The sequence below is a fragment of the Cetorhinus maximus genome, unplaced genomic scaffold (assembly GCF_964194155.1).
Source record: "Cetorhinus maximus unplaced genomic scaffold, sCetMax3.hap1.1 HAP1_SCAFFOLD_549, whole genome shotgun sequence".
In the NCBI taxonomy this organism is placed as follows: domain Eukaryota; kingdom Metazoa; phylum Chordata; class Chondrichthyes; order Lamniformes; family Cetorhinidae; genus Cetorhinus; species Cetorhinus maximus.
In genome coordinates this window covers 92,837-164,925 of record NW_027596491.1, presented here as the reverse complement: position 1 = coordinate 164,925, position 72,089 = coordinate 92,837, and the positions used below count along the sequence as shown (strand labels likewise).

At 42.3% G+C, this 72,089-nt stretch overlaps 1 protein-coding gene across 1 annotated transcript; it reads left to right on the top strand.

The window, feature by feature from the left end:
• Nucleotides 1–24,741: 24,741 nt before the first annotated feature.
• On the top strand, nt 24,742–58,195 carry pfkfb3 (6-phosphofructo-2-kinase/fructose-2,6-biphosphatase 3). Its single transcript, XM_078535595.1, has 15 exons — nt 24,742–25,114; nt 33,447–33,572; nt 34,373–34,469; nt 35,565–35,631; nt 36,241–36,315; nt 37,251–37,307; nt 37,426–37,550; nt 38,337–38,544; nt 39,614–39,760; nt 40,714–40,818; nt 41,403–41,532; nt 41,779–41,841; nt 41,941–42,005; nt 45,477–45,653; nt 56,092–58,195. Exons 1-15 carry the CDS (start codon nt 25,033–25,035, stop codon nt 56,149–56,151), a joined length of 1,584 nt encoding a protein of 527 aa, XP_078391721.1. The 5' UTR covers nt 24,742–25,032; the 3' UTR covers nt 56,152–58,195.
• Nucleotides 58,196–72,089: the final 13,894 nt, after the last annotated feature.

Sequence of the window (72,089 nt, the reverse complement as noted above, 5' to 3'; positions counted from 1 at the left end):
CAGGCCTCCTCAAAGCATAATATTGTACTTGTTACAACAAATAACAGGATAAACTGTTAATTAATACTTTGATGATGCTTCATCTGATTAGCCCCAACATTATTGCATTTTGCTATCCTTCAGCAGTCGTCTTGAAATGGAAAACATGGCCCTGAAAATAATGAGTAACCATTAGGCATCTGGAATATTGCAAACTTTTAACATTTCAATGTAACGAGAGAGAATTTCATGGGATGTGGGCCTTACTGGCAAGTGCTGGGGTTTATTGCCCATTCTGGTTGCCCTGAGAGGTAGTGATATAATTGAGTGACTTGCCAGGCATTTCAGAGGCAACCGTGTTGCTGTGGAACTCGGACCGTACGTAGGACGGCAGGTCTCCTCCCCTAAAGGACGTTGGTGAACCAGCTAAACTTTTACAACAATCTGGCATCTTCAATCATGATCACTTTCATTGATACCAGCCTTTTATTTCCAAATTCTTTGAAATGAAATCCACATCTCAAACTATCATGGTGGAATTTTCACTCCGATTTTTTGGGTTATTACGGTCCAGGCCTTTTAATTATCAGTCCAGTAACATACCGGCTAGGCCACTGTACCAGAGGGAACAAAGGTCAAGAATGCATAATTAGGGCCAGAGCTTTTGGCCCGGCGAGTGGGGGCTGGGCCCGCTTGCCAAGGCGTAAAATGGGACGCGGGGTGACATGGAGCAGGGGTCCCGATGTCACCGCGCGTCATTTAGATTTTCAGTTTGGCGTGTGCTGCAGCCAAGTCAGCTGCGCGCCCGCCGAACTGTCAAAAGCCTATTAAGGCCACTTAAAATTTAATTAAACCAATAAACTGAGCTACCCATCCAACCTTAAGGTTGGTGGGGGGGCAGGCAAAGAACCCAGGCGGCCTTCACATTCTTCATGGAACCTCATCCACGGACGGGATGAGGTTTCATGAAGTGTTTATAAATTGAATAAAAATTTGTATAAAAATTCATTGACATGTCCCAGCTCATGTGACACTGTGCGAAAGAATGTAGGCCCTGACTCAGGGAACACCCACACTCCCTCCCGCCCACACAGGGAGCGCACAGCGCTTCCAGGCGCACGTCTCGCTGGGCGGGCCTTCATCGGCCTGCCCATGTGAAATGGCGGCGCGGACACGATCGGGGGCGCTGACCGGGTCCCCAGCCCCCAACACCTCCACCCCTACTGTGGGGGCCTGGCTGCAAATGCCACTTTTAAATTAAAGAGTTAAAAATGTTGGAGAGAGGGATGCATCTTGATCACCCTCTCTCTTACCTACCTTCCCCTGCTGCTCCTCCTCTCAAGCTGAAAGCCCTCTGATTGGCCCTCCAGCTTTGAAAGCCGGCCCACCACCATTATTTGGAGGCCGAGCCCATCTCCAGGCCGGTTAAGGGAGCACTCTTGTGAAAATCCCAATGAGTGACTGTTTCCCCTTGGGGTGGGGTTCAGCACCAGGAAACACTCCCGATCTCTCTTTCCCTAAAAGGAAACTTCTGCCCCATATCTCAAACAGATGACAGCCCTTTACCAAAAATGGACAGCGACATTGAAATCAAATGGCAAAATGCTGAAAATATGAAAGGGAGAGATAGGTTAGCGATTTCTGGGACAGCTTTTATTTCACCATCTTTGTTAAAGAAAATGTTTCACATATCTTCCTCTTTCAGATTTGACCTGCTGTGCATTTCCAGCATTTTCTATATTTACATCCTATTTCCAGAATTATTATTAGCTCAGCGCATGGTGATATTTTAAACTGCCATTGAATCTTTCCCTTGGATCATGTGTAGGTCAAAAGACAAGCTGTGTTGCATGGGTTCAAATTTGCATTGTATCACCCAATGGTTGGGCATGATGTGTTTGGGCTTCCAAAGACTGGCGGAGTGTTTGACAATACAAGATAAAAGCATGGGTAAACCAGCCTACTGTTGCTTGGGCACTTGCCTGTTATTTATTAGAAGCTTTTCAGATGAAGAAGAAGAACTCACTTATGATGAATCACACACTATCCATATTCCAACGATCCATTTAGCTATTTCCTCATCCACAGAATTTTGCTTAAGACGCAGCCTTGCATGAAATCTCAGAGCTGAAAAATATTTCTTCTGCTACTTGTTTTCCGTCTGTGTCTGTTGCAATCACTGTGCACTGCGTGTTTCATCAAAATTTGGCGACTCAGAATTATTGCACCAATTTGCGTTGTACTGCAGTGAGGGAAAAGCTGCATTTGGGATGAATGCAAATAGCGGAAGTTCCCCCCGCTTCATCCTTTTGAAATACAATCTACTATTGAAAGGATAATCTCATACTGACAAAGAAACCAAAATTACACCTTATATTGATGGGTACAATTTGACCAATTGAACATGAAGAGATTTTAAAGCCATGTTGCAAGTGGATAATGGGAGAACAAATTCTGTTCTTCAAAGGGAAGTCACAATGGGCAAAACCCCTGTGAGCTTCTGCATGCCTGTCCCTAACTGACCCATTTTCCTGGGTTGGAGTCCATTGTATATGCAGATGGGTCTCTTGGCGGGATTCAACCGGGTGTCCACCAAGGTAAGCATCACCAAAAGAGATGGTGAGGGGTCTTTAAAGATGCATAAGGCTCTCACTGAAGGCCTTGGACATGACTGAGGCCGTCAACGGTTAAGTGTTTGGGCCTATCTGGAAGGAGAGGAGTCTAATACGAGGTCTCTCCCTCCAATGGGGTAACTCGGAGCCTTTATCGATGCTTCCTGGTGACTGCCACCACTTTCCACATTGCAGCCCTGGGAAGCAGCAATACACAGAAGGGTGAGAAATCTGTTGGGGGCCTGAGGCCCGGATTCCCCTGCCCAGCTCCCCGCCCAACTGCGGTGATCTTTGCCTCCAGTTTAGTTTAGGATTATATAGAATATATAGCACAGAAGCGGGCCATTCAGCAAACCAGTCCATGCCAGTTTAGGTTCCATTTGAGCCTCCTCCTGACTTTCCTCATCCAACTCTATCAGTATGACCTTCAATTCCCTTCTGTCACATATACTTATCTAAACTCCTCTTAAATGCATCTGTACTACTCACTTCAACCACTCAGTGTGATAGCAAGTTCCACACTCTCACTGCTCTCCGGGTAAAGAAGTTTCTTCTGAATTTCCTGTTGGATTTCTTGGTGACTATCTTATATTGATGCCCTCTAGTTATGCTCTCTCCCATGGGCAGCTCTTTCCGGTCGGCGAGCGGGGGCGGGGCCCACTTGCCGACCTGTAAAATGACGCGGGGGTGACGTCGGGCACGTGTCCCTATGTCTCCCCGCATCATTTAGATTTTCAGTTCTGCGGGCGTGTAGCCGGGTTGGACCTCCCCGTCCAACCTTAAGGTTGGCGTGAAGGTGAAGAGCCCAGGGGGCCTTCTGAAAAAGCACGAAACCTCATCCACGGGTGGGATAAGGTTTCATGAGGGATTTAAAATTTTTGGAGTATTTTTAAATAAAAGTACTGGACGTGTCCCAGCTCATGTGAGGGGACATGTCAGGGAAATTTTTTCTAACCTTTTAAAAAATTTTTATAACTTCAGCCGATCTCCCTGAGGTAACACTTAGCCTCAGGGAGATCTGTGCGTTCTCACTCCCGGCTCAGGGAATCCACCCCACCGCTCGCACAGGGAACGCTTAGCGCTTCTGAGTGGGCATCACGCTGGACGGGCTTTGATCGGCCCGCCCGTGTAAAATGGCAGCGCGCCCCGACTGGGGGCGCTGATCGGAAACCCGCCTGCCCGCTCCCGCACAACCCACCCGATGGGGGCAAAATGCTGCCTCACAAGTAGAAACATTCTCTCTATATCCACTCAATCAAAACCTTTCATAATTTTAAAGACCTCTATGAGATCACCTCTCAGACATCTATTTTCAAGAGAAAAGAGACCCAGATTACATATTCTTTACTGATATAATATTGTAACCAGAGTTGTATGCAGTATTCCCAGATGTGATCTAACCAAGGACTGATACATGTTTACCATGATATCTTTATTTTTCAATTCTATTCCTCTAGAAAATAAGTTTACTTTTACTTATTTCATTCCAAAGGTTACACTGGTTGCTAACTATGCCCTCGTGTATTTTTCTGAAGGTGAAAAGTTCACACTGTCAGAATGTTCAGGTTAGTCAACGAGTAGTCAAATCTATTTGGAAAAATTAAGAGTAAACAGAAGCGCAACATATAGGTTGAAACAAGTGATATAAATGCTCATGTAGCAATAGTTCAGAAGTTTAACTACCTTCTTTGTGATGCTTTGGACACTAACCTTTATAGATTTCTTGATATGATGGCTGTACATGGGTGAATCGATATTCTTGTCCCAGGCGCACACAGTTTAGTTCAGTTTTCAGCAATGTCTCAGGCAACAACTAAAGATTATAGGAACTAATGTAATATATATAGTGCCCAAACAATAGGCTTCTGGATTGACAACTTCAACATGTAACAAGTACAATATTATGCTTTGAGCAGTCAGGCCTCCTCAAAGCATAATATTGTACTTGTTACATCAAATAACAGGATAAACTGTTAATTAATACTTTGATGATGCTTCATCTGATTAGCCCCAACATTATTGCATTTTGCTATCCTTCCGCAGTCGTCTTGAAATGGAAAACATGGCCCTGAAAATAATGAGTAACCATTAGGAATCTGGAATATTGCAAACTTTTAACATTTCAATGTAATGAGAGAGAATTTCATGGGATGTGGGCCTTACTGACAAGTGCTGGGGTTTATTGCCCATTCTGGGTGCCCTGAGAAGTAGAGATATAATTGAGTGACTTGCTAGGCATTTCAGAGGCAACCGTGTTGGTGTGGAACTCGGACCGTACGTAGGACGGCAGGTCTCCTCCCCTAAAGGACGTTGCTGAACCAGCTAAACCTTTACAACAATCTGGCATCTTCAATCATGATCACTTTCATTGATACCAGCCTTTTATTTCCAAATTCTTTGAACTGAAATCCACATCTCAAACTATCATGGTGGAATTTTCACTCCGATTTTTTGGGTTATTACGGTCCAGGGCTTTTGATTATCAGTCCAGTAACATACCGGTTAGGCCACTGTACCAGAGGGAACAAAGGTCAAGAATGCATAATTAGGGCCAGAACTTTTGGCCCGGCGAGTGGGGGCTGGGCCCGCTTGCCAAGGCGTAAAATGGGACGCGGGGTGACATGGAGCAGGGGTCCCGATGTCACCGCGCGTCATTTAGTTTTTTAGTTTGGCGTGTGCTGCAGCCAAGTCAGCTGCGCGCCCGCCGAACTGTCAAAAGCCTATTAAGGCCACTTAAAATTTAATTAAACCAATAAACTGAGCTACCCATCCAAACTTAAGGTTGGTGGGGGGGCAGGCAAAGAACCCAGGCGGCCTTCACATTCTTCATGGAACCTCATCCACGGACGGGATGAGGTTTCATGAAGTGTTTATAAATTGAATAAAAATTTGTATAAAAATTCATTGACATGTCCCAGCTCATGTGACACTGTGCGAAAGAATGTAGGCCCTGACTCAGGGAACACCCACACTCCCTCCCGCCCACACAGGGAGCGCACAGCGCTTCCAGGCGCACGTCTCGCTGGGCGGGCCTTCATCGGCCTGCCCATGTGAAATGGCGGCGCGGATACGATCGGGGGCGCTGACCGGGTCCCCAGCCCCCAACACCTCCACCCCTACTGTGGGGGCCTGGCTGCAAATGCCACTTTTAAATTAAAGAGTTAAAAATGTTGGAGAGAGGGATGCATCTTGATCACCCTCTCTCTTACCTACCTTCCCCTGCTGCTCCTCCTCTCAAGCTGAAAGCCCTCTGATTGGCCCTCCAGCTTTGAAAGCCGGCCCACCACCATTATTTGGAGGCCGAGCCCATCTCCCGGCCGGTTAAGGGAGCACTCTTGTGAAAATCCCAATGAGTGACTGTTTCCCCTCGGGGTGGGGTTCAGCACCAGGAAACACTCCCGATCTCTCTTTCCCTAAAAGGAAACTTCTGCCCCATATCTCAAACAGATGACAGCCCTTTACCAAAAATGGACAGCGACATTGAAATCAAATGGCAAAATGCTGAAAATATGAAAGGGAGAGATAGGTTAGCGATTTCTGGGACAGCTTTTATTTCACCATCTTTGTTAAAGAAAATGTTTCACATATCTTCCTCTTTCAGATTTGACCTGCTGTGCATTTCCAGCATTTTCTATATTTATAGCCTATTTCCAGAATTATTATTAGCTCAGCACATGGTGATATTTTAAACTGCCATTGAATCTTTCCCTTGGATCACGTGTAGGTCAAAAGACAAGCTGTTTTACATGGGTTCAAATTTGCATTGTATCACCCAATGGTTGGGCATGATGTGTTTGGGCTTCCAAAGACTGGCGGAGTGTTTGACAGTACAAGATAAAAGCATGGGTAAGCCAGCCTGCTGTTGCTTGGGCACTTGCCTGTAATTTGTTAGAAGCTTTTCAGATGAAGAAGAAGAACTCACTTATGATGAATCACACACTATCCATATTCCAATGATCCATTTAGCTATTTCCTCATCCACAGAATTTTGCTTAAGACGCAGCCTTGCATGAAATCTCAGAGCTGAAAAATATTTCTTCTGCTACTTGTTTTCCGTCTCTGTCTGTTGCAATCACTGCGCAATGCGTGTTTCATCAAAATGTGGGGACTCAGAATTGTTGCACCAATTTGCGTTGTATTGCAGTGAGGGAAAAGCTGCATTTGGGATGAATGCAAATAGCGGAAGTTCCCCCCCTCTCCTCCTTTTGAAATACAATCTACTATTGAAAGGATAATCTCATACTGACAAAGAAACCAAAATTACACCTTATATTGATAGGTACAATTTGACCAATTGAACATGAAGAGATTTTAAAGCCATGTTGCAAGTGGATAATGGGAGAACAAATTCTGTTCTTCAAAGGGAAGTCTCAATGGGCAAAACCCGTGTCAGCCTCTGCATGCCTGTCCCTAACTGACCCATTTTCCTGGGTTGGAGTCCATTGTATATGCAGATGGGTCTCTTGGCGGGATTCAACAGGGAGTCCACCAAGGTAAGCAAAGAAATTCGGCAGTGGTTTATTGGGGACACTGTTGCATCACCAAAAGAGATGGTGAGGGGTCTTTAAAGAGGTAAAAGGCTCTCACTGAAGGCCTTGGACATGACTGGGGCCGTCAATGGTTAAGTGTTTGGGTCTATCTGGAAGGAGAGGAGGCCAATACGAGGTCTCACGCTCCAATGGGGTAACTCGGAGCCTTTATCGATGCTTCCTGGTGACTGCCACCACTTTCCACATTGCAGCCCTGGGAAGCAGCAATAAACAGAAGGGTGAGAAATCTGTTGGGGACCTGAGGCCCGAATTCCCCAGCCCAATTCCCCCCCAACTGCTGTGATCTGATCATTTATGTCCCAGCTGAAGTGCTGCCCAAAAGATTTATGTGCGGACGAGAGAGGACATTTTCTCCACTCAGCTCATCCTTCTGTCCCAATCCTAATACAGAATCTAAAGACCTATATTAGACGAACCTGATCAGCTGTATTTTACAGGTCACCTTCCAAGGGTCCCATTGTGCAATTGCTCATCTAAATATAAAGATTTCCGAATATAAAAAGGCCAAATCATCCGAGTGATTCATACTTTCTCATGGTATGGTGTCGCAGGTGATACAACTCTACCATTCTTTTGTAAATCCCAGAATCTTTACAGTGCAGGAGGCGGCCATTCGGCCCATCCTCCAGTAATGTCACTTCATTATATATCATTTTGCTATAGTTTAGAATTGTACAATTTTAAATCCTACTGTTCCTCAATGGAAGCTTAAACCTTAGGAAGTAAAATGAAGTTCAACACATTGACAGCGCCCTACACTGGGTTAATGTGGCCGTGCTTTCAGCTGTCAAAACCCTAAGCTCTGGAATTCCCTCCCTAAACCTCTCCACCTCTCCACATCTCTCCCCATTAAAGTCGCTGCTTAACATCTCTTTAGCTAAGCTTTTGGCACTGTTTTGATATCTCCTTCTGTGACTTGGTGTCATTTTTTAAAAAAATTGCTAACTCTTGTTAAGTGCCTCAGGAGGTTTTGCTCTATTAAAGGCGCTATACAAATGCAAGTTGTTGTTAGTTGTACAGAGGGCTTTTGGCTTTCGATTCTGTGCAATGATACATCATTTTGAATGAAGCTTTTGCCAGTGGTTGGGAGAGCAGCGATTAAAGCTCATCACTGGCCTGAGCAGCTCAGACTGCCGGTCGCTGGAGATGGAGTTGCTGCTCCTGCATTGCTGCCTCTCGAGGTGGTGAAGAAAACCAACTCTTTCACTTGCAGAGGCACCAGTTTTGCCTCATTGACATTAGGGTACTGGCACCTAAAGCAAGGCTGTCGATAGTTAGAGTGCAGTCAGATAGTTACAGCATTGGTCACTCGGCGCTGAGAGCTCCCTGTGGAGTAAGTGATTTCCGTTTACCTGTATAAAATAAGTTGTTAGAAGTTCCTCAATTTGTGGTGAAGTTTGAAGTAAAGCTAATTGACTAGCCAGTCCAGCCATGACAGGCTGAATGGCCTCCTGATGCTGCATCGTTCTATGATTCTAGGAAAACTAATTGGACTGGGATTGATTTTGGGTTGGTGTTGTTTTTCCAACCACCTGCAAGAGTGAGTGAGTAAACAATTCATCTGAGGGTAGCTATGAACACGGTTGCTTAAGCACTACCAGCATCCACACTTATCTTTGTGAACCATAGCATTGTCTGTGGAGTCTAACGAGTTGTGGGAGACAGTGGCATGGTGGCAATGTTACTGGGCTAGTCATCCAGAGGTGTGGTGTAATGCCCTGGAGACGTGAGTTCAAATCCCACCTCAGTAGCTGGGGAATTTATATACAGTCAATTAATACATTTGGAGTAAGATGCTAGTATCTCTAATAATTATCAGGACTGTTGCCCATTGCAGGAGGAAATCTAACATCCTCACTGAGTGTGGCCCCTGTGTAACTTGATATCCATAGGAATGACCCTCTGAAATGGCCTAGCAAGCCACTCAGGTGTACCAAGCCCGACAGGAAAAAACTGCAGTGGGTGTACCCAAGCCACATGGACTACAGGGACTTCAGAAGATGGCTCAGCCCCAGCTTCTCAAAGGCCTTAGTCAGTGATGCTCACATCACCGGAGCAAATAACAAAAAAAAAAGGATATTTGAGTTAAATTGCATCTATCAGAAATTTATGGATCTGGATAATTTGATTGATGATTTATTCAGCAATGAGGCAGTAACAAAGCTCCTTCCAAAACCGAGTAAAACACTCGGCAACTAGAACTGAGTTACTGGGATTTCGTGGTGGAATGACCAGGCTTTAGGTGGACCACTGTTTTACATAGTTACATTTGCATAAGTTCCCCACTGCCAGCAAAACCAGCTTGTTTGTGCTAAGTATGCATTCAGAAATTGGTGACAAGGCAGATCTGCAGCACGGTGCCAAAGATGCCAATTACATCAGTTTGTTAATAGACTTTTTAAACTGGACCCAAATTAAGTGCACAGTGTGCTTTTTGACGGATCCCATGTTATTTTGCAGTTTAGTCCTGTTTACAGGTTCTGGTTTTTTTTTTGCTGTGTGCCATGGTATGTTGTTTACTGAAGCTGTGGGAACTATTAATAGTTGTTTTGATAAATGTGTCATATTTACTTCTGTTATCAACTGTTTTTAAAATATTGTGGATGATAAATGTGATGAGTTAGTGTCTGGATAAAATGAGACAAATTCTAATTAAACGTAGAGTTGAGCTTCCATGGTCATTTACTTAACAATGGAGGGAGTGAGGAACAAGTAACTACAAACCTGTCAATTTAATGTCAATTGTGGGGAAGTTACTGGAATCTGAGGCATAGGAGGGAGCTTTACCAAATCTGTGGAGTCAGGGGCAATGAGCAATAAAGGTGTCAGGCCAATTTGTCAATGTGTTCCCTCCTGTGGTCACTTTTCCAGCGCTCCAATGTCAGCAACCTGCACATCAGTTCAGGAAGCCGATTAAGGCAGCTAAGGAAGCAATTAGCAGCAATTTTCCCATTTTTGCAGCGGCGCATGGGCTCGAAGCTGTGTCTACCCCTCATGAACTCGGAGGCGATGAGAGCATAGCGGGAGGTCGGAGCAACGTGATGGCAAAGCACAAAAAGGTAAGCCTGAGGTCTCCCAAAGGGAGAGTCTTGCCATTCGCTCCAGGAGCCTGATGTCCTTGATAGTGCTAGCTGCCGTTTCTGTCAGCCTTATCGCACCTCCGCTTTGTCCCTCCATCTCCTGTTGTATTCTCCTCAGCAGCACTCTCACTGCAGACAGAGTGAAGGCTGCCGACAGGCCCTGCAATGGCAAGTGTTCACTTAATTTCCCATCTCCTCAGCCCGGCCTGCCCATCCCCAATTGGACAGCCTTAGGGAAAATTGAGCTGCTTCCGATGTTGGGTTACAGACCCAGAAATAGCCCCGATGGCCAAACATATTCCATGTTGGTAAAATTCAGCCCAGAGTGACTGAGCACTTTGCCAGGTATCAGTTGATTAAACTGAACAAGCATGGATTTGTGAAGGGTAGGTGATGTTTGACTGACTTAGTTGGTTTTGATGCGATCATAACATGAAAGATGGTGGTGAGCCTATGGATGTTGCCTATATGGCTCTCCAGAAGTTATGTGTTAACAAGAAATTATTAACAAAAATAGGAGTGCATGAAATTGAAGGTAACCTTGTGACAGGATCGGAGATTGGTTGGGAGCTGGGAGATAGAGAACAGGGATAAGGGGTAGGCTTTCTGATTGGCAGGATGTGACAAGTGGTGTTTCCCCAAGGATCTGTACTGGAGTCTCTTAATGACTCGAGCGACAGAATAGAAAGTTGCATATCCAAATTTCTAGTTGACAGAAAGTTGCAAAGGGCCATAGACTTAAGTGAGTGGACCAAGTTATGGCAGATGGAGTTCGATGTGGGGAAAGGCAATTTGGAGTACTTACTTAATGGTGAGGGATGAGGATGTGGAGGAAGCAAGTGTACAGTACAAGATATAATCAAAAAAGTGAATGGAATATTGACTGTTATATCAAGAGGGCTGAAACATGAAAGGGTGATGTTGTGCTTCAGTATTATGGCGCTTTAGTCTGATCTCAATTGGATTACTGTATTCAATTGAGGAAAAGGTATATTGGTTTCAGAAGGAGTAAAGCACAGATTCACCAAAATGAAACCAGGGTTTGTGAAGGGTCGGATTAGGAGAACTGTTCACATGAACTTGACTTGTGTTCCCTTGGGTTTAAAAGGTTGCAAAGTGATATAACTGAAGTTTTTAAAACGATTAACGAGTTTGGTAGGATAGATGCAAATAAGCTACTTCCTTTGATTGTCCACTCCAGAACAAGAGGGCATAATATTAGCATTACAGTTAGGGGGAGGCGGTGGCGTAGTGGTGTTGCCACTGGACTGGTGACCCAGGTTCAAAACCAACCACGGCAGATGGTGGAATTTGAATTCAATAAAAATCTGGAATTAGAAGTCTGACAGTGAAGCCATGGTTCACTCATGTCCTTTAGGGAAGGAATCTGCTGATCTTACCTGATCCGACCTACATGTAACTCTAGACCCTCAGCAATGTGGTTGACTCTTAAATGCAAGGGCACTTAGGGATGGGCAACAAATGCCCATATGAATTAAAAAGAAAGGGTACTTAGAGTAGAAATCAGAAAGCCCCTTTCCACGCAAAGGGTAGTGGAAATGGAACATTCAAAGGTTACGGGGAGAAGGCGGGAGAATGGGGTTGAGAAACTTATCAGCCATGATTGAATGGCAGAGCAGACTCGATGGGCCGAATGGCCTAATTTCTGCTCCTATGTCTTATGCTCCCACAAAAAACTGTTGAGGCTCGGTCAACTGAAATTCTTAAGACTGAGGTTGATCTCGCAAAGGTTAGATGGAGTTGAGATACAGAACAACCAGGATGCAATCAAAAGACAGAATGGCCTACTGCTGTTCCTGTGTTATTCCATGTAAATGCAATTGTTTATGTGATGTAAGATTTTCCATGTGGGATTCAGCTTTTTTTTTTACTTCTGCGAACCTTGGCAGTGACACCGCTGAAATGTGCAGCGAAGCAAAAGAGTTACTGTTCAACAATTTGCCCTTCAAAATTAATACTAATTAGGAAATTTAACTATATTTCTAATGTGCTTTCATGCTTGCTATTCAGAGTAACATCATCTAGCTACAGAGGTGTCGGTTTCATCTTATACAAGAAAATCGCAGCAGCAATCTCTTTCCCTGTTTTTGAGCACAGAGAGAATAAAGCAGGACTCTGTTTCCTCAATACTAGATGAAAAAGGCATTGTACTCAAATTTTGGGTGTCATTTTGGCCAAGATTTTGCAGCTGGCAGTAAAGGACACTCCCTTCGGCTCTTCAAGAAAGCAGCTGCCCACAATGATCTAGCGATCTCTGTGGTATGGATTCCCACTTTCCAGACGGCAGTTTAAATCTGGTGCCAAGTCAAGGGAATCTTCTTGATGTCATCAAGCAGATAAGGAGCCAATCACGTTCAAGTTTGCAGACACAGCAAACCAGGAACTTAAAACCAATGATAAAAGCAAAAAACTGCGGATGCTGGAAATCCAAAACAAAAACACCTGGAAAAACTCAGCAGGTCTGGCAGCATCTGCGGAGAGGGACAATGGATGGAAATACATCATGCAGATTTTTCTTTTCCCACCTATTTCCATTATTTTTAAATGTATTTCCATCCATTGTTTTATCTCTACCTTTTAGCCTTTTTCGATTCCTTCACCCCCACCCCACTTCCACCAGGACTATCTGTACCTTGCTTGTCCTGCTTTCTACCCTTAATTAGCACATTCTTTAGATAATATCACCACCTTCAACACCTCTTTGTTCTTTTGTCTGTGACATCTTTTGGTTATCTCCACCTATCACTGCTCTATCCAGCTCTACTTGTCCCACCCTCCCCTTAAACCAGCTTATATTTCACCTCTCTTCTATTTTTACTTAGTTCTGTTGAAGGGTCATTCGGACTCGAAACATTAACTGTGTTACTCTCCGCAGATGCTGCCAGACCTGCTGAGTTTTTCCAGGTATTTTTGTTTTTGACTTAAAACCAATGAATCCTTTGACTTTTAATTTAAGTTTTCCAATAGTGTAACAAATGACTATGATTGGTGGAAACTAAAATAAAGATTTAAAAAGCTTGTTTAAAAAAAAACATGCTTTTAAAAATACGAGGAATTTTTTTATCTGGAGAAATTTGACATTCCACAAATATAAACTTAGCTTTAACTTCAGTCAGAATGATTTCAACTCCATTAATTCTCTATCAGCAGCAGGCATAAAAGGTAAAATAAAGCCAATACTTTAATTACATGTGTACCCCTGCCTTGTACCACCAGGTAAATTGATTTATCCCCACTCTTAAAGCTAGTGCTTGAGTTACCGTCAAAGAAGTGGATGAGGAAGCTGCATACAGTTTGCTTTTCCAATTTTCCTTTTCATAAATGTTATCAGAGATGAGGGCTGTCGGAGTGTAGCCTTAGGTCACAAATATTCATCAGATTGTGACAGGTGAGATGATGGGTGCTGGAATTGCTATCTGCTCCCATACACTGGAGATCTTCACTGTGACTGCAAGAGTCTATATCAGTCTGAATGTAGGACAAACAGTGTTATCCTTTGGAGAGTCAGATCTCAATCACTAAAGCGTGAAATTTTCAAACTGCTAATGGGATGGTGAGTTTTCTTACAAAGGTCACACAAAGTAGGCGGACCCTGTACAGATTTGCCAAATATCAGAGAGTGGATATCATTTTAGCAAGTGGTACACATGCAAACAGATCTGGAGAACAAGACAAGATGCTAAGCAAGAAATGGGATGTTTTCTTTTATTCATTCATGGGATGTGGGCTTCGCAGACTAGGCCAGCATTTATTGCCCTAGTTGCCCTTGAGAAGGTGGTGGTGAGCTGCCACCTTGAACCGCTGCAGCCCATGTGGTGTAGGTACACCCACAGTGCTGTTAGGGAGGGAGTTCCAGGATTTTGATCCAGTGACAAGTGTAGGAACGGCGATATATTTCCAAGTCAGGATGGTGAGTGACTTGGAGGGGAACTTCTAGGTGGTGGTGTTCCCATCTATCTGCTGCTCTTGTCCTTCTAGATGGTAGCAGTCGTGGGTTTGGAAGGTGTTGTCTAAGGACCCTTGGTGAATTCCCGCAGTGCATCTTGTAGATGGTACACATTGCTGCTATTGTGCATTAGTGGCGGAGGGAGTGAATGTTTGTGAATGTGGTGCCAATCAGGCGGGCTGCTTTGTCCTGGACCGTGTCAAGTTTCTTGAGCGTTGTGGGAGCTGCACTCATCCAGGCAAGTGGGGAGCATTCCATCACACTCCTGACTTGTGCCTTGTAGATGGTGGACAGGCTTTGGGGAGTCAGGTGGTGAGTTACTCGCTGCAGGATTCTGAACTGCTCTTGTAGCCAGAGCATTTACATGACTAGTCCAGTTCAGTTTCTGGTCAATGGTAATCACCAGGATGTTTATAGTGGGGGATTCAGTGATGGTAATTCCATTGAATGTCAAGGAGCAATGGTTAGATTCTCTCTTATTGGAGATGGTCATTGCCTGACACTTGTGTGGCACGAATGTTACTTGCCACTTGCCAGTCCAAGCCTGGATATTGTCTAGGTCTTGGTGCATTTGGACATGGACTGCCTCAGTACCTGAGAAGTTGTGAATGGTGCTGAACATTGTGCAATCATCAATGAACATCCCACTTCTGACCTTATGATGGAAGGAAGGTCATTGATGAAGCAGCTGAAGATGGTGGGGCTGAGGACATGACCCTGAGGAACTCCTGCAGTGATGTCCTGGAATTGAGATGACTGACCTCCAACAACCACAACCATCTTCCTTTGTGCTAGGTATGACTTCAACCAGTGGAGAGTTTTCCCCCTGGTTCCCATTGACTCCAATTTTGCCAGGGCTCCTTGATGCCACACTTGGTCAAATGTGGCCTTGATGTCAAGGGCAGTCACTCTCACCTCACCTCGGGCATTCAGCTCTTTGGTCCATGTTTGAACCAAGAAACTGAACCAAACCATTTGTTTAGGAAGCAGGAGAATTGAACGTTTTGAAAGAATCCATAATTATTTATGTTTTAAAAATCTTCCTGCACTATTTAATAGCCACTTGTAACAAAATATTCAAGGAATTAAATAAAAGTGAGTTCATTTCTGGTCCCTGTTCCTCTCTCTTATTTCTTGTTTAGCTAATAAAAGTACAAATGGGATTTGGTTTCGAATTTGTAATCCACGAGTCACACACCACAGCTGTGACTGCAAGATGGCTGTCACATAATACACACAGTGGAGTGGGTATGAGGTATCGTGACATTCCTTTGCCAAGGAACAAGCATCAATTTCCCCAGGTATAGTATTTGTTCTACTAGCCTGAGTGGTGGTAATGAAATCCAGATGATTACTCTCTATGATGCATGTCAGTGCCTGACTCAATACCCCCTTTCAGATAACCAGAACGTGCACACATGCATGTAGCTGCACAGACACACCCTCTCTCACACTGTGTCTCCAGGAGAATCAGTTGCTGATATTGCAATGAATTTAAAATGACCATTATCCCTCCCAACACATTTTATGTTGTCTCATTTGCAGTGTCTGATGATCAAACAAAAGTTTCAAGAGTTTTGGACCTGGATACCTAGAGGACTAAAATAGTGCTGGTGACACTGGCCACACTGCATTAATTCAGGTGGTATTAAGCTTTCTGTGCTGGAGCACTGCAATAAACAGCTGACTTGCTTCAGAATAGATGTGCTGTTGGCTCAGCGCACAGGTTTGAGATCCAAAGAGCAGAGAATGCTAAGGGGAGATTTAAAAGAGGTGTTCAAAACATTAACGAGCTTCGACTGTCAAGGTTGGTAACTAGAGGGCGCAAATGTAAGATAGTTGGCAAAGAGTCAATGGGAGGGATGGAGGAGGAGATTTTTTTATATACGTGAGTTGTTATAATCTGGAATATACTTCCTGAACAGGCAGTGGAAGTAGATTCAATTGTAACTTTCAAATGGAAATTGGATAAATACTTGTAAAGGGGGAAAAATGCTTGCTTATGGTGGCTATGGGCAAAGAGTGGGGGGAGTGGGTCGGCATTTTCAAAGAGCTGACAAAGAAACGATGGGCCGAAAGGTCTCCTTCTATGCTGTAAATTTCAAGGATTATTTTTGAATTCTTCATCTGTGCTCTCATTCACTGTGTCACTTGGCAGTTTGTCCACTAGTTAATGACACTAGTTGGAGGTCTTGTGGTGCAGTGGGTAGCGTCCCTGGCTCTGAGCCAGAAGCTCCAGGTTCAAGTGCCACTTCAGGACTTGATGGCCACGGAAGGTGCATTCATAATGTGGCCATACAGGATGAGTATCAACTTGTAAACCCTTCCAGTGCACCTATGGCAGATGGTAAGGGCAGGAGAGTCTCCTGGTCAGCCATGCTTGATGTGGAGTGGTGCCCCTTAAACTTCAGTCTCCAGCCTCAGTCCAGTAGCCTGTTCCAGGAAAATCCAGCTACGCACACAGACATAAGCATGTGCTTTGCCTACCTCATGCATCACTAGGCGCGGGGAAGAGAATCAAGAAGAAGAACGACACTGCTACAGCGTTTTCCCCTTCAACTTTCCCTTTGAGTCACCTGCTGCAGGCAGAGGCTCAGGCTGCCTGCCCATTGGCTGCCCTCTGATACCTTTACAAACCGACCAGTCTTCATATGTCCTAGTGATGGACCATTGCCACTCTCGGGAAAACATTAGCCGAGATTCCCACTCCTGCTTGCTACCATTGTTCTCTGCTGATGATGAACGCAGGCAATGATTATTGTAGGCTGTTTGATCAGAGAGGCGTCACAATTGAGGCTGCCCTCACCTGGCATCCACATGCATACATCACGAGGAGCAGCATGGATTCAAAGGGGTTCAAAGGTGAGTATTATTGGCTTTACTGGGGCCGGTCGGGAGGTCCCAGTAAGGGGGCGGGGGTGTGGCGCAATCACAAGTCCGGGGTGGGGAACAAGTGGGCACTGCCATCCCAGTCCCGGGGGTATAAAATTCCCGCCATCACTTCTGAAAGCTCTCCCCGCACTGAGGTCAAACTGATCGACCTGTAGTCGCTGTTCTTATCTTTACACCCTTTTTTGAACAAGGGGTAACTTTTACAATTCTCCAGACCTCTGGCACCACCTCTGTATCTCAGGAGGATTTGGAAGGTTGTAGCCGGTGCCTCCACAATTTCCACTGTTCCTTCCCTCAGTATCCTTGGATAGATCTCATCTGGTCATGGTGGTTAATCAACTTCAAGTGCAGCTAGCCTATCTAATACATCCTCTTTGTTAATGTTTAGCCCATCCAGTGTCTTAGCTGGCTCCTCTTTGACTATGATTTCAGCAGCATCTTCTTCCTTGGTAAAGACGATGCAAAGCACTCATTTAGTATCTCAAACACGCCCCCACCTCGATGTGTAAATCCCCTTTTAGATCCCTGATCAACCTTTCATTCTTACCACCCTTTTACTATTTTTATGTCTAGAGAAAACTTCTGGATTCTCTTTTGTGTTAGCTGCTAGTCTCTTCTCATACTCTCTCTTTTGCTTCTCTTATTTATTTTTTCACTTCCCCTCACAACTTTTTGTATTTAATCCGGTTCTCACTTGAATCATCCACCCGACATCAGTCATTTGCCTTTATCTGCTGTATCTTACTTTCTATCTCTTGTCATCCAGGGAGCTCTGGATTTGTTTGCCCTACCTTTCCCCCCTCAAGGGGATGCATCTTGTATGTACCCGAACTATTTTGTCTTTAAAGGGAGCCCATCATTCTGTTACAGTTTTAACGATCAGTCTTTGTTGCAAATTTACCTGGGCCATATTTGTTCTCACCCCATTGAAGTTGGTCCTCCCCCAATTAATTATTTTTAACCAGGATTGCTCCTTGTCCTTTTTCCATAGCCAATTTAAACCTAATGGTACTACGATTACTGCTCCTGAATGTTCTCCTATTGACACTTGATCCACTTGACCCACCTCATTCCCCTAGAATCCAGCAATGCCTCCTTCTTCATTGGACTGGAAACGTACTGATGTAGAAAACTCTCCTAAACACACTTCAGAAACTCTTGCCCCTCTCTGCCCTTTACACTGTAACAATCCCAGTTTATATATAGCATAATTAAAGTCCCCCATTACAACTGCTCTGTAATTCTTGCACATCTCTATAATTTTCTTGCAGATTTGTTCCTCTATATCTTTCCCACTATTTGGTGGTCTATAGAATCTACTCAGCAATGTGATGGTACCTCTATGGTTTCATATCTCTAACCAAATAAATGTTGTCTTTGATGCCTCTAGGACATCATCTCTCTCCAACACTGTAGCACTCGCCTTATTCAATACAGCTATCCCTCCTCCTTTCTTTCCTTCCCTATCTTTCTTGAACACTTGTACCCAGGAATATTTAATACCCAGCTCTTTGAGCCAGATTTCCATTATTGTCACATCATATTTTCACCTGGCTACCTACAGCTCAGTCTTATTTGCCACTTTCCACACATTCACCTAATACCTTACTGTTTCTTAACTCGATGTGTACCTCCCTCATATTATCTCCTGGTTCCCAACCTCCTGCCAAGTTAGTTTAAACCCTCCCCAATTGCACTAACAAATTGTTCCGCAAGGACATTGTTCCCGGCTCTGTTCAGGTGGAACCCATCCGGCCTGTCCAGCTCCCATCTCCCCACAACTGGTCCCAATGTCCCAGGAACCTAAGACCCACCCCCGTGCACCACCTCTCCAACCACACATTCATCTGCTATATGCAACTGACTGAAAAATTCAGAAGCTTCTAGTGTTACTGTCCCTTGTCATTTAATTTTTACTTCCTAGATTTGAATAATTAATTTGAATAACACATTGTAATTGTATGATAAATTATCAATTGACTTTAGTTTTTATACTAATTGATCGACCACATCTTGCTTTATACCTGCTTAATTCAGATTAAATTAAAAGCTTACCTGTATACTTACCCCACGGGATGACTGTTTTTCCTCCCGTTCGGTTTGGTGTCTCAGTTCGATCATATACTTAACCTGCGTTCTTGACCTGCGTTCTTGACCTGCGTTCTTGACTTGCGTTCCTGACCTGCGTTCCTGACCTGCGTTCCTGACCTGCGTTCCTGACCTGCGTTCCTGACCTGCGTTCCTGACCTGCGTTCTTGACCTGCGTTCCTGACCTGCGTTCCTGACCTGCGTTCCTGACCTGCGTTCTTGACCTGCGTTCTTGACCTGCGTTCCTGACCTGCGTTCCTGACCTGCGTTCCTGACCTGCGTTCCTGACCTGCGTTCCTGACCTGCGTTCCTGACCTCTGTACTTGACCTGCGTACTGCATACTTAACCTGTGTACTTAACCTGTGTACCTGCATACTTGGCCTGCGTTCTTGACCTGTGTATCTGCGTACTTAACCTTAATACTTAACCTGCATTCTTAACCTGCGTTCTTAACCTCTGTACTTGACCTGTGTACGTTGACCTGTGTACTTGACCTGCGTTATTAACGTGCGTACTTGACCTGCATACTTGCCTTAAGCCTCAGGTTCTGCTGCTCCTCTCTCTCTGCTACTCTGATGTCACTTTTTAATTTCTCTTCCGCTTCCAGCGGTTCAAGCCATGTCCACTCAGCTGCTGTTCTCTGCTGCCTCTCAAGCCTCTTCAGCCATTCAATGAGATCATGGCTGATCCAAGACCTAACTCTATATACCTGCCTTTACCCTGTATCCCGTGATAACTTTGGATAGGAAAGATCTATCAATCTTAGATTTAAAATGTACAATTGTTCTAGCATCAATTGCTGTTTGCGGACAAGTATAAACCTCAACCCTTGGGAGTTCAGGTATCGTCCTGGTAAACCTACACTGCACACTCCCTCTAAGGTCAAAATACCCTTTCTAAAGTGTGGTGCCCAGAACTGCTCACACTACTCCAGGTGTGGTCTAACTGGGCCTGTGTATATATGCAGCATAACTTCTGTCCCTTTTTATTCCAGTTCTCTAGAAATAAAGGCCGGCATTCCATTAGCCTTTTGGATTATTTTCTGCGCCTGTAGCACCTTAAAAAAGGAAAGACTTGGATTTATAATAGCATCATGATAAATGATCAAAATGACTTTAGTTTTTATACTCGTTGATCGATCACATCTTGTTTTACACCTGTTTAATTCAGATTAAATCAAAAGATTACCTGCATACTCACCCCTCAAGAGGTCCCAAAGTGCTGTATCAGCAGCGAAGTATTTTTGAAGTGTAGTGACTTCTAATTTACACACAGCAAGCTCGCACTAACAGCAATGTGATTATGACAAAATCATATGTATTTGTGATGTTGATTGGCCAGAATACAAGGGATAACACCCATTGCAATAGTGGCCATGGGACCTCTTACAAGCTGAGAGTACAGACTTAACATCTCGTCTGAAGGCAGGCATCTCTGACATTGCAGCATTTCCACAGTCCTGCACTGGAGTGTCAACCTAGATATTTATATTTACGCCTCAGGACTGGGACATGAAACCACATAAACGGAAAGGTTTAGGGATGAATTGCCCCTCCAGATCTGCACCTCTCGCCTTCTTTAAGATGCTTCTTAAAACCTCTTTGATGAACGGTTAGGTCACCTGTCCTTATACCTCTGATTGGGGTGTTCGGTGAAGGGACACTTCTGCTATGTTAAAGGTGCTACAGAAGTGCAAAGTGTCGTTGTAAATACTAGCTTAAAATCGAAGCACCTGTTTATTGCCTCGGGCACTTAGCTGCGAATACAATAGTGAAATAATAAAACATGTTGGTATTTATGCTGAAAAGAACAATAGGCTTGGTGACTGATCTGAATCAACCTTTGACTTATTTTATTCCTTTATGGGATGTGGGCATCACTGGTTAGGCCAGCATTTTCGTTGCCCATTCCTAATTGCCCTTGAGAAGGTGGTGGTGAGCTGCCTTCTCATACCGCTGCAGTCCATGTGGTGTAGGCCCACCCACAATGCTGTTAGGGCGTGATTGTTGCTCTCAATCTTCAGACTACCTGCCTTGGCTCAATGATAGCACACTCATCTCTGAGTCAGAAGATCTAAACCCTGATTAACAGACTTGAGCACAATCTAGGCTGACAGTTCCATGCAGGTACGGAGAGAATGCTACATTCTTGAAGGTGCTGTCTTTCAGATGTTAGCGCACTGCTGTCTTGGCTCTAATTAGGAATTGGAGACAGATGTTTGCTGCATTATAAAGAATATAACATCTCAGGAATACCTAAAGAAGGTTCAGATCCTCATAAAATTCCACATTGCAGCATGGACCTTTCTTCAACACTGAAAATGATGTCCAGAGATGCAAATTGCGATGCCATCAATGACATCAGCATAGCATGTGCAGCGTGCAATGCTATTTTCAAAGGTTATCGGGGTTAGATGGGAATGTGGAAATCGAAACACATGATCTTATTGAATGGCGGAGCAGGCTCGAGGGGCTGAATGGTCTACTCCTGTTCTTATTTCTTATGTCCTTACGTTCATGTAGAGTGCCAGTTAACATATCTGTAGTACACGTGCATCCCCAAACCTCTTCCCTGCCACCCCCTCCCCCAAATTCGAGGGGGAAAGCAGTTTAAAAGAAAGAGTTCATTTGCATGTATGTAGAACCTTTTGCATCCCCGGGAGGCCCAAAATGTTTCACATTGAATTGCTTTCAAAGTTTTATGACAATTGTTATGATGGTATATTGCGGGGTGGAGTGGGGAAGAATCCGAATCTTGGAATGGTTTCAGCACAGAAGGAGACCATTCGGCCCGTTATGCCTGCTGGCCCTCTGCCAGAGCAACTCATCCACTTCCCTGCCCTTTCCCCCTCTGTCCTTTCCTTTTTTTTTGGAGATAACATTTAAAATAGCAAATGGAAAATTGCAATCAAGTGGTCCTGGCTATTGGTACAAGGTGTGACTACACAGGGCACCTGCAGTCCAAGGGTATGTATGCCCTTGGTGTCAGGAGCCAGTTTTTTTTTTATCGGCGCGATTGGAGTAAGTGAGGACATTCTGTCGACCCACAACACAGCCCCAGCCAGACAAAATCTTGCCTGCCCACTCCCCTCATTGCTGGGGAGAGCCCAGAGCTCATATAATAGTCAGGGACCTGAGAGATCAAATCTGGTTCCCCTTCCAATCGCGTTGCTGAGAATTCCCAACATTGAGTTTAAGAACAAATGATTATTTCAGATTTCCGTCGTCCGCAATATTTGGCGTTTTGTTTCATTGAAAATCTCGCTGGACAATGATCAAATCGATTTCACCCAGTATCACACATTTCTGGCGAGATCTGAATTGGTGTGTGATAGGAGGATAGTCGCTGCGCTTTTAACTTCGGGTCATTCAGTAAAGCCTCCCATCATTGCGAATAAATGTTTGTGTACTGGCTGGGAGATTAGATAAGATTGTGACTGGAGCAGATTCTGAAACAAAGGCACTGTTTCTTCCTAACCCCCAAATTTTGTCGGGAAGACCTGTCAGTGCTATTTCCATTTGTTAGATAGTGGGGTGATTCTGCGGCTGTCATTCGACACTCTCACTGGGAGGTCGCTTTAACAAGTTCGGTGGCCTTTGAGATCGACACGAGCCTGTGCGGGGTCCCGCGAGTGCTTTAAACCAGAGAGGGGCCAGCGAGAAACTGTCACCCAGCAGCCCAGAGAGCTGCTGCTGACTCAGTGAACGGAGCAAAGCAGGTCCCCAATATATAAATAAAAATGACAAAGGATTGTGCCTGCCAGACAAATTAATTTATCCTCCTGACAGCACGAATTGACATTGTGCACCACGATCCGGTGGGAAGAGATTGAACGCGTCGTACACAATTTGGACAAATGCTATCTACACACTTGTTCATAAAGTCGGAAAGGTTTTTAGCTTGGGACACTTTTTGAACCGTTGCATTTGACGCAAGGTAACCCGTAGGTAGATGTAGCGGGTGGACACCCCTTCCCTTTTCTTTTTGCCAGTTAACAGATCTTCCATACCTAAGTTACTTAACGCTATTCCGTCCCAAGCAACAACAGCAGCAGCAGAGTCCAGGTTTTGTTCTGAGTTAAGGTCGGGATAATGCTTTGATTTTTTTTTTCCCCCCCGATCGGTTTTTAGGGAAATGTTTCTTTTTTAAAGCGATGTACAAGTCGACGTTTAGATAGAACACCATTGGCGTGATGTGGACAGGGTGGTCAGTTGTGGACCGAAGCGGAGTTTGACCAATAGTTCCTTATTAGTGGAAATATTCGAGGAGATGTTAATATGCCGGCTGAGTCACGGAGCGAAGGGGGTGGGGTGTGGGTGTGGGTTGGGAGGGGGGGTTGTATGGAGGAGAGAGAAAGGCTTTGTGTGTCGCTCAGTACGTGAGGAACGTGCTCAGGGGTCCCCCCCAATCCTTAGTCCCAATCTAGCTCGGCGGTGTTTTCTTACAATAGTCTAGACGATTGAATTACTGACTCATTGCAGAACACAAAGAAAAATCTTATTTTAGATCCCAATTAAAGTCCACATTATGAAAATCTGAGTGGATTTTTAAAAAAAAAAAATTAGGCTGATTATATCTTTTCCAGTGCACGATAAATAAATCTGCTCCTGAAAAATGACCACCTTTATTTTATATTATTCGTAAAAAAAAATAATTAGAATTTAAATTCGCTGGTGTTATCAAAAGTTAAATAAAACGGTCCCAAATGGTTGCTGAACCAAACTGATTTGCTTTGTGTTAAATTATAATGTTTGGGGAAATTCAGTTTAAAGGCAAACCCTTAAATCCCATTGTTTGCATTGAGAATGAACAGTATAGATAAAGGGGAGAGGGTTTAAATGAATTTCCACTCTCACGAGCACACCCCAAACTTAAGGGCATTTGGAACAAAAGGCGAAATCTTTTAGCAGCCCTCCCAACACAGGAACTACCTCCAGAACACATCTTTTTTTTTGGAATTCTACAAACTTGTCATTTTAAAATGTCTGTGAAACAGTTTCGAGTATTCTGGTTAGGTGTATCAACTGAATGCAAAAAAAAACTTCCATAATTCCACAAGACATTTTTTTATAATTGAATTGTCCCATTTAGCACTTGTATCAAAAATGCTATCATATTTTACTTTCATATGTTAAAGTATTTTCTTTTTGTCCAGACATTATTATTCTTTCTCTGTGTATTTTATTTTTCCATGTATTTTAGAATCTCTGCCTATTCTATAGAGGAAGGTGATTTTTGTTGCTTCTGCTTTAATCTATTAGTCAGAAGGAATTCTTTCTTTGAATAAGGGAGGGGGTAAACCTCAAAGTTTTTTTTTCCCCCCCACACTCCTCAATGATTGGCAGCTTCGGGAGCCAATAGCGGCGAGCGCAAGTGACAAAGGAACAGCCCAATCAGCATCAAGATCCGTGGGGTGGTTGGGGCGGGGGGGAGGAGGCTTACGTTCTAGTCATTTGCATGGTGTCCTGCCATTGGTGGGGGGGGGTGGGGGGGGGTGGGGGTGTTGCGGCGATGACGTGTTCTGGAGCCAGTGATTGGTTTTAAAAGAGCCAGCCGGCGCTGAGTCACTCTCACGAGGCTCAGCGCTGCCATTGACACCCCCTCTGCAGTAACCGAGTCCATCAGACCCAGCAGCTCCAGCTCCCAGCTCCTCTCGTTTGCGGCATTGCGGATCGGAGCGGAGTGCAGTTGAAGCAGGACATTGACAGTCAGCGCGCAGCCTGTGCCATCGCCATCCCTCTGCATTGAACACATCCAAAATCCCACACAAGAGAGAGGGAGAGAGAGAGAGAGGGAGAGGAGGAGGAGGAGAGGAGGGGGGCGGGAGGGCAATAATAAAATTGACCAAGCAACAAGCAAGACAATGCCCAGGGAGTTAACGCGGAACCCAATGCAGAAAATCTGGATCCCTTACAAGGATGAACGACCGGCATTGCCACCCCGACGTGAGTCCATTCTAGGCATAGTGATCTTTTTTTTTGAATTGGTTTGAACCAGTGGGTGAGATTTAGACAAAGCCACGATTCTCTCGGCTCTGAATAGCAATCGAGTCTCGGAATGTCACTGATATATTTCTAACGTGTCTCTCTCTGTAGCCGAATGTTGTATGTGAGCCGCTTGTCGCTTTCCCCTTTTTTTTTGTTAATATCTCCCGCTCTTTTATATATATATATATATATATCACACTGAACTGCTTTATCGTTCTAGGAGCCTAATCTTTCCAGACATTTTTTTTAAAACAGTTTTTTTTTAATTGACAATAAGCTCTTTGAAGTACACGTGATTGCTTGTGGGAACCGCTCAGAAGCCGGGTTATTTAAGGACACTGGAGTATCAATGAAACAGTGTACACATTGTTACGCCTTTTTTTTAAAAAAAATACAACCAACCTGCATTTAATTGATGATTAAATTCCCCTTTTTTTCTCCACTCACTCTATAAATCAGATCAGCATTACGTTTGAACTAAGGTTGATGGACACACATGTGGCTATGTAACTATCGTACATACAGATACAAACCTCACATTTAAACTAATTCCTTCGGCAGGTGGCTATATTCATTTGTATGCAGACTTTATTTGTAAAAGCAAAACAAAAAAAAAACTGCGGATGCTGGAAATCTAGAACGAAAACAAAAATACCTGGAAAAGCTCAGCAGGTCTGACAGCGTCTGCGTAGAGGGAGATACAGTTAACGTTTCGAGTCCGAGTTCTGATGGAGAGACATAGGGACTCGAAACGTCAACTGTATCTCCCTCTCCGCAGACGCTGTCTGACCTGCTGAGCGTTTCCAGGTATTTTTGCTCTTGTTCTTTTTAACGTGTCGACTGAAATGGGAAACCTCACTTTTAAAATGAGCCTGGTCCGGAAAAGGTGGGTTACCAGGTGTTAAAATGCTTCTAGATGATTTCGCGTCTATTTTTCAGATGTAGGTCAAGTGCCTGGGCTGTAACATTGCTCAAGATTAGCCCCGTAATAGATTTCGGATGTAGCCGAGTTACCGGGAAACAGTTCTTTACAGTTTCACTGTAACTGACTTGAAGTTGAACTAGTGAGAGAGAGAGAGAGAGTGAGGGGAGAGGGAGAGCTGTCTATCGCTTTGCTGCCTCTAGTTTCCTTCTGGCCATGCAGTCAGTAGGAGTTAACAGTCGTTATCATTCTGCTCCCCACCGTTTACCGGTTACTCTCGCTCCTATTGAATGCCTTTATATCCCAACCGAACTTAAATTCAGGTACTTAATTCACCTCCCCAGTATATCTCCATTATGAGCTTAGGGTGTGCTCAAGAATTATCATGTCCTTTTTACCCTGGGTTATAAGCTTGGCTGAAAACCTTCAAACTTAAATCTGTGGAACTTGTTAAGCCTGAAAGTGTGTGTGTGTGTGTGTGTGTGAGAGAGAGAGAGAGCTTGTGTCAGTGTCTCAGTGAAGAAGGATCCGCAGCCACTCTGTTTGGAAAGGGTCAATGCCCTTTCTTCCAGCTCTCAAACACGGTTAACGGACCGGATACAAGTGGGTTCCCACCCAGGGCGAGCGCAGGATTCTTTAACATTAGGCGCTACTTTGGCAACTGGAGCGGATTTTTTTTTTGCCTCCCCATCCTTTTTGAACTCGGGTTGAAGTTTTGCTGCAGAAATGGCCGGTTTACAGCTGGAGGGGGTGGGGGGGTCAACTTGTGAAACTTAACAAGTGAAAGCTGCAGCTGAGACAGTGGCTGTCGCTATGGCAACGCAAAACTTCAGCTGCTGAATTTGAGACCAACTAACTTTGTTCCTCATTTGGATTTGGGCTGAGTGCCGGTGAAGAGGAATCGGACTGCGGAAGATGGAATGATTCCCGGGGAGAGTGGGGAAAAAAAAGGAAGACTTGCATTTACATAGCGCCTTTCGCGACCTCAGGACCTGCCCAACGCGATTGAGGATTTCCTTCGGCCTGTTTGATCATGTGTTGGGATTAAGTGTGCGAATTTGCAACATTAGTTTTGCAAGGCAAAGCCGATCTGTTTTCTTTGAACAAGGCAAAAAAAAGCTTTGCCTTCAGTGATCTTGTTTTGCAATTTAAACTACGCTGGTGACAGTTAAAATGGACGTTGTCGCAACGTGGATCTGTAAGCAACACGTTTTTATAAAGTCTCGCCTAAATGTGTATCATCTGTGGATCTCCGTTTTGTGCATTTGGCATTGGGACTTTCTTCAATCTCTCTGCAAGGCAATTGGCCCCTGTGCCTCGGGGCTAATGAATGATGTAGCATTCCAATACACAACTCCACTGGTCTTCATCTTGAGAGAGCTTTACAGATAACTGCAGTCTTCCAAACTCTTACTACTGTCAAAATGCGATTAGCTCTTTGGGGCTACCTTCCCCTTTCCTATAGCTTGAATGGCCTTGACTCCTCAGACTTGCAGTCCACTTTTATTCACAGAACATCACATTTCTGCCTAATAAGTTTCCCTCCTCCTGAAAGCAAAAGTTTTGCTTTTCCCCAGTGGCCACATTTGATATTGTGAAGCCTTCATTGTTTGCAGCCCTCACTCTTTCCATAAAGCACCATCTCACTGTTTCTTTTTGTCTGAATTTCATTCTGCTTTTGGTGAGAAAAGATTGTAATTTTTATGTTGCTGGACTGTGTGCCATCCCCAGAGTATTTAAGACCAATATTTTGGAACAAGGACAAACATTAAGCCCACAGCTTCACAAAGGTGGATAATGAAGATTCTTCTAGGTTTTTTTTGTGTGTAATGCTACAACCTGCTCCTCGTCCTTGTTCATCGCTTCTCGGATTGCCCCGGCCTTCAGCTAGATACTGCTTTGATCCAGGAGCTATCGTGCCATTTCTGTAGGATGGCTTTTATCATCCCCATGCCTTCCACCATGCTTGTGGGTTCGAGCCAATGGATGACCATTCATTTCTGCTTGTGTTGCCAGCCTCTGCACTACGTTTTGAGAAGTTTTGCACCAACCGTTTCTATAATTAAGGTAACAGTTAAAACTATAAATAGGGCATCCCCAAGCAGGTCCTGCAATCCTCTAGTCAGACAGCATGGAACTTTAAGTGTGCTATGTGGTCAGGTCTTTTTTTTTAAGTTTGAGTGTGAGATAGTGTATCACATGAGCCTTAACTCTCTTTCTCCCCCTGCTTTTCTGATTTTTCCTTTTTTTTTAAGTTTTACATCCTCCCTTTCCTAAACACAAGTCACTTGTATGAGCGGTTTTGCTGATGGAAGGATATTTTCTTAGCTGACTGGGTTTAAAGATCAATTAAATGTGTTTATTTTCTCTGCTTAAACTAGCTGAGTGCAGTCTGAACAGATTGTTAACATATTCTGTCATTATTGCCACACGGTTCATGCCCAGTGTCCTGATGGGAGTCGTGCACTGTACCTTGGAGTGATGCCACTGGCTGATGTGTAATGTTGATACTACATGCTAACACCTTACTCTTTTATTTTAGTTTGTAGCTTTGGTGTTTAATATAGTTTAATTCTGAGATTTCCAAATCTTATGAATTAGCCTCTGAAATGCAGTGTCACCAAGTCGGTTGGACAAACACTAGTGAGTGCACATCCCAGCCCCTCCCACTATTGTGAGCTGTACAAGCTGTTGAGAGGCTACTCAGACTGAGCTAGCACTCGGTGTTTGATCTTTTTAAACACCCTCTCTATCTGGTGTGCTTGGGCAAGGAATCTAACCTCAGTTAGTTTAAGCACAAAAAGGTCTTTAATCTTAATTGACCCTGCTTTAATTAATGTAAAGCAAAACCGTGTTGAGACTGTTTCCTTAATACCACAAACTCAAAGAAGTTGGGTGCAGTTCTGGGTTGCTGAGGATAAAGCTAAACAGCCCACTTGTTAGTTTTTTGCATGCCATGAGCATTTACTGTATTCACATCTTGCATTATAGCTTGCAGCTGCTCTCTTACAGTTAAAGAACAACGTAACTCATCAATTCTTTTCCTTGAACAACCCAAAAGGTCCAATTTGTGGTTGTGTAGAGTTACAGTTACTTTCCAGCTAAAGTGATCAGCGAGCGCTTGAAATGTGTCAGCAATCTTTGTTGATGAAGAAAAAACTCAGTCTGAAGTATTGTGAATTGTTGGCTTATCCTTGCATTCTCAGCACTGAATCCTAGAGCCTGTAGATGTGGGAATTTCAAATTTACTCAAGGTGAATACATGCCAGCACTGGAAACTTCAGGGTCACTGCTCATTAATACAGTTCAAGAGCAGTTTATTGATGTTTTTGTGCTTGAGGGACCACTATTACATTAAAACTCATTGCAATGTCCAGATGGAATTCTTACGCAATGTTTTGTATTTACACACATTAAAGCACTGAACAGGAAATAGGCCAGCTGGCCCATGAAGTGTGTGCCATGCTGCCGAGGTGAAACTTGTACACGTTATGCGGCCCACCCCTGACCTGGTCAACCATGGGATTGGCAAAACAGTGGAGCTGTGGTGGGTGGCAGAGACTTGACTCAAATTCCTCCCTGACTTCCCAAAAGGCAAACAAGCAATTTCTAGGACATTTGTGACTGGGAGATGCATCCTCCATTACCCCACCTGCTGCCTTATCTGTAGTGATGTCAACCACAATCGGGAGCTTCTCCATCTCCTTCTTGAATATCTGCAGTGAAGCAACGTTCTTTGCACTGGCTGACAATTTTTCTGCATTCATTGATGACTCTCTGAGTTAGTGACTGCTGCACTGCAGCTCTCTGCTCTTGGAATGATGCCACGTAGTTGCAGGCTGTTGTGTGATGGCATTACTTGCATTTGATTTAACAGTATCATTAATCTGTCTCGTGTTCTTAATCATTTGGATCAATACGAACCAGAAGTTCTGAGCTTTGGTTTGGAATGAATGTAATGGTGGATATGGATTCAATAGTAACCTTCAAAAGGGAATTAGATAAATATCTGAAAATAGGGGAAATCAGTCAAGGAAATGGAAAAAGGGTGGGAGTGGCTAGATTACTCTTCAAGAGAATCAGTGTAGACTCAATGGGTTGAATGGCCCTCTGTGTTGTCATATTCTCTGATTCCGTAAGCATTAACTGGAATAATTGAGAGAACTTTAGCTAATGGGGTTGCCCTATCTCTCCATTAACATGTCTTTGTAGAGTGGTTGGGTTATCGAGAGGGACCTGGTTAGTTAGAGGTTGCAGTCCTAGGTTCCCTGTCCAAACTTGGATGGTGTCAGCAAAGAAATCTGTTGTAAAATTGGACTTTACCCATGGAAGAGCATCAGAGATAATATGCTACGAAACATTACAAAAAAAAAGAATCACAACTCTGAGAAAAAATATGGTGACCACAGTTTGAAAATGTTTCATAGAACCAGCTTACTTATGAGTTACTAGAATTGGATTCAAGTTAACCATGGAAAAGAAGCTCCTTGTTTGTGTGGGAAGTGGTATCTGGGTGGACTGAAAGGCTATCTCTAGCCATTTGCAGAGGCACACAGCTTTCCTTGTCCTTCTACTTTCTCGTCTATTTTATTTATTGACTTCATAGACCATTGGTGTATCTTCAGAATTTCTCAAACCAATAATTGAAATTTGCCTCAGATTTTCACCAGTTAGGAATTGACCATCATTATACTATTTGTTGCTTATGAAATTCTAAAGCTATGGTCGGGAAAATTTATGAACATTTGATCTCCCCTTGGTGAAACTTTGTGCATGATGAAACTAATTAGAATTCAATGTTAATATGCTATGTTAATTTAACCAATTGTTTTTTTTAAATAGAGGTTGAAGTTTCCTGCTTAGGTTGGCTTGATTTCCCCTGAGGATATTGGGTCATTGTAACAGCCCAGATGGGTCCAGTTGTAATGCACATTTGAGTAGAATTCATTTATATTCTAGGTTACATAAATGCTCTTTTTGACCTGATTTTGTAATTTAAGAACATCCTAATATCTTAAGCGTACAAATACAATGGGAGGTTGTTTTTAGATGGATTCCAAGAAAGAAATTCCAATTGAATTTGTAAACGTTTCTGGATAAACATTGCTTGTTGAATCTGTGGCTGAGGCTTTCCTATGTTGGAAAGTAGCTATGCTCCTTTTCACTCCTTGGTCAGAAGATTTTGAATCTTGGCACATACCGTGTATTGCATTGAGCTTCTTATGGGATTTTGGCTTATGTTCTAGATTCTGTGCACCAATTATCAGCTTAATTAAAGATGTATGGCACATGCTGACTGCAAGACCTGAGTGAAATTTATGTACTTGATCTCCAAAATTGTGCGTGCCAAGTAAGACATTGTGTATTGTTAAATTAATTTGTTTTCTGTGGTCATGGTTGCAATAATATATCAAAATTTGCGTGCTCCAGCTTCTGCTTTAGTCACAGCATTCTGCTGTTGATCATATGATATATGTGGGTGTTTTAGTTGTAACCAAGTTGGGCCATAAATTAACTCCTAGATTACCACAAAAATGCCCTAGTTTAATGTATAATTCCAGTTGGGCTTTAGAGGGTGGGGTTGGAAAGCTTCTCATTTAGGTATGACTTAAAGATCCAGGTGTTCTAGTTTCCAATTATGTTGCCAGGCCAGTTTTCCTTTTAATTCCAATGGAGTTGCAAGTGTGGGTTGAGGAATTTCTCCCTCTGCATACCTTTTTTATAATTGTTGATTAGTTCAATCTTGAATATTACAAGGCTTTCTGCCAACATTTTACTGTCTAAATTTATGCATCATTTCAGATTATTGATATCCTCTGGGGGAGTTAGTTACGTGCCTGAGCTGAGTGTGGAACCTTGTTAGGGCAGGTAGTTCAAGTGCCTTGTTCAGACTGGCATCTTTGGGCCTGATCTAACTAAGTGCATAGGGTATGAATGGGTTAAAAACCAGGCCATTTGTGCCTATTTTAATCTCCATGTCTGAGGTAAAGTCATACAAAAGCTGATGGTGTCTGTCCTAGATATAATATCCATGTTGTCCTAGATACAAGGGCATTTTCTTATGTGGTTAGTGATAATCCTTTTAATTCCAAAGTAGCGTGAATGCAACAGATCTATTACAATACAGTTTTAGCTCCTGTGGGTTTTGTGGGTATTTCATTTCTGGATTATTCAAACTGTGAATGAAGCTAAGAATTTAGCTAAATATGCTCCTTGCAGTTTGTCAATTATACTCTCCTAAATAGATTTATTCCATGTTGATCAACTTCATTCTTTCAGTGAGTAGGGTGTACACTTTCCATTCAGTGGAAAGCGTGAAGCTATTGTGTGGCTTTTTCTGGTTGGGTGTGCTGTCATTATGTTGATTCCAACTATATCACACCAGACATTTGGTTTGTATTGCCATAAAGCATGAATAATGTCGAAATAGTCACGAGAGGCAAGCACACTTTTTAAAAGGTAAATATTGTAACCTGTCAAACAACCCTGGGGACTTCTCAATCTTTTCATGTCTTGTAACTTAACAAAACTTGTAGACATTGAGGATGAAAGGTTGTACATCTGTTGACATGCAGCATCTTCATTACTTTTAATCCACTAAGTGTTTTTTTTTGGATACACGTTAAGTTGCACCTCTCCAACCATAATTAAAGAAGCTCAACTCTGCATTTGATCTCCAATTCCTGTAATCAACCAACCCTTCCTTCCTCTTGTGTGAAAAACCAATAAAGTATATCTGTTTACTTGAATGTAACGTGAAAATATTTTGATCCAAAGCCTCTATTTTTAGGATTCAGGTCAATGGCATGTCTACGAGACTTGAGTGCATGGTATTTATTTGAAAAGCTGGCTTGTATTCAGCATTGTTCATGCAGGTTACCACTAGTTGTATCGATTTGGCTGCCTGTGGTTTTTTAAAAACAATTCTGTGCTGTATGCTGATGGTGCCATACTGGGAGAATCGGGAGATGGAGACACATTTAGTTTTCACTTGCGCCTTGTTAGCTGATAGAAACTTAAACAGGAGGGAATCTCGTCAAACTTGTATTTGTTTTAACCGCAGAGCTTTTCAGTCTATATGATCAGAATGAATAAGCTGATAAAAATTAATTGGTGGGAGTTTCTTGCCCTTCTTATACTCACCACTCCCTGTCGCCATGTTTTGGAATATCACCTGCTGTTTGTGGTTCCTTGCAATCACCGTACATTCCTGTGTGCTGCTACATAGCTGGGACGTGTAAATTTGAAAGCTGCGTGGGAGAATAATGCATGACTCCAGTCCTTTGTGGAAAATGACGTTGGCCTTACTTGTGTAATTGAATTTTACATCTACATTTTTTAATGCATTTTGTTTTCTCTCTTGAATAGCATCTGTACCACACCTCACCAATTCCCCCACTGTGATTGTGATGGTGGGATTACCAGCCCGAGGAAAGACCTATATTGCTAAGAAACTGACTCGCTACCTCAATTGGATTGGAGCCCCAACGAAAGGCAAGTATACCACCCAGGCAAAAATATCACTGAAGGTAAGGGTGGTGCCCAAGAATTGAATTACACAATTGAGTTGTCATAGAGTAATAGTCATTTAGGTTAGTCAGCAGTCACGTGCAGTTGCAAGGAACTGCTGAGAGACTATGACAATTGAACGCAATGCAGCATTCATTGTGCGATTTTTATCTCTTGCTATTATAAGAACTTCCAGGTAAACCTCTAATGCTTGAGTGGTAGGGGGAGGTTGAGGTGTCTTTCTTTCGTTTTAATAAAGACCTTTATTTGAGGAGGTAGATATCTCCAATGGTATGTTGGGGTGATTGGCGGAAGGAAGAAAAGTTTTACTGCTAATGTAGGAGGTATCCTTTTTACTTGATAGACATTTACACCATTGCTTAATCTAAAATTTCTATCCCCACTTAAGCAACGTAACCTGGGAATTGGTGCAGAAATTGTTCTAGTGATGACTCAAGTGGGATGCCATTAGAGTCATTATGGCACAGCAGGGGGCCATTCTGCACATCAAGCCCATGCTGGTAAACATCAGGAAGTGATAGTGAGAGAGATTCATACTTGGGAAGAATTTGATGCTGCAAAGTAAATGCTGAGCTCAAGTTAACTTTGTCTACCTGAACTATGTGGCTAGGCATGAAATATATTTTTTAAAAAACACATCTTGTTGACTTGGTAATTAGCAATGAGGTGAGTGCAAAATACAGGTTGAAAAAGCAGTTATAAAATCTTTAACTCTATTTGCAATGTGCCACACTAATAATATCCTTTCCCCACTTTATGCATAGTATTTAATGTTGGAGAGTACCGTCGAGAGGCTGTTAAATGGTACCGATCTTATGACTTTTTTCGCCACGACAATGAAGATGCAATGAAGATTAGAAAGTGAGTGGCTTTGGCGCATGTATTTTAACTCCTAAATATATCTGCAAGTATTGTTTAATTTCTCTGTTATTCTGTTTTATTATTCTATAATGTGTCAAAGAAGGTTTAAACTCTTCTGTAAATACCAGTCTGATTTAAGATGTTGGAAAGCTTTATAAAAAATAAACTTGTGTTGTCCTCAGCAAATTGTCTGCTAAAGGGATACTGTTTAATTCTTCTTTACCTGCCTCCAACCCATCAAAAAAAAACTGTGGGCACTGTATAGCCTGACTTTGACCCATACAAAAACCCACCCACTTGCACAGTGTTAATAGAATGAACAGAATCGTCAAGGCTCATTCTGCTTTGTTGATCTGTTTTGATGTAATAGAGGAGCATAAAAGCTCTATCCTACCATGGATGGCAGAGCCCTAGATCCAAGTACAGAAAAGCATACTGATGAATGAACCGATGAAGCATGTCGTAGATTTGGCTGGCTATCCAGGTGATGCAAAATCAAAATTTAGAAAGCCAAGAGCTGATCCAGACTTTGTAATGCAGGTTACATGAATATCAGTGGAATTGTTTAAAATGCAATGTTCTAACCTTAAATTGCTTGAACATTGCAAATAATCAGCAACTTTTTGTCTCCTTCACTTAGAGATGCAGTGCTCTGCATGTCTTGCGTTTTCATGCTCAACTCTGACTGACTATTTATTCTTCAATATTTGAAGGAAGGAGTAGGTTTAGCTACTCTTAATCTTCAGGGTAAGTTGTACTTGCAGCAGCTCAATAAACTGTACCTTGAGTACATCCTGAACTTTCTGGTTTGACTGTACTTGGATTTAAGGAAACTGGTTTGAACCAATACATTCCATTAATATTCATGTTCATGGCATTGCATTGTGAGCATTATTGGACGGGAAGGAAACCAGTGCATTAAAGACTGCCTACAGCAGTTTAATTATCGTAGTTCCTAATTTAATAAACGCAAAGGTGTTCTAACATTGTAAATGACTCATGAGGAACAATTCTATTGTAATTCAGGAAGCTGTGGGCAATCTCAACTTGTGTGCTAAACCAGTCATTCTGATGTCTCCTTATTTCTTTCCCCAGGCAGTGTGCCTTAGCAGCCTTAAGAGATGCAAAATCTTACCTTACTGAGGAAGGTGGCCAGATTGCGGTAAGTGCCCTTTCCATAACAAATCAACTAGGCAAGCTGCTTTTTGTAGTGGAATGATCTCTGCCAAGGTTTCTCGCCTGTCCAACAGTACCATGCACCATCACTGGACTCCTTTAATTGAGTCAGTCCGAGGGGTCCCCTTGGATTTTATTTCCTTACTCTGACCTACAGAGAGGAACAACTCGAGTACTTGTTTTCTGGGATGTGTAATGCTGCATAAGGTGCCATGTAGTGATGGCTTAAATTACAAGAGGTGGGCACCCCTAGGGCTTGGAACTTGACCATTTATTTGGGTCATGTAATGAACAGCTGAGGCTACCTTGGCAGAATAACATCCACGCGGTGTACAGTTATAATTGGTTCTTATTTTGATGGATTAACATTTCATATCTATTCAACTAGAGTTTTATATTTATGCTATATTTTCAATGGTAAATTGTGTTAACTATCATAACAGGAATGAAATAGACACTACTTTAGAGCTGATACAATGAAAACACTTGAATTCCAATTACCCTTAAGCTGATAAGAATACTGTTGTTTTGAGGAAATGATGAAGCATAATGTAAATTAAACACTTGTGACTTGAGCTTCTCTTATTTTGTTCAGGTTTTTGATGCTACAAATACCACCAGGGAGAGGAGGGAGATAATCCTCAACTTTGCCAAAGAAAACAGATGGAAGGTCAGTATAGTCTTGAGACAACTACAAAATTACTGCTATTAACACATTCTGCTATCTTACCTTTATCCCACTGTCAGCACCTTCTTTAGCCTTTAACACTACCATTAACATTCCTTTTTGTCTTGTGTCCTTGACATCTTTGTCAAATTTCTCCTGAGCTCCCACCTATCCCAGACCTCCTCTTTTGCTGCACCCCCTCTTAGAGTGTAAAATCCATCCCATTTCTTCTTCTCTTTAGCTCAGAAGACTCATACGGACTCAAACTTTAGCTCTGTTTCTCCCTCCACAGATGCTGCCAGACCTGCTGAGTTTTTCCAGCATTTTCCGTTTTTCTTTCATACTTCCAGCATCTGCAGTATTTTGCTTTTATCAGAAATTACTGTTGTGTTACTGGATTTTTCTTGAGGTCAACCACCAGAAGCTCTTCATTCTTCTTTGAACCAAGAGGTTGGCACAGTGACCTGTGTTATAATGTTGACTGACTTATCCTTGGCCAGAGATGGGGTACCCCCCCGCAACTTTGGACCTTGAACTGTATAGCTCTTTCCTTGGGCTTGCGATGAAGATATATGCTGCAAATTACAATGCAATGTGTAGACCACAGAGAGGTCTGATTTAGAGTGAAGCTCCCATTCTTCTCGCCAATGGGATTTATTTTCCTTTTCTTACCAATGTATGAAAATCAGTATTCTGAGTATAAAATTAGCCTCTCAGCACTTTCTACTGTGGGTCTGAATGTTTCCATTTCCCACATCATCTATCCACGTGGCAGATGACAAGACTGAGGTTTAGACACGCATTTCGGATTTGTGCTCTGTCTTGTTAAGAAATATCTTTGAAGATACCTCAGAAGACTTTTGAACATTACATCAACCTAAAAGTTATAATTTAGGTTCTCATACAGAGTTATTAAAAATGCTCTCTTTCACTTGCAGGTGTTTTTTGTGGAATCTGTTTGTGATGATCCAAGTGTGGTGGCTGCAAATATTATGGTGAGTGGGGGAAATTATGTATTCATCCCAGTAGTGATTAATTCAATGTTGGGTGTACTTTGTGAGAAAATTGGTTTTAATTTATCAGCACAGATTGATAGTGTTTCATTATCCACAGGATGTCAAAGTGTCCAGTCCAGATTACATGGATTGTAACAGAACTGATGCAATGGAAGACTTCCTGAAGAGAATCGAATGCTATAAAGCAACATATCAGCCCTTGGACCCAGACAGTTATGACAAGTAAGATCAATACCTTCAGTTGACTATTTGATATTGATAATGTGCCTATGCTTCTAACTTTTTATGACCATTGCAACATACTAGCAAATACTGCAATTATTCAATTGGAGTCGGGGTGGTGTTTAATCAGCTGGGTTTGCATGACTAAAGGTACTTTTTTGTAGAAGATGCTTAATACATGCTGGGGGTTCCTCCATAGTTAATAACAATGTGCTCAGGGCTTGGCGATGGTGCAAGGCAATGCCAACTGACTACTGGAGTGCCAGAGATGTACAGAACTCCTACCTCCAACTATAGTTCAAGGCAAACCCATAATAAAAGCACCAGATTTGCCAGCCTGCAATTTAATCTGCATGAAATATCAGTTATCTCTAGAGAACAGTCCACTATAGCACTTGGAATCTGTGTTCTCAACTGGAGCTACATTGAAATGCCCCCACTCTCTCAATGGGTTGTGTAGGTAGAGATGATTCTGCACCTATATAGTGCTACCCATTCAATTCCCACCATCGTACATAACGTTTGGGGAATCCAGAGTTGGGGACTAGGGCAAACTTTGCCTGTCATCCTATTTTGCAGAGATGCTAAAGGACTTCTAACTGTAATTGATGTCTAAGGCTGTCACTTCTAACAATGTGCATGACATTTATGGTGTTGTTTCTGTAATATTTCAGTCAAAGTAATATCATTGAAGAGTTAGTGTAATTCTTTGCTCTCTGCACTGACAAATTGTGCTAATTATTTCCACCACCCGCCCCGCCCCCTCTTCCTGTTACTTTTTGTTAGGGATCTGTCATTCATCAAGGTGATTAACGTAGGCCGGAGGTTCCTGGTAAACCGGGTGCAAGATCACATCCAGAGCAAAATAGTCTATTATTTGATGAACATTCATATCCAACCTCGTACAATCTACTTGTGTCGCCATGGGGAAAGTGAATACAACCTCCAAGGGCAAATTGGTGGTGATTCTGGTCTCTCATACAGAGGAAAGAAGGTACCTATCAAGGCTTGTGAATTTGAATACCCAACATTATACAATACATGTTAATGTTGTCATCAAAGCACATATGAACAGGAATATGCTATTTAGCTCCTTGAGCCTGTTCTGCCAAGCAATTAGATTATGACTGACCTAACTCCACATACCCACCTTTTGCACCAACATCCCTTACTAACTTCTGTTTAACCGAAAGGTCGTATTATCAATCTCCGTTTTAAAATTAACATCTGGCAAGGACCACCATTTGCGGAAGAAAGTTCCAAACTCCTACCCCTTACGAGTCAGTGTTGCCGAATTTTATTCCTGAAGGGACTAGTTATAGCCTATGTTCTCCAGTCCTAAACACCCCAACCAATAGAAATAGTTTCTCTATCTACCCTAACTATTCCCTTAATATCTTTAAACTTTTGATCAAATCGCCCCTTAACTTTCTAAATTTCAGGGTATGCAACTATAGTTGGGGCAATCACTCCTTGTAATTTAACCCTTGGAGTAGAGGTTTCATTCTGGTAAATCTACACTCCATTACATTTTCTTCCAAGGCCAGTATATCCTTTCTGAAGTGTGATGCCCATAGCTGAACATGATGCTCCAGTATAACTAGGGCTTTGTACAACTGAAGCATGACTTCTACCCCATCTTGTATTCTAGTCCTAGAGTCTTTTTGGTTTATTTGTATCTGTACATGACATTTTATTAATTTGCATACATGGACCCCTAAGTCCCTTTTGGACCATCACTGTTTCTAGCTTTTCAACATCTGGAAAGTACTGATCTCTGCATCCTTTTTATAGGTCTAAAGCGGATGCTTGTGTATTGGGGTTTGACGGTTGGAGGTTCAGCTTGTTTTTTTTTAAAGCATATTTTAACGAATCCTGACATTCACTTATTAGCTGTAAAGAGGCACGATATAACTGACTTGGTCAGTCATTTCAGCAATTATTTCGCACAGTGCTTTGTACAGTTCACTAACCAACTTATTAGAGATCTGCAATACTAAATAGCCAACATAATGCCCCTGTTAGAAAAATGGTTCCATAATGTAAATGACTTTATTTTTCAGTTTTCCACAGCACTTAGCACATTTCTGGAGGAACAGAATCTTAAGGATCTGAAGGTTTGGACCAGCCAATTGAAACGAACCATCCAAACGGCGGAGGTTTTGGGTGGTCGGTATGAGCAATGGAAAGCACTGAATGAAATAGATGCTGTAAGTTGTATTTGAAAATTCACTTCAATAGTTTGCTCCATAACTTATTCATTACTCCAAATTCTCTATTCATTTTCTGACCATGTACAGCCTGTTTGCTAGTTTGCACATTATATATTTTTGCATTTCAGTTAGCTACTATTAGGTGTGCATGCCACTGTCCCCTTGCATGGTTAACATCTAACTTTAAAAGGGCACAAACGTGTGTACAAACCTGTGTTCACCAACTTGTGGCACGGTATCCTTGCTTACACTACTGATCATCTAGTTTGTCTTGAACAGTAAATATGACCCATCACTTCAGTATTGTCACCATAAACTGATTGATTTTAAATCTACTAATTATAGCATGGTCTAGTCCAAACAAGAAACTGAGGTTAAATTGTCCAAGTATTGCTGTCGATGAAGAAAATGACTTTGATTTGATCTGGCAAGATGTGATTTGTAGGCTTGTATTTGGTACTACAATTAACAATGCTGCAGTTTGATCTGGGTTAATTCAGGACTCACCTTTGGTCTTGAAATTCCTACATTCTACAACAATGAATACGTTTCAAAAGTAGAGTGCCTGTGAAACGCTTTGGGATGTCCCGAGGTTGTGAAAGGTGTTATATAAATAGAAGCTTTTTATCCTTTTTTAAGGAATGCAGTGATTGATTTTATTAGCATGTTGACCCATAGTTCTCTGCACCTAAACATGGAAAACCCTGTGAAGAGAACAGTGTTGCAAACTAGACATGTAACTTTGGTTGCAATAGATTGTTGCAGAAGCCTTTAGTTTTTACAGCAGTATAGTGCAGCTGTTGGTTATGATACACTGGCAAGAGCTCTACTGTGTTTAAATTTAAATGATTTAGCATGGAATCAAATATGCTAAAGACTAATTTGACATTTGGGGATGAGGGGTAAACAATGACATGCTTTGAGTTAAGATGTCTTTGTATTTATTACAGGGTGTATGTGAGGATATGACATATGAAGAAATAAAGGAACAGTATCCTGAGGAATATGCATTACGTGAACAAGACAAATATTATTACCGCTACCCAACTGGTGAGGTAGGTTATGCAGTGTTCAATTATTCTGTGTTTGAGTTAGTTTATTATTGATGCTCACAGTGCTTGATTGATTAAGCCTGGGTGTGGACTCTGGGTTGGGGTAAACCAGGCTGTAGAAAGAGCTGGAGGCCTGAGCATGGAGTAGACATTTTAAAACTCTTGCACACACAGAAACTAGTCATCTCTGCATAGGTCAGAAATACAAAATATGCAATAGGTTATACATGGCAGCAGCTTGTATGGAGTTGACTGAGCATAACTGCATTAGCACTAAAACATGTTGAAGATTAAATTATTTAACAAAGCACAGAAGCAGACGTTACTTTCATGACTGTTTTAGTAGGGTATTGAGTAGATCCAAAGCTAGTTCTGTAATCCTTCTTTTGAAGGCTGGAATTTCCATAGTAACTTCCAGAATGTTTGTAGGATTATCTCATTAACTTTTGCGAAGATCTTGCTGTAGATAATCCACAATAGTACTTAATCCCTCACTTTTTAAAAAAAAAAATCCTGTTATATCTGCCTCCTGAAAATGTTAACTTGAACGTGTAAATGGAATAATCTTTTTGGTTTCTACTTTTTAGTCCTACCAAGACTTGGTGCAACGTCTGGAACCTGTTATCATGGAACTGGAGAGACAGGGGAATGTCTTGGTCATCTGTCACCAAGCTGTCATGCGCTGCCTCCTTGCATACTTTCTAGATAAAAGTGCAGGTATGTGAATTGAACAGGGACATTCTGTAGTCTCCAGTTATTTTCTCTTTCATTTGTACACATGACCAACTTCCTCTTGTCTATAAAGCACTAATCTAGATAGTGCACAATATAATCTAAACTCCAGTGGTGCAGTGCAGTTGGATTCATCTGTGTCTACCACGCACAGTATCAAATGTTGAACTTGGCAAGGGGATTAAATACTGTATTGGTGTTCACTTACAATCGGTTGTTTCTGCCTTTTAGATGAGCTACCGTATCTAAAGTGTCCTCTTCACACGGTATTAAAGCTGACTCCATTTGCATATGGTGAGTTATATGATTTCTTTGCATGAATCTGTTATCCCGGATAGATCACGTTTCAAATTCAAGTCCGTGACTGGCTTTAATTTTCTGTTTTTTAAATAGGCTGTAAGGTTGAGTCTATCTTTTTGAACGTGGAGGCAGTAAACACACACAGAGATCGACCAGAGGTGAGTGTTCAGTTTATTGCATTGCAGTGTGGACTCTGGTTTCATTTGAATCAGGCCTTGCATCATAGTTTAGCAAGTGTCTGACACAATTGAGAATATCATGGGGCGGGAAATGAGTGAAAAACTGAAACCTGGGTTCTGCATCAAACTGCGTAAATTCCAGTCCCTTTAATTGAGGAGACAGTGATTTGATACATGGGAAATGGGTTTTAATTAAAGAGAGAGGGAATCTTGCGAAGTAATGCATTAGCTGGAGGTGCATTAGCTGTTCGCTTGTGGCTGGCTTGCATTAATTTAGAGGAAGAAAAGCCGATTTTGAATTGCATTATAATTACCTCGGTTTCAAAGCTGACTTTTGAGGAAGGGGGGAAACCTGTGAAAAGTTCTTGTAGCATTTTTGGAGTGGAGAGTGTTCTAGGAAAAAAACACACAGTTGATAATCTAAAAGGTGACATTTTTAAAGGCTATTTTGGAAATTGATATTTACTTGTCAACGAAGACAATGGATTTCACCTCCCCTGACCTCTGTATAACCTTTCTAACACGTGCTTTTGCTGTTGATTTGAGTCAGTATTGAATCAGCAAGCCACCACCGGTGTTCAGGCACCATATATCATGCGGTGCTTGGTAAGGGCTACTGTTTCCTGTGCGTTGGTTAGCTCGTTCTGCATTGTATGATTGAGAAGGATTGAATGTGAATCCTGCCACTTGTCAGTAGTCAGTGTGCACTGGTGCTCCATGCTGCAGGTTAGCCTGACTTGCCAGCTGATTTTGTCCAGTCTCCATTTACCAAATTGGATGAGAGCAGTTTATTTTTTCAGTTCTGCTGAATGTGAATAAATGGTGGATGCAAAAAGACCCTCTAAGTCCTATTCCATCCTGAAGCACTCCGTGAACACTATTAATGAGGCGCATCTTTCTTCCCTTCCGTAGTCTGTGAGTTTCGAGTCTTTTGCGTGGTAAAAATGAGGGTGGACTCTTAGTATCTGAGGATCATTTTCAATTCTTCATGGTGTTTTGAGCTTCTATCTGCTGATGAGGAGAAGTGCCCAAATCCTCTTCCAGTCCCTCTAACTGAGCTGGCTGTTAGGAAGTGGGCAAAAGGGAAAATGTCCTCGGGGGTTCTCGAGCAGTGTCTTAACTGTTTTGTTAAGCACCAAATCCCCTAATTATTGTACCTAAACTGCTGCCATAACTCACGAGCAGTAATTCTTTGGCTCCAAGATGAGACAATGCTGTTTAGATTACTCAATGCAGTTTCTGCTACAGCATAAAATGGAAGTGGTTTTGTCAGCAAACACTCCTAGGGAGGCAGCAGTGCTTGCTGTTGAATATATTTCCTGTTTTGCTTGCACCACAGAAAATGTAAAATGTTTCCACCTGGCTTAAAAGTTTACATAAAATGTTATTGGGGTTTCTTTTTTTTCTTAGATTAAAATTTTAAATTCAAACAAAGTAGGCTCAAGTGTTTAAGTAATTCTATTAATGCTATACATGGAGAAAATGGGAGAAGTGCAGTTGATAAACTAACAAAGATCAGTAGAATAATAAACTTTTGTTGTTCTTTGTATACTAGGTGATGACTTATTTAAATTATTACCATCTCAAGTGTAATTAGGGATGGGTAATAACTGCTGGCCTTACCAGCGATGCTCACGTACCATGAACAAATAATAATAAATGGTTCCTTTGAGTTTCATAGTGGCCAATAACTGGAGCACTAGAAATTGGTCTGGTTATTTGAATAAGGAGCTGCCATGTGTATTAACACCAGAACCTGAAATGTACCTAAGGCTATATTACATCTCCCAGGAAATCCCAGAGCACTTCAAGAAAAGTATTTCAGTGGATGTGAAGTGCTGTTGTGTGGGTCAACATAGCAGTTGATTTGCATGCACATAGGCCCAATAAGCTGCAGATGAGATGCATGACTTCCAAGATCAAGAACCTCCTGAAATATGCTGCTACATCCCTGAGTTTCTCTTGATGCACAGTAATGTTTAGTGAGTTGGTCATAAGTGGAACTGATTCAGTTTCTCTTGTCCTGGCCATTCTTAGAACAAACATGGTGGAATTTTTAATCTGCCCTTGAGGACCTGCCTGACACCAGGGACAGCAGCAGGTGAGATGCCTATCTACTAGTGACTTAGAGAGGTGCTTATTCGAGCATTGTGAGATTATACATTTACACTGGGTTAGTAGATGACTTGATCCCACTGATGGCTCAGAAATAGTTCTGAACCCTATACCTTGGGCAAGGCATGTCTGATCCTTGATGTAATCTGAGTTAGATAATCTCATCTGGGTGATTTAGCTGCATTGGGAGGTGCATCTGTATCGATATTTCATTGGAACAGGAATAGATTCTGGTGTGAAGCTCACACCATTGAATAATCTAATGTGCACTTGATCTAGAATTCTTCTATATGAAGAATATAGACATGGATGAAATACAAGGTCACAATATGTCATTGAATTCTCCCTCTGAATTGCTACTGTTTGAGCAGATGGCAAAAGATGATTGCCTTTGGGAGAGTTAATTAAAGTTAGGTTTTGATTTTCTTTAGTGTTGAACTGGTTTGTAGCTTGCTTCTGCCCTCGGTTACTTGGAAGGCTAAAAGCACAGCCATATTATTGATTTGTACCTGCTGTTCATTGGCTGGGTACAAGAAACCTGCCACACTTAAGATTAGAACAGCTATTGCCCTTTGGAGGAGCCTTGGCTGTTGAGTTGATGCGCTCTGTAAACTCTGTTCTGTGAGTCAGAAAGGTCGGTGCTGTAGTGAGTGATGTTTGCCACCCTTATATACTATCACAATGGACCTTTTCTGTGGGGGATGGGGAATTTTGAACTCTATTTGTGCGTGTTTTTTCTGTTTGGTGGCAAATCGCCTGTCCTTAATGGAGAGATTTGTACATCTCACCTTTTAGGGCAAGAGATTTATCAGGTTGGCTCACTCAAACCAGCCTTGAGACTTGCATCGAAGAAATGTGAGCATTTGTTGGATGCTATATTTTCAAAACGGCCTCGCCCCTGACCTCTCGACCTAGTAAAACGATTGGGCTGCTGTACGAGTGTGAAAGGTCTTGTCAAAACCTTCAGTAGAATGAAGTTTGTAGGTTAAAGCTAAATGCTTTTGCCAAACTTATATAGTTAAGGTTTTTGTTTGAACAAGTCTAACTTGGTGCCCATTTTAAAGTTCTGTTCATAAAAATGGGTGACTGTGAACATGGGCAGCTTTGATCGTAAGGACTAGGTACGAATTTCAGCATTAACAATGGTGTCAGCAGTCAAGTGACCGTGGTCTGATTTAGCACAGCTGCTGCCTTCCCCTTCTGCCCACTCTTGGGCAGGTGTGATGTATAAATTTGTAGTGATTTTATTAAGAGTTTTTGGTTTTTGAAATGCTCCTATTGTAATATAGCTTTCTCTTTTACATTTTTTTTTTCCCCCCCATTCGCTTTGACCAGGACATTGGTAAGAAGGGATCTAACCCACTCATGCGTCGCAATAGTGTTACCCCCTTGGCAAGCCCAGAGCCCAACAAAAAGCCGAGGATTGAAGGCCTAGAGGACCATGTGGCCTCGTCTTCCTCAGCCATGCCTGTCTGCCTGGCCTCTGAAGTGTCCACAGCCCTGCCTGGACAAGTTAGTCGAATGTTCTGTACCATTATGGCTGTCGCTGCTGCTTTTTGCTTATAATCTGCAGATTCTGAGTATGTCTTCTGCATAAAATCATGCTCTGTGCTCCCTAATCTTACTAATTGCTTCTTTAAAATGTAGCCGTACATGAGAATAGTTGCTGCTTTGGTGAATGAAGATGCTCAACTAACTTAGCTGTGCAATTTTTATGCTGGCTTAGCCTGCTTGCTTTTAAACATACCTGGAATATTCTTGCATCGCTGTACATTCCAAAGGATGCGAAAAAGACCATTTCTCTACAAACTCAAGTTGTGAAGTTTCGAAATTTGAAACCAGTATTTTTAGTTAATGTAATAAAATTAACCATCTCTTTAATTCCGAATGTATACTAACAGCTACTTTCGTTTATTTGTAAAAACCGACCTTATTGAGGATCTACTCCAGTCTGAGAGGTGCCACACATTAAGCTTATCCATTTAATACAGTCTACCCTTGTTTAATTGAGTGTTTTGTGTGAGGTTTATTCAGTGCTCATATTGCGATTTTAATAAAAGCTGGTACTTCGGTAGGATTTCCAACTGAATTTTGAATTGAGAGGAATTTGCTTTCGTTTTAATTTTGAAGAATCCAGTCTATTTTTATCCGGCAATAGCATTATGCCACTTTTTTTTTGTGCAACTGGGGAATCTGAGAGGGTTGTTGAGACAGTAAAAAATTCATGTTGCTGTCAACTAATAGATATTAGAATAAGGAATAGGAGCAATCCAAGTGTGTTTTAAGTAGCAGACTCTCTTAGAAGTTTCTACGCCATTGACTGCACTAGGGACATTCTTTGTGTTAAAACTCCAGCTTGTGTCTGCCTTATTCAAAACCTCCCTCAGTGAGAGGTCTTCCCTCAGCAGAGATGCCAATAAACAAGGGGTGTAATTTTAAAGTAATTGGTAGAAGGATTAGAGGGGAGTTGAGTAGAAAATGTTTCACCCAGTGGGTGATTTGGGAGGTGGGAGGAGGGCGTGGTCTGAAGCTCACCCTCTGAAAATCTGGTAAATGCAGACACCCTTATTGAATTTAAAAAGTACTTAAAGTGCTGTAACCCACAAGACTGCAGGCCAAGAGCTAGAAAGTGGCATTAGGCTGGATAACTGTTTCCTGGCCAGCACAGATACAATGGGCCGAATGTCCTCCTGTGCTGTAAATTTCTATGCTTCACGAGTGCGACCCTGCATAATGTGAATGGAGGTGACGGAGGGAGAAAGAGGGATGACTGTTACTCAGTAGCTGTTACTAACAATGGTATTAATGTGGATATTCTCTGTAGAGAAGTTGCATTGCACAGGCAGTTAGCACAACCTTCACACCCAGGGACCTGTACTTGAACCCAGTTCTAACATGATCTGTGCTCTATCTGGCATAATTTAATTTGGAAAGATTTAAGCTAGTTCCCTCTAAAGTGTGGGTCCATAGCTTAAAATTACCCCCAAATTGGTCCTAACATGGTTATAACCCCATTTAGTCCAAAGATTGTTGTGGAAAGAGGTTTGGGGATTGGAACATGTGGGGTTGCTCTTTGGTCAAGGTAGTGTTTTGATTTAATCTGCTCCATACAATACCTGGATTATGGGAAAGGTACTTTATGACTCATTTTAAATAGACACTATAACTGTTTTCCTCTCCCAGTACTAATGTCTGGCTTTTATGACCACCAGACGCTTAATTCAAACCAGGGTGTGGATATTAATATAAAAGCAAAATACCGTTGGTGCCGAAAATCTGAAATAAAAACAGAAAATGTGGAAAATACTCTGCAGGTCTGGCAGTATCTGTGAATCAAAAACAAAAACAGAATTACCTGGAAAAACTCAGCAGGTCTGGCAGCATCGGCGGAGAAGAAAAGAGTTCACGTTTCGAGTCCTCAGGACCCTTCAGCAGAATCAAAGCTTTATCATACAATCTCTCCTGCTTTGCATCCTATGCCTTGTTGTTTCCTTCCCCATTCCCCAACTACCCCCTCCTCTTCCCCGCCCCACTCCACCTCCTCCTCCTCCTCCTCTTTACCCCCCACCACTTGCCCCTGTACGTGCTTAAAACCTACAACATCTCCGATATTCTCCCAGCTCTGGCGAAAGGTCATTGACCTGAAATGTTAACTCTGCTTCCCTCTCCACCAATGCTGCCAGACCTGCCGAGTGTATATGAATTAGGAACAAGAGTAGGCCATTTGGCCCCTCGGGCCCACTCTGCCATCAATAAGATACGATTGTGGCCTAAAGGCCACCTTCCTGCCTTTGACTCCCTTGTTGGTCAAGAACCTACCTATCTCTGCCTAAGAAATATTCAATGACCCTGCCTCCTCCACTCTTTGGGAAAGAGTTCCACAGCCTCATCTCCATCTTAAATGGAAGGCCCCTTATTTTTTAAAACCGTGTGTCCTTGAGTTCTAGTCTCTCCCGCAAGGGGGAACTTCCTTTCAGCATCCGCCCTGTAAATCCCCCCCTCAGGATCTTGTACGCTTCAATAAGATCACCTCTCGATCGTCTAGGGCAGAAATTTGCGCTGGGCAGGCACATGCCCGACCTGCTCGAGCGCAAAATGACGCACGATGACGTCAGGCGAACGTCCCAATGTCATCACGCACTCGCGCGATGTTTCAGTCGACGGGCGCGTGTGGGAGTTGGCAGTGTGCCCACCGACAATGAACAGGCCCTAGTGAGGCCTTTGAAGTAATAATCAAATTAAATTTATGGTTGCTGGGCAGGCGAAAAAGCCAAGCGGCCTTTGGATTTTTTTAGGAAACATCATGCACGGGCGGGACCAGGTTTCCAACAACAACAACACAAACATTTTAAAATTTCATTCATAACATGTTCCTGTTCATGTGACGGAGCCACATGAGGGGACATGTTTTTAACATTGCTTAAGCTTTTAATTTTTGAGTTGGTAAATCTTCAGCTCCCTTGAGGCAGTTCTGTGCCTCGCAACTTTCGTTGTGCCCACCTGCTCGCATGCGCGAACTTCTGCGTTCGCTCTCCTCCCGCCCCAGCAGCGCTGAGCGCCGCAGTGTGCGGTTCACTCTGGCTGGCTGTTAATTGGCCAGCGTGAAATCTATGTCGGGGCCCGATCGTGGGTGGTGGTTGACTTTGCAACCGCTCCTCCCGGGCCCGGCTGCCTGACCAGGTAAAAATCCTGGCCCTAAACTCCCAGTGGATGCAGACCCAACCTGTTCAACCTTCCCTCAGAAGATAAGCCCCTCATCCCAGGAATCAGTGGAGTGAACCTTCTCTGAAATGTTTCTACAGGGGTGGAGTATCAATTATCCATAAATCTGAAAACCAAACACATCCAAAAACCACACTTCTTTTGAACTTCAGACTTTTAGCACAGGAAGTCTAGTTGTTTGTCTGCACTGTTTACCTTGTGATTTTCATGGTAAACATGTGGAAAAGAAACTTATTGCATATACTCTGTATTTATTATTGTGATGCATCTTACTTTTCTAGCCATTTTATTTACATTTGACTATAGCTAACCTAGGCTTAGGCTTTTGTAATGAAGGTACCTAAAAACCAAAATTATGTGAAATCCAAAATGCAGATGGCCCCAAGGATTTTGGATGAAGGATACTTAACCTGTAATGCAATTGTCCTTTTCTTAAATAAGGAGTCAAAAACTGTACACAATACTCCAGATGTGGCTCTGCCAATGCCCAATGAGTTCTGCACTCTCTCTCCATTTAAATAATATATTGTTTTTCTTCTTTTCCCTGCCAAAGTGGACTCACGTTTTTCCACATTATGCTCCATATGCTGTATTTTTGCCCACTCACTTAACCTGCCTTTGCAGACTCCTTATGTCCTCTTCACAACCTACCTATCTTTTTGCCATCAGAAAATTTAGCCCCTTCATCCATATCATTGGTACTGATTGTAAATAGTTGAGTCATCAGCACTGATCCCTGTGGCATTCCACTCATTACATCTTTCCTAACTGAAAATGACCCACTTAGGCCAATGCTTTGTTCCCTGTTAGCTAACTAATCCTCTGTTCATGCTAATTTGTTACCCTCTGCACCATGAGCTCTTATTTTGCTTAGTAACTTTTTGATGTGGCAGCTCGTCGGATGCCTTCTGGAAATCTAGGTGCAGCACATCCACACATTCCCCTTTATCCTTGTTGCTTGTTACCTCCTCAAAGAGCTCTAATTAATAAATTAGTCAAACACTATTTCTCTTTCACAACACCATGTTGACTCTGCCTGATTGCATTGAGATTTACTAAGAGCTCCACTATAACCTCCTTAATAGATCCCAGCATTTTCCTATGACATATGTGAAACTAACTGGCCTATAGTTTCTTACTTTCTGTCTGTCTCCCTTTCTTGAATAGACGAGTTACATTTGCTATTTCCAATCTGATGGGATCTTTCCAGAATCTAGGGAATTTTAGAAAATCAAAACCAATGTATCTACTATCTCAGTTACTTCTATTAAGACCCTAGGATAAAGTCCACCTGGACTTGGGAACTTGTCAGCTTTTGGTTTGTTTTCTCAGTCACTTTTCCCTCGTGATTGTAATTGTTTTCAGTTCCTCCCAACTTTTCATCCCTTGATTCACCATTATTTCTGGGATGTAATTTGTATCCTCTACCACTAAGACAGATGCAAAATATCTGTCCAATTCATCCACCACTTATTTTCCATTATTAGTTCCTATTCTTACTTTCTAGAGGACCAATGCTCACTTTACTTTTTCTTTTTTAAATGCCTGTAGAAGCTCTTGACTTGTTTTGTATATTTCTAGCTAGCTTTCTCTTGTACTCTAATTTCTTCCCCCAATTATTCTTTTCATCATTCTTTGCTGTTTTTTTACACTCTGTCCAACTTCTGATCTGCTACTCAACTTTGTGGAATTGTATGCTTTTTCTTTCAATTTGGCACTATCTTCAATTTCCTTAGTTAGCCACAGATGGTGTGTTGTTCCCCTAGAGTCTATCTTTCTCACTGGAATGTACCTGAGTGTAATGAAATATCTCCTTAAATGTCTGCCACTGCATCTCTACTGACTTATCCCTTTATCTAATTCCCCGGTTCACTTTAGCTAGTACGGTTGTCATACCCTCATAACTGCCCTTATTTAAGTTTAAAACACTAGTCTTAGACCCACTCTTCCCTCCCTCGAACTGAATGTAAAATTCAATCATGTTCTGATCACTGCTACCTAGGGGCGCCTTTGCAATGAGGTCATTAATTAAGGCTGTTTTGTTGCACATTACCAAATCTGCTCTCTGGCTATAGAATGTGCTGCTTTAAGAAATTGTCCCGAAACCAATCAATGAACTCTTCTTCCAGGCTACCTTTGCCAATCTGATTCATCCAATCAATATGTAGATTAAAATCGCCCATGATTACCTTTGTTGCATACCCCGTCCTACAGCGTGGTTACTGTTAGAGGCCCTATAAACTATTCCCACATATCTTTGTAATGGCCATCAGATCATAGATATTTATTTCTATTTGAGCTCTCGATTCATCTGTATCTTTTAACAAATGCTAAGTGCATTTAGATACAGATTCTTTAGTTCTGTCCTTTTACTATTTTTGCAACCTCTGGCCTTTCTGTCCCTTCCTGCCACTCTCTGATTATCATTCCCCTTAATGCTACCTTACTCTCTTGCCTTGTGTTATCTCTTTAATTTCGCACATCTACGCATACTTGATCCCTTCATGCCCCCCTCCTACTATTTAGTTTAAAGTCCTCTCTACTGCCTAGTTATACGACTCGCCAGAACACTGGTCCCAGCACGGTTCAGGTGAAGACCCTTCCAACGGACCCTGTGCTCTCACCTTCCCTAGTGCTGGTGCCAATCATCTATGAATTGAAGCCCATGTCTCCCCCACCAATCTTTAAGCCATTTGAGTATTTGTAACATTTTCTGTCTCTTTTTTAAGGGTCTATACATGTCTGTTTCAGTGTAGACTTTAAAAACCCTCTTTTTTTTAAATAGTGAAGCTTTGTCCACAATAATATATAAATAGATGCTGTGGGGAGCTTGTCTGGGCTTTCTCCTTTGCTGTGACCTTTTACGTTTATTTTCATAAAAATAAGCTCTTGATAAGTATGATGTCTAGCTTGGATCAAGAGGAAGATGCATTTGATTTTGTTCAAAACTCATTTTGACTATTATGTTTTTGTGTTTGAATTTGTAAATCAAGTTCTGTGTTCTCTACTTTTTTTTTATATACATTTTTTTTCACTCTTCAGCCTTTAATAGGAAAGGCTTACCTGTAAGTATTTCCTTTTCTCTCTCTCTCACTCTCTCTCTCTGCTATCTTTTGAAGTAGTAATTTGTTAGTGTGGGCTCTGATAATGCACAGGACTGGCTTTGAATGGATCGACAGTTTTTATTTTTCTCTAAAATGGGCAAGACTGCTTGTAAACTAATTAATATTTACAATCGGAGATGGAAAACAGATATTTGGGATCACATTTTTTTTTGCATTAAGTCCACCTTGGAATGATCTGTTTCTCAGCTGATGTTTTAAATCCATTTGCAGTCTCAATCTGTTTTCAAACTGTTTCCATTAACAAATTAATATTTTTTTCACCAAAGACAGTGCCTTCATGAAAAAGTTTGGAAAACCTTTTGAAGTCTGCAGTGTATTATGACAGCATAAATAGTCACCATGCTACCCCCAACACTGCTGACAGAATTTCTAACTTAACCAGCTCCTCTTCAGTGCCATTTAACAGTGCGCTTTCTCTGACGTACATGACTATTCCAGAAATGGGATTTGGGAAGCAAACTCTGTAAAGGCTTTATTTATATAAAAAAAAGTGCTTGTAGGCAAAGATGTAGAGTGAGTACTATTGAACTTCAGTTTAAAAATAGCAAGCTTTTGAAGCCCCTTTGGAGGCTCTCCCGGTTTAAAACGTTATTTGTGTTTCATAGACGCATATTTTTGATATTTGAAAGGAAACCAAGAATGCGGAAATAAAACCCTAAAGCAGTACCTGAAAGAGCAGGTCTACCAATATCCAAAGCTGCGATGAGTCAGGATGCACTCTTTTTCTCACTGTTCTGTCATTTTCTGCGAATTCACCAAGTTCATTTTTAAAATTAGCATCAGGTAGCCTTTTTTTAAAATTACGGATGGGATTCTCTCTTGTCTTAACTTTTAGACCTGAGCAATACTGGCTTGCTGTTTTAGATATTGAATAAGAGCTGGGCAGTGAGCTGAAATGAAAATTTGACATCATCTTTTGGTTCCATCGCAGAAATATTTGTTTTACTCGTGAGCTCCAGATCGTACCACATACCTAAAGGTTTCAAAACACTAAAACTACCCCCACATAGATCTAATTCTTACGATTTCTGGACAGGACTGGGGTTGGTGGGGGGTGGGAGGGGGTGTTGGTGGTGTTACTTAAATATCTTAAGTTGCTTTTCTGACTGATTTTTTGCATCTAGTTTTGAGTGTGGTGAATTTAAGTTCTTCTCCCCTCCCCCCATTCTGTTTCCTCTTTCTTTCCCCCACCTTCTCTATCGCCCCTTTGTTGAGTGTTGATGGTGGCAATTTAACCTGTCGTCTTTCTTGAAGGGAAAATATGCATTGCGTGACTTAAATAAAATATTCATTTTTAACATTTTTGTATCCTTTCCTGCTTTCACAACCAAGTTTTGCCAAGAAAGTGTTTGCCTTTTTTTTTAAGGCTTTCCATTGCACCTGTTTGTATTTCTAATGGTTAACAGATGGGTGTAACCTCAAATCAGGTGGCCAGTTGTTTAAGGAAGAGACGCCTCTGAATGGACACTTCAGAAGTTCTTCAGAGTTAGCATTTTGGGTACCTGGCCCTAGTCTTGTCTCAAATGCCATCTAACAGTGAAGAAAATATCTTGGACCATTCTGAGTATAAATTTCACACTTCTCCAGCTTTTTTACTTGGCTTTTTCATGAAAATGGTTTGGGTGCATGTTCATCATTAAATCTCTCCAAACCACACACTATCCTGACTTGGAAATATATTGCTGTTCCTTCACTGTTGCTGGGCCCAAATGCTGGAACTCCCTCCCTAACAGCGCTGTGGATGTACCTACACCACACGGACTGCAGCGGTTCAAGAAGGCAGCTCACCTCCACCTTCTCGAGGGCAATTAGGGATGGGCAATAAATGCTGGCCTAGTCAGTGGTACCCGCACCCCGTGAAAGAATAAATAACTTGAGGTAACCAAACACGAGCCATCTTTTGTAGCTTTGGCCCTACTATTTTAATATTCACCATAGACGTTTTCTTTTTCAATCCGAAAAACAAATTTTGCATAACTTGGATTCTTGCATGAACCCAGATACTTTTGAATAAAACCTTGGACCTTTTTAAGCAGACTTTATAACTGAAAATTCTACCAAAAAAGTGCTACAAATGTACTCTTTCTTGTATGTTGATGTTTGTCCAGTTCAGCGTTCAGTCATCTCTTTCTTTCTCCTCTTCTCACTTTCCATCCTCAGACGTACAGTCTTTCATTATCTCAACATTTTATCCTTGTTAATCCTTCGAAGGTAACTGGCTAAATGTATGCTGGCCTTGCCTTATGATGCTATAGTGATCCTGTTAGTACTTTGTTTGCAGGGCTAGTTAGAAATGAAATCTTTCACTGGTGGAAGATCTTTCATTTTTGCTTCAAATGGAAATAGAGGCACTTGGCTATTGTGTCAAACACCAAGATTACACATTTGCTCATGATACTGTAAGACCTGCACTTCGGAGGTTATATTTGTGAGGTGGTTTGGCAGTGGGGGGAGGAGGAGGAAAGATTTTACTCCTGGCGCAAATAAATGTTTGGAACTCTAGTGAAAGCTACCTTGTTCAAGCAGGCCTCGTCTGATAAATAAAGTATACCTCATGATATTGGGCAAGGTGTTACGCAGGAGATTTACAATTGAATGTATAAACTCATGAATCTAACTTTAAGCTACAGAAAGTAAAATTGACACACAAGCATTAGAACGTCAAATTGTATTTGTGTAGCACCTTTTAATGGAGCAAGATGTCACCAGATGCTTCACAGCAGCATTGTTAATCAAAATTGGACACTGAGCCATATAAGGAAATACTGGGACCAATGAGAAACACCCTAAAATAAAGAAAGAGATGCGGAGAGGTTTAGGGAGGGAATTCCAGAGCTTGGGGCCCTGGTAGCTGAAGGCGCGGCCACTAATTAGTGGAGCAATTTAAAATTGGAACTGCACAAGAGGCTAGGAATGAAGGAGTGTAGATGGGTTGGAGGAGGTTAGAGATTGAGGGGTGAGACCATGGCGGGCTTTGAAACCGAGGATAAGAATTTTAAAATCAAGACGTTGCTTAATCAGGAGTCGGTGTAGGTCAATGATCACTGAGATGATGGGTAAACAAGAGTTTATTCACAAAACTTTGCTCCACAAGCCATTCTCGACATGCAATTGAATGTTCCTGTGAATTTGGTCCAAGAGACTAATCTTGTCGAATGTTGCCCAAAAATTTGATCCCTGCCTCACAAAGGTCTAAATTTGCAACCACAGTTTGAAGGGATTGGGGTGTGAGTGGATGATTATTGAATAGCTTTTATCCTCTCTTCCTCAACTCTCATAAAATGCTGTTTAAATGATGTGCCCAGATTGAATAAACTTTTGGAAATAAAACCAATACCCAAACTTGGAAAGTACCTACTTTTAACTTGTACTTTAATGAAAGAAGGACTTTAAAGGATGCCTCCAGGAAATGAAGGTTGCATGAGTCAGCCTATTGAAGGTTATGGCTGTGCTGCATAGTCATAGGTTCAAACCTCATACTCCAGTCTCCTGAGTCATAAATGAACCCTTTTCTACTTATACGATGTGGCTAAAAAAAACAATTTGTCAAGGCTTGCTTTGCAACTTTGCACGACACACTTCATGTTCCTGGATATGCAATAAGACATCCTGTTGGTTTATCACAGCTGTGCTGAGTCTCTATGGTTTAACAAGAAATCCTTTGAATTAATTTTTAATCCCCCCCTAAATTAATCTACCCATGAATGGAGAGGAGTGTTGCGCTAAATGTAAATAATGAGTTGTGCTGGGAAGGTCAGTCTAACCTACCCGTACTGGTCATTTATTCCACTATTTGCATGTTCTTTTTATGAGGCGTTGCAAATCTGTGGTATGTGGACTTAGTGTACAATCATTGAAAGAAAGCTTGTATCACAATTCTTATTGCAGGAAGCTCATCGATCAGATATTGGGGATTGAATCAGACCATTTAACTGTTTAACAGAGTCAGTCTCTGCTTCTCTAGCATAATATGCAACAGATAAATGAGCTTCAATAATCAGTCCTTTTTAGTTTGCTTGCATGCATGCAGCTTTCCATGTTCGCCTATTTTTAATTGAAATATTTTATTTGTATGTATTCTCAATTTTCTCTTTACTCAACAGATGGTGAATGAGATGCCGAGATCTTCAGATGCTGTGGTGACACTCTCGACCCAAGAATGAAACCTTCCTTTCTAGTTTCTAAGGCTGCGTTATATTTCGATCCCCCCACTCCCCCTGCCTGGTCCCTTCCTACATTGAGGAAACATTGGATTTCTTGGCTTGGATCTCCATCGCTAGTGAGATATTCAGTGATCCGTTAGAGAAAATGGGAGAGAATATGGATTGTAGACTTTGCCAGAAAGGACCTTGACCATTCTCACTGTTGACTGTAATATGAATGTCTTGCTACTGTAATAATGTGCAAGTGCTTTTAGTGAACAAAACTTGTTCTTCAGTTTGTAAATACTTAGTAAATCTCGTTGGAGGGATATATTGAACTGTTTGTGTGTGTGTGTGTGTGTATATATGATGTAAATAGTTGCATAATGAGGGTTGAATCTAATTTTCCAATGCTTCAGCATTCATGAGTCATACGACCATTAAATGTATGAATGCTTCTGGTCCTGAAACTGACACTATGAAATTAAGAGGACTTTTGTGTGATCAGTTTAAATTTGTAATGCTGAAGCTCTTAATGAAGTTGGCACTCGGCACTACTGAAATAAGTGCCCAAGTATTGTATGGGGGAGAAACTGGGATTGCCATTACTGTTTGACCAAATTTTTGTTTTTTTTTAGATTTTTATTTGTCTGATATTTCACTATTTTTGTGAAATGCTGATCTTGTGTTCCAAAATGGCTGCTGGTTTTATAACTGCAACCCTGGAGCCATAAGCACAGTGTGACAGATCAGACCTGTCAAACTTTAATTATTTTAAAGTACCTGTTTGCACATCATTGTGAAATGCCATTTTTTTTTTGTGTAGAAACGTTAAAAACTTGAAATGGGTTTCCAGTTCTGCTTAGATTTGAGAAGGGGCACATTTAGTGCTCAAAAACGAGGATTTAAAAGGGAAGATGTTAGTTCCTAAATGTTGGAGGACAGCATTGAAACTTCCAAGTTAAGGTCATGCTTATTAATTCCGTAAGATAATATGGACTCCATCACCTGCATAAATCAGTGATGATGTCTCTGGAAGTCCGGACTTGGATAACAGAATTCTACCTGATATGTAATGATCACTGATGTGCATCCTTGGGCCACAGTTGGTGTGTGTGTGTGTGTGTGTGTGTGTGTGTGTGTGTAATCTCTGCTAATGGAACAATGTCAGCTGGTAATTCAGTACATTAATAATTTGAACTAAAATTTTGTTACCAATTACTTCAAACTACCAGATTATTTAAACATTCTATCTCATGTATACAGTCTACTGATAGCAGTGCTACTGGCTCAGAGCAGCAACGGATTCTGGTCTTACCAAAGGATCTAGTTTTGTTTAATGTGCTCTAAGTCTTTCATTTAAACTATGTCTATTACATTAGCTGATATGTGGGATGGTAAAACCGCAGTGCCTAGTGTGTTTGTCTTGCACAGCATAAATCTTAAGTTTAGCAGTATTGGCGAGGAGGCTTGAAGCTGTACTTGACGTGTAGTCTACCAGCATGATAACCACATTCTATCCCTTTGAGATAAATGCGTTATTGCACAAGTTTTATTTATCTGATTTTACTTTTTGGGGTGGGCGGGGATGGTTTAAATGGGGGCTAGGGTTTCTTCTGCGTACCCGCTGAAGACAGCTTCAGTGGATACTGGATTTAATTGCGTTCACCAAAATGTTTTCTGTAGTAAATGTTCTCATTCCATTTGAATGGCGTCATTATTTTCTGACTTAAAATGGCTGAGTAAACCCAAAGCTTGGGGGGCGGCCAAACCGAGCAGACTGTTTGTTTAATTTTTGTCGTTTATTGTTGAACGTTAGTTTTTTTTTTGTATTTTGTAGTACTGTTTCTGTTCTGACACATTTATTTAAGAGAGTTCAGAGCTTGGTAAAGGCTTTCCATCTCAAACTGCGTGGCATGTTGCATCTACTGTGTATGTATGTATTGCCTTTTTCCTGAGGGAAAATAACTAGGTTATGCCAGCAGAAGTATACAGGGTACATCTTTCCAATTATGTATATTTTGCAGTTGCTGGACCAATAATAAAAAATGTTAACTTAATACAACTTGTGTTTCCCTTTTCCTTCTCCATCTTGTTTAATGTAAAGGGAGTTTCTTTGCACCAGTTACTTGTGATTTAAATCGAGACAAGTTAAGAGCATAAAGTAGTAGGCCATATGACCCCTTGAATCTGCTCTGCCATTTAATAAGATTGTGGCTGATCCACTATCCAAAGATTCACATCCTGGAGTTAAGAAATTCTTCCTCCTCTCGGTCTGAATTGTCCATCCTCTTATGCTGAAATTATGCTCCCCAGTTCTGGACTCTCCTGCCAAGGGGGGAAATTGCCTTTCTGCTTCGACCCTGTCTTCTCAAATGTTTCAATCAGATCACATCCCATTGTTCTTAACTTCAGAGAGTATAGGCCCATTCTACTCAGCCACTCCTCTTGGGACAACCCTCTCATCCCAGGAACCAATCTAGTGAACCTTTTGTTGCACTCCCTCCTAAGGGAAGTATATTTTTCCTTGGGTACAAAGACCAAAACTGTATACAGCATTCCAGGTGTAGGCTCACCAGAGACCTATAACAATTGCAGCAAAACTTCCTTGCCCTTATACTCTAATCCCCTTACAATAAAGGCCAATATGTAATTTGCCTTACAAATTGCTTGCTCCACTTGCATGTTAACTTTATTTCTTGTACAAGGGCGGCCAAATCCCTCTGCACGTCACTATTTCCTTGGCATTTAAAGATGTTTTTCTCTTCTTTCTACCAAAGTGAATAGCCTCATATTTTCCCCATATTATACTCCATCTATTACCACCTTGCCAACTCAATTAACCTTCTCTATATCCGTTTGCCAACTTCGTCGTCCTCTGCTTACTTTCCCACCAAGTTTTGTATCATTGCCAAATTTGAATACACTACATTCAGTTCCCTCATCTAAGTTGTTAATATAGACTGGAAATGAGGCCCACAACACTCCTTGTGAGCATCCCAAAAACCCACAACCTGCCAACCTGAAAATGATCTGTTTGCCCAAGTCTTCATTTTCTGCCCTTTTATCTCTACTCTGTTTATCTCTATCCTTTAACCAATCTTCTGTCCTTGCTAACAGATTATCTCCATTCCCATGAGCCTTAATCTTGTGCACCTTACCGAATGCCTTTTAAAAATCCAAATAGACTACATTCTTTGTGTTTCCTTTATCTATCCTTAGTTTCATCCTCAACTCAATAGATTTCTCGAACACCATTTCCCTTTCATAAACCCATGTTGAATCTGCCTAATCATTTATGATTATCCATGATTCATTTTAGGAAAGTTGCCTCACTCCCTTTGAAGTGGTGACAATTCCATAGCTGAGGGTGAATATTCATTGGCCTCAAATTCAGACCCCCCCCCCACTGTTTTAATATTCAATCTTCTTTCTTTCCCTTGCCAACCCCCTTCCTCGGCAAATGTTCTTATGGCTGAGTTCAGAGATTGGACTATCTGTCCAAGAAATGCATATTTTCGATTCCTTCTATACAGGGGCGGTATCTTGTACCAGGCCATTGCTACCACTCGCCTTTAAGATGCCACTCAGCTGTTACAAAGCAATATAATGCAGCAGGTATATCAGTTATATTTTAGGCAGATATCAATGGTGCTTCCAACCCACTATCTGAACCTCCCTGTGGTTCTTTACCGTGATTCTAGAACTGGTGGTCAACAGTCCCTTCTACTAACAAGACTTAATTATTTTTGCTGGGTAGTTGCTGTTTTAATCTAGAAAACACAGGTTCGTTTGCACACGCAAACTCCCACAAGCTTCAATGACATAACCACCAGATACTCTTTTCTTTTGTGTGTGATGCTGATTGAGGTATGAATGCTGGCTAAGACACCTGGGACAAATCCCCTTGCTCTTCTTGGAAATAGTGCCATGGGATTGTTTTACATCTATCGGGGCAGGTAGATGAGGCTAGGTTCAACATCTCACCTGAACGCCTGACAGTACAGCTCCCCCTTAGTACTGCACTGGAGTGTTAGCAGAGTTTTTTGTACTCCAGCCCTGGAGAGGGACTTGAACCCGGAACAGTGTCCCTCAGAGGTGAGAGTGACACCAACTGAGTCATGGCTGGCATTAGTAATACTTTAAAGTGTTATTTCAATTTTAAAGTTTCATCAAGCATATTATCCATAGCTTCAAACCAGTTGGCTTCCCATGATGGGACACTCAGTCTTTCCAACCAAGAAGAATTCTGGTTTGGTCAGTGTTGAGGTTAATTGACTTATGCTGGAATGCAGAATGAAGCACTAAATTTCTTCCATTATCCTTGGACAAGTTCCTGATTGCAGCCGTCCATGTTTGAGGCTTGCTTATGTGGCTATTGAATGGGAAATGGATTGGGATCAGGTGGGATAGATTTACAATTGAACATAAAGAATAAACATTTGGATAAAGCAGTGAAGATTTATGGTTTAGGAGCACGACATCCAATTTGTAAGGTGCTGCTTTCAGGGGAGGAGAACAATAGTTGAAAGGTGAGGTAAGCAAAAAGAGGGGCCAGGATTTTATGGCCCCCTTCCGCCTGGTGGGATATTATAGTCCTCCTGAACTGAATGGAGATTTAAATGGCTTGTCACATCCAAAGTGAGAGACACGACGTGGTGGGGCTGCAAAATCCTGGCCAGGCTGTTTCTCACAAGCTTGTTTGTAACTCCCCACCACAGCACTGCAGTCATTCTAAAGTTAGCAATGGCAAATTATGAGATTTCAGCTTCCCTGCTTGCTTAATAGATTGATCAGGAATAACATCCTGTGGTTTGACCTAACCTGATGGTGTACATTGTATCAATGACTCATGAAATGATTGCTTTTAACAAAGCTGGAGGGTTTATTGATAACAGCCAATATCTGGGTGGTGGTCTCAAATCCTGTACCTGTTCTGCTTCATTAGCTGTCGGTATACTTCCACTTCTGTCTCTCTCTTGCTCTGCTACCTTCAATTTTACCAATCACTGCCAGTTTTCTAGTTTCTCTCTCCAAAGTACGTGCCCAAAGAATTGTAGTTGTTTCTCGGCGATCATTAAAGAGAGGCATACTTAGGCTTTATAAATTACACCAAGACGTGAAGCATGAACAGATGTTTGAAATGTTTCATAATTTGGACAAAGGGAAAGATTTAAGACTGCATCAGAATTTATACAGAGACTTATACAGCAGCAGTCAGAATAGACAATACAGTGACTGGATAGCTATAAATAGAGGAGAATGTCAAGGCTGTGTTCTGTCTCCAGATCTTTCCAACCTTTACAGCGAAATGATAAAAACATCTATCAGAGTTACCAGGAATTTCAGTAGGTGGACAAATATAAATAATCTGAGATATGTGGAAGATACAGTAATTATAGCAAATACAGAGGAAAATCTACAAAGACTCCTAGACACAATTGTAACAAACAGTTTGGGTTATCATTAAACTGCACCAAAACACCCTCCGTATTTACACAATTGACTTTAGTTCTTGATTAAAGTCAATTGTCTAGTAATTTGTAGTTCAGTGCCACTTGATGAATTATGTTTCACACTTTGCAATATATTACTATGTACAGGTACTATATTTCTGCTCTTTTGGTGAGTGATTTTGGCCAGGAATTTGCACATAACATAAGAAATAGGAACAGGAGTAGACCATTCGGCCCCTCGAGCCTGCTCCGCCATTCAATAAGTTCATGGCTGATCTTGTGTTTCGAATTCCACATTCCCATCCATCGCCGATGACCTTTGATTCCCTTGCCTAACAAGAATCTATCTACCTCTGCTTTAAAAACGTTCAATGATGCTGCCTCCACCACCTTCTGAGGCAGAGAATTCCAAAGTTGTACAACCTTTTGAGAGGAAAAAATTCTCCTTATCTCTGCCCTAAAAGGATGACCCCTAATTTTAAAACAGTGCCCCTTAGTTCTGGACTCACCCACATGTCTCCCTTGTTAAGGCCGTTCAAGATCTTGTATACTTCAAAGAAATCACCCCTCACTCTTCTAAACTCCAGCAGAAACAAGCCCAGTCTGCCTGACTTTTCCTCATAAGACAACCCACTCATTCCAGGTATCAACCTAGTAAAACCTCCTCTGAACCACCTCCAATGCATTTACATCCTTCCTTAAATAAGGAGACCAAAACTGCACACAGTATTCGAGGTGCAGTCTCACTAAATGCCCTGTATAACTGAAGCATAACATCCTTTTATGTTCAATCCCTCTCGTAATAAAGGACAGCATTCCATTAGCTGCCTTAATTACTTGCTGTACCTTCATACTAATGTCCTAGAATACCTAGATCCCTCTGCATCTCAGAATTCTGCAGCTGTTCTCCATTTAATTAATACTCTGCTTTTTTGTTTTTCCTGCCAAAGTGAACAACTTCACATTTTCCCACATTAAGCTCCATTTGCCAGACCTTTTCCCACTCACTCAACCTATCTATATCCATCTGCAACCTCCTCATGTTCTCTTCACAACATACTTGCCTACCTATCTTTGTGTCATTTGCAAATTTAGCTACCATGTCTTTGCTCCCCTCTGAAACCAGATTCCTACTCAAGCATTCATTATCACTCCTGAACAAGATGTATCACAGGTTTTGTACAAAGTAATGTGCTGTCTACGCTGGTCCCAACAATTTATCTTTATCTCATTTCCAATCTCTGACGGTGTCCCATTGTGATCATTCTCCATTCTCCACAATAGCCACTTTGGGATCTCTGCAGTGTAATTGATTAATATAATAGATATACTGTGATGTAGATGATGATGTATCAGTGACATCAGGTAGTTGTAGTAACTGAAGGCATAGCCTCTCCTGCTGTCTATCAGCGGGTCACATGATGTTTTGGGAGGCTCCAACCAATGAGCCTTAAGCGTGGGCAATCCTGTAAGGGGGGGTGGTGGGCTTCCTGCTGAGAGTCCTGATCAGGCATGTAGCACCTGAAAAGTTCTCTGTAATAAAGTTTATCTGTTTCTTGTTGAAACCTGTCCGCTCCATTGAGTCATTACAGTGGTCATGTGCTAGACTCTCTTAAGAGAGAGAGAGAGAGGATAAACACACAGTACTCAGGAGCAACATAGTTATCCTGCAACCTGTTTATATATAGTATTAATAAATCAGTTTAAAGCAAGCACCAGTCTAGGGAAGATAGGTTTGCACATGCATGAAACCAAGAACATGGTTAACTAAGAAATCCACAGATCATGATGGCAGTACAAAGCAACCTCGAAAGAGGATTGCCACCTAAACGCTAAATTGGAGACACTAGGACAGCTTGTGCGCGTTCCACAGAAGGTCCACATGGACGGGGAGTTTTATTCCACCAGACTGGGTTGAATTCAATCCCAGAGATGAAGGAATGAGCTAACCCACCAAGTCCCTCCAGTATACTTTTTGGTTTCTAATTACTCACTTTGTCCCAGCAAAGCACCTCCCTACAATACAGATTTAGCAAGTGCCTGCCTGATGTATGCAGGTCGTCATCATGAGAGACTTCCAGTGATTGTTGATCAATTTTATCAATGAGACCAACTGTTCAGTACACAAGTAACTCAGTTCTTCATTCTTCAAGACTACATTTTTTTCCAAGAACACATCTCTAATCTGCTAATTGAAAACTGTATTCAATATTTGCTACTTAATTGAGGTGCAAGTGGCAGTAGGTTTTATTAAATAGACTGAGCGCTTAAACATTATTAGCAATGTGCTTTGTTGGTCTATCATTGCCATGGTGATGATGGATGGCTCTTGCTCCGTGGTACACCCACTCCTTCAGTTTTATTCAAAGGAGGTTGTGTTGAATAGTGTGTGTGCCCTTCATTTCCATGGCAACGGAAGGCTTTCCAAATGTGTTCTGGAGGTCAGTGCATTTCAAGTAACATCTCTGCATACTGTTGTGTAGAAGTTCCAAAGTCCTATCTTGAATTTTGCATGATGGTACTTTCCTAATAAGGTGAAGCAGTGTATATCCTCTTAATACCCCGGTCAATATATGGGTCTACTCTTCATATGCATTAATGTGTGGACCTTTATTTATTTACCACAAATTCATAACATTTTGACAGCGAATAATGTTTTACTTAGTCCAAGATGTTTGTAATTTTAATGTTGGGGTTAGTTAGTGAAACAACATCAGCAAGAACAAATGCCCAGTTCTTTGGAGAATTAATACTCATGGTCTTTGTATAGGACGAGGAAGTTGACGCACATCATTAGCTGTATCCTCTGTATCTCCTTCCCATATCTTGTGTACATGACAAGGTATTGGCTCTGATGATTGAACAGTGTTCAGCTCCATTTGCAACTCCTAAAGCAATTGGTTCCTGCATGCAGCAACACCTACACAACCTCTCGGCATAGGCTAATAAATAGCTAGTAACCTTCTCACCGCACAGGGGCCATGCAATGATTTTATCAACCAAGAGAGAACCTAACAACTTTCTCATGACTTTCAATGGTATTGCCATTGCAGAATCTCCCACCATCAACATCCTGATGTCACCATTAACCAGAAACTCAACTGCGTTAGCCATATAAATGTCATGGCAACTAAAGCAGGCCAGAGGCTGGATATTCCATAGCGAGCACAGCACAGTAGGGCGTACCTACACCACATGGACTGCAGCGGTTCAAGAAGGCAGCTCAAAGGCAACTAGGGATGGGCAATAAATGCTGGCCCAGTCAGCGAAGCCCACATCTTGTGAATGAATAAATAAAATGTCAAGAGCATATGCCAAGTCAGCATAAAGAACCACTGATTCCACATGAAGTTCCTACACATCCTTGGTCCAAAATTGCATCTGACCTATTTCATCTCAATGGCAGTGATTTCATCATCATTATAGGCTACTTTACCAAGTACCTCATTATTCAACAATTGCACAATATATCAAGCACAACTGTCATGCACACTCTTAAGTGCTACTTACAGTTTATTTGGTGTGTCTAGGGAGATCATTATGGATAACAGTCCATAATTATTGGTGAGCCATTTCAGAATATGTGTGAGATGTGGAATATTGATCACACTACTTCTTCATTACCCTAGATCTAATGGCCTAGCTGAGCGAATGATTTACACGGTGAAATCTTAATTCTCAAATGTAGGTAGACCAAGCAAGAGCTACACATTGCAATGTTACATCTGAGAGCGACACCTTTAAGTGCAACTATTCCATCACTGATAGAGCTCATGTTTGGCAGACCAGTGCTTCCCAATTTACCTACTCTTACCCTTTATACTCCCTCAGAAACTAGAGATCAACTTCTAAAAATGTGTGGGAATATGATCAGCATGCAGGATAAAAATGTGGGTACAGAATTTCCAAGTTTAGAGTTGAGACAACAAGTTCGTATCCAGGATCCCACAGAAGGTACCTGGCGACCAGCCGAAGTGACAAAAATTTGTGCGGAACCAAGGCCTGTGCAGTTATTACACACAAAGGCACAACAGTTAGGTGTGACTGCGGACAAATCAGATCCATTCCAGCTCCTCAGCCACCATGTAGACCTATTGCATCGAGGACTAGGTCCCAAATGCAATGAGAAACAACATCCAAGAATGACAACCCCACAGATCACTGTGAGCAATTAAAGAAACCTCCAGACAAGGTCACCACTACAAGATCTGGGCATCCAAACAGATTACCTCTACACTTTAGAGACTCATAGGGCAGAATTTTTCCCTTGTCGGGTGGGCGTGCGCCCGAGTCGAACGAGCTTAAAATGACCCGAGATGACGTCGGGTGAGTGTCCCAAAGTCATCGCGCCCTCGCACGATATTTCGGTCGGCAGGCGCAAGTGACAGTTGGCATCGTGCCCGCCGACAATTAAACGGCCTATTAAGGCCCTTAGTCAATTAATTAACTAGAATTTTTTTGCTGCCTGTCCAACCATTTGGTTGACGGGCAGGCGAAAAGGCCAAGCGGCCTTTGCATTTTTGGCGAAACCTCATCCGCGGTCAGGATGAGGTTTTGACCAGTGATTTAAAAAAAACCTTTTAACATTCATATTTAACATGTCCCTACATGAGGGGATATGTTTTCATTATTTTTCATATCTTTATTTTTTATTTTAGAAGTTTTCAGCTCCCTGAGGCAGCTCTGTGCCTCAGTGAGCTTTTACTGTGTGCACCCACGCACATGTGTGAACTTCCATGTTCGTCCTCCTCCCGCCCCCCACCCCGACAGCACTGGACGCTGCAGCGCATGTTTCACGCTGGCTGGCCGTTAATTCGCCAGCCAGCACGAAGTCGCAGTTGGGGACCCATCACGGGCGGTGGTCGGCTTCCCAACCGCCCCCAGGCCCACCTGCCAACCGGAAAATCCTTGCCATAGATTCACCAGCTCTATACATTTAAGCAATGGTGACTAAACATGAATATGCATTGTAAATAGTTATACTTCTTTGGAAAGGGGGTAAAGCATCTTTAAAAAGAAAGGGGGATGTTGTAATGTGCCTTTACGTGATATCAGCATGACATCACTAGAAGGGAAGTGTGTAATGCGATCCAGTTTTAGTTTCACTTTTTGCTGTGGGCAGAGCACACACGCACACACACGCACACACACGCACACACACGCACACACACACACAGCTCTGCTGCTGATGTATGCAGGCTTTTTATCCATGTATATTTGTTCTCATGTGCCTAATCCAAATAAATGAACCCACAATGTGTTTACCAATCCATGATGAGTAATTGGTGCCTTTATATTGTCACAACAGTGAATTACAGCCTCGAATTACTTATGGCCGTGTTGAACTTTTTAAGGAAGACATGTTTTTTAAAAAGATATACAAGCAAAGATACCGAGCAAAGGATGGCTGGGAATGTAAAGTAACCAGCTTCTGGAAAATTCCTATCCGGATTATACTTGACTGACTAGTCCTGAGAGAACATGGAATGTCACACCTAAAAAGGTGTCAAGGTCCACTCCAGACAGAGACACATTGAAAGGAAGAGATGAAATGCAAAAGACTGAACTTTAATCTCCTGCGGTTGCAGAGACAATGGAGATTGATTGCCACATCTCAGTAGACATCCAAAACCATCTCCTGTTGATTGATATTTCAGAATATGGAAATAATCTGAATTGAAAGAAAATGGACTCTGGGCAAAAGGCATGTTTGTTTTTCCCTTCCAGGAACACACAAGGAAATGGGTTAAAAAGCGAGCTGCAGACCTGATCTGGGTGTACTAGTGCTCTAATGTGCTAATGTGCTGTGAGAGTCACGGCAGAAGAAGAGCAGCTAGGCACCTCTGCATCTTGAAGGCAAAGTCTCTATCTCTATTGCTGGAGGCAAGTCAGCATAGCCACAATCAGAAAGGAAACAGGGCAGCTTCTTCAGCCAACCTGCAGAACCAAGTGTCTCCAAACCAACTGCTAAACCATCAAAGTCAGCTATATTGGAGTCACCCAACTTAACAGCCACAACGTTTCACCATCTACACCTCACGGACAAGCCAAAGACTGATTCATGTATCTTTTAAAACTTTTATTTGGACTCAACTTCTCATTTCTGATCTTCGTGTGTGTGTTTCACATTTGTATTAATTTTTTCTTGGGTTTTTAGTAACTAATAAACTTACTCTTTCTTTGACTCAAGAAAGCCTGGTTAAATTGGCTCCTTCTAAAACATAAATACATTTGGACTGGGAAAAGGCATCTACGGAGGGGAAGAGATCACTTTTAAGTTAACCTTGTTGCGCCCAACCAAGTGGGGAGTGGATAAAGAAGGGGAGCCAGCTCATTCCGCCTCTCCCAGGAGCATGACAAAATTGGGGTCCTGTCTGGGACGTTAAAAAGTTGGGGGACCTCACTCGGGGACCGGTCATAACAATACCATTATAAAAACACAACGTCAGTTAGCTCAGGCAACACTTGTGAAGAAAGTACACGCCAGTTGATGTTTCAGATACAAAAGCTTCCGAGAACTAAAGCTATCCAAGAGGACCAGAAGTTTCAGAATGAGGGAAGGGCATTGCCAGGTTAATATAGACAAGCTCTCCTGTTTGACATCCAAATGGTGGCAGTGGAGAAGGGGAAGGGGAGAAGGTGGATGTCATATGACATCTGACATTATTACAATGGGGGAGCTGCATTTTTAAAAATTCATTCAAGGGATGTGGGCGTTGCTGGCTGGGCCAGCATTTATTGCCCATCCCTAGTTGCCCTTGAGAAGGTGGTGGTGAGCTGCCTTCTTGAACTGCTGCAGTCCATGTGGTGCAGACACAGCCACAGTGCTGTTAGGAAGGGAGTTCCAGGATTTGGACCCAGCGACAATGAAGGATGGTGATTTACTTGGAGGGGAACTTACAGGCAGTGGTATTCCCATTTATCTGCTATCTAGGTGGTAGAGGTCTTGGGTTTGGAAGGTGCTGTCTAAGGAGCCTTGGTGAATTCCTGCAACGCATCTTGTAGATGGTACACACTGCTGCTACTGTGCGTCAGTGGTGAAGGGAGTGAATGTTTGTGGATGTGATGCCAATGAAGCAGCTGCTTTGCCCTGGATGGTGTCAAGCTTCTTGAGTGTTGTGGGAGCTGTATTCATCCAGGCAAGTGGGGAGTATTCCATCACACTCCTGACTTGTGCCTTGTAGATGGTGGACAGGCTTTGGGGAATCAGGAGGTGAGTTACTCATCGGATGATTCCTAGCTTCTGACCTGCTCTTGCAGCCACAGTATTTATATGGCTATTCCAGTTCAGTTTCTGGTCAATAGTAACCCACAGGATGTTGATGGTGGGGGACTCAGTGATGGTAATGGAATTGAACATCAAGGGGCGATGGTTGGATTTTCTCTTGTTGGAGATGGTCATTGCCTGACACTTGTGTGGCGCGAATGTTACTTGCCACTTGTCAGCCTGGATATTGTCGCGGTCTTGCTGCATTTAGACTGCTTCAGTACCTGAGGAGCCGCAAGTGGTGCTGAACATTGTGCAATCATCAGCAAACATCCCCACTCTGGCCTTATGATGGAAGGAAGGTCATTGATGAAGCAGCTGAAGATAGTTGACATGTCAGAGGAACTGTTTTTGAAAGTGGCATCTTCATAACAGCTGCGACGGAGGCAAAGGAACTGAGAGAATGGGATGGAGTCCTTACAGGAAGTGGGGTGTGAGGAGCTGTAGTCGAGGTAGCTGTGGGAGTCGGTAGGCTTGTAATGGATATTGGTGGACAGTCTATCACCAGAAATTGAGACAGAGAGGTCAAGGAAGGGAAGGGAAGTGTCAGAGATGAACCACATGAAAATGATAGAGGGGTGGAAATTGGAAGCAAAATTAATACATTTTTCCAGGTCTGGACGAGAGCATGAAGCAGCACCGAAGCAATCATCGATGTACTAGAGAAAGAGTTGTGGGTGGGGGCCGGAGAAGGACTATAACTGGGGCCCATGCGGGTTCCCATAGCCACACCTTTTATTTGGAGGAAGTGAGAGGAGTTTAAGGAGAATCGTTCCCTCCGGGAACCACAGTGCCTCATGCATGTCCAGCCTTGAGTTGCTAGATCTGTTTGGAATCTATCCCATTTAGCACGGTGGTAGTGCCACACAACACAATGGAGGGTATCCTCAATGTGAAGGCAGGCCAACCATGCTCTCATGCCCACATGTCCATCCTTGGCTTGCTGCAATGTTCCAGTGAGGCTCAACGCAAACTGGAGGAACAGCACCTCATCTTCCGACTAGGCACTTTACTGCCTACCGGACTGAATATTGAGTTCAACAATTTTAGATCATGAACTCTTTCCTCCATCCCGACCCCCTTTCCGATCCCCCTTTTTTGCAATAATTTATATATATTTTTCTTTTCCCACCTATTTCCATTATTTTCAAATGTATTTCCATCCATTGTTTTATCTCTACCTTTTAGCCTATTTTAATCCCTTCCCCCCACGCCACCCCCACTAGGGCTCTCTGTACCTTGCTCGTCCTGCTTTCTACCCTTAATGTCACCTATTAGCAGATTTCTTAGCTGGTATCACCACCATCAACACCTCTTTGTTCTTCTGTCTATGACATCTTTTGGCAATCTCCACCTATCACTGGCCCTCTATCCAGCTCTACCTGTCCCATCCCCCCTTAAACCAGCTTCACCTCTCTTCTATTTTCCCTTAGTTTTGTTGAAGAGTCATACGGACTCAAAACGTTAACTGTGTTCCTCTCTGCAGATGCTGTCAGACCTGCTGAGTTTTTCCAGGTATTTTTATTTTTGTTTTGGATTTCCAGCATCCGCAGTTTTTTGCTTTTATTGAGGATGGGGATATTTGTGGAGCCTCCTCCTCCAGTGAGTTGTTTAATTGTCCACCACCATTCACAACTGGACGGGGCAGGACTGCAGAACTTAGATCTGATCTGTTGGTTGGGGGATCGCTTAGCTCTATCACTTGCTTATGTTGTTTGGCACACAAGTACTCCTGTGTTATAGCTTCACCAGGTTGACACCTCATTTTTAGGTATGCCTGGTGTTGCTCCTGGCATGCCCTCCTGCATCCTTCATTGAACCAGGGTTGATCCCCTTGCTTGATGGTAATGGTAGAGTGGGGAATATGCTGGGCCTTGAGGTTACAGATTGTTTTTGAGTACAATTCTGCTGCTGCTGATGGCCCACAGCGCCTCATGCATGCCCAGCCTTGAGTTGCTAGATCTGTTTGAAATCTATCCCATTTAGCACGGTGGTAGTGCCACGCAACACAATGGAGGGTATCCTCAATGTGAAGGCAGGACTTCGTCTCCACAATGACTGTGCGGTGGTCATTCCTACTGATGCTGTCATGGACAGATGCATCTGTGGCAGGCAGGTTGGTGGGGATGAGGTCAAGTTTGTTTTTCCCTCTTGTTGGTTCCCTCACCATCTGCTGCAGACCCAGTCTAGCAGCTATGTTATTTAGGACTAGGCCAGTTCGGTCAGTTGTGGTGCTACTGAGCCACTCTTGGTCCCCCACCCAGAGTACATTCTGCGCCCTTGCCACCCTTAATGCTTCCTCCAAGTGGAGTTCAACATGGAGGAGCACTGATTCATTAGCTGAGGGAGGGCGGTACATGGTAATCAGCAGGAGGTTTCCTTGCCCATGTTTGACCAGATGTCATGAGACGTCATGAGGTCCGGAGTTAATGTTGAGGACTCCCGGGGCAACTCCCTCCCGACTGTATATCACTGTGCCGCCATCTCTGCTGGGTCTGTCCTGCCGGTGGGACAGGACTTACCCAGGGATGGTGACGGTGGTGTCTGGGACATTATCTGTAAGGTATGTTTCCGTGAGGATGACTATGTCAGGTTTTTGCTTGACTAGTCTGTGAGACACCTCTCCCAATTTTGGCTCTAGCCCCCAGGTGTTAGTAAGGAGGACTTTGCAGGGTCAACAGGGCTGCGATTGCCGGGCCGATGCCAGGTGGACCGTCCGGATTCATTCCTTTTAAGTGGCTTCGTAGCCGATTGTTACAACTGAGTGGCTTCCCAGGCCATTTCAGAGGGCATTTAAGAGTCAGCCACATAGCTGTGGGTTTGGAGTCACATGTAGGCCAGGCCAGGTAAGGACGACAGATTTCCTTCCCTAAAGGACATTGGTGAACCAGATGGGTTTTTACAACAATCGACAATGGTTTCATGGTCATCATTAGACTTTTAATTCCAGATTTTTAAAATTATTGAATTCAAATTCCACCATCTGCTCTAGCGGGATTCGAACCCAGGTCCCCAGAGCATTACCCTGGGTCTCTGGATGACTAGTCCAGTGACAATACCAATACACCATCGCCTCCCTGAACCCTGCATCCTTCAGTGGGCAGCAGCATCTTCAGAATGGAGGGACAGGGATGGCACTCTGTGATGCTGCTATGATCCCATGCTGATTTGTGTACTCTCCCACCTCACTTTCTCTTTTCCCTTGTACGAAGAGTTGAAACCTTCGGCTGTTGCTT

What these genes read in the sequence shown, in the direction of transcription:
- pfkfb3 (XM_078535595.1), top strand. Translation starts at nt 25,033, where the DNA reads ATGCCCAGGGAGTTAACGCGGAACCCAATGCAGAAAATCTGGATCCCT. An exon ending in ACCGGCATTGCCACCCCGAC is followed by an intron (nt 25,115 to 33,446) that starts GTGAGTCCATTC and finishes TCTCTTGAATAG; the next exon opens with CATCTGTACCACACCTCACC. An exon ending in GATTGGAGCCCCAACGAAAG is followed by an intron (nt 33,573 to 34,372) that starts GCAAGTATACCA and finishes CTTTATGCATAG; the next exon opens with TATTTAATGTTGGAGAGTAC.